The 72,089-nt window shown below is 39.5% G+C and overlaps 1 long non-coding RNA gene across 1 annotated transcript; it reads left to right on the top strand.

Annotated features, from left to right (window-relative positions):
* The first annotated feature begins 48,943 nt into the window (after positions 1 to 48,943).
* LOC139041715 (uncharacterized) lies at positions 48,944 to 60,487 on the top strand. Its single transcript, XR_011497447.1, has 3 exons — positions 48,944 to 49,050; positions 52,970 to 53,785; positions 59,522 to 60,487. It is a non-coding gene; the product is annotated as an uncharacterized lncRNA (long non-coding RNA).
* The last annotated feature ends 11,602 nt before the right edge of the window (positions 60,488 to 72,089 follow it).

Here is a 72,089-nt window from a genome sequence, read left to right as displayed (position 1 = left end):
TCAATGGACTAGACTAGAGAGTGTGCCAATAGACCAACACAAATATGGCCAAGTGATTTTTGACCAAGGTGCAAAGCCAATGCAATTGAGAAAGAAGAGTCTTTTCATCAAATCGTGTTGGAACAATGGGACATCTATATACAAAAAAGTAAGCCACAGCCTAACACAAAATTCAATTATACTTTATACAAAATATAACCCAAATGGATCATAGATCCATTAGACCATGAATCTAAATGTAAAATATAAAACTATAAAACATAACAAAAAATCTTCATGACCTGGAGTTAAGAAAAGAGTTCAGAGATATGACACCAAAGCACAGTCCCTAAAATTAAAAGTTGATAGATCAGACTTCACCAAAATTAAAACTTTTGCTCTTTGAAAGACACAGTTAGGAGACTGAAAAGACAAGGCACAGATTGGGAAAAAATATTTGCAAATTACTTATCCAAAAAGAACTTTTAACAAAAATATATGAAGAACTCTCAAAACTCAATACTAAGAAAACAGCCCAACTTAAAAATGGGCAAAAGACTTGAACAGACACTTCAGCAAAGAGGAGATATGGATGACAAATAAGCCCAAGAAAAGATGTTTAACATCTTTAGCCATTAGAGAAATGCAAATTAAAATTATGATGAGATACCTCTGGACACCTATTAGAATGGCCAAAATTAAAAATGCTGAGAACACCGAGTGCTGGCAAGGATGTTGAACCACTGGAGCTCTCTTACATTACTAACGGAAATGCAAAATGACACGGCCCCTCTGGAAAACAGTTTCCCAGTGTTTGACTTTATAGCTAAACATTCACTTACCTTACAACCTTGCCGTCCCACACTTCGGTATTTACCCGAGAGGAATTAAAACTTAAGTTCATACAAAAACCTGTACACAAATGTTTATAGCAGCTCTATTCATAATCGCCAGCAATTGGAAACAACCCAAAAGTCCTTCAACAGCTGAATGAATAAACAAGCAAACTATTGATTCACACAACAACATAGATTAATTTCAAAGGCATTAAGCTGAGTAAAAGAAGCCAGCCTCAGAGAAGCCAGCCTCAGAAGGTTATAGATTCTGATCCCATTTATCTGACATTCTCAGAAAGACTCCATTTATAGTGATGGAGAACAAATCAGTGTTCGCCAGGGGCTAGTAGCTGGGGCGGCATTTGCAAGAGGATTTTTTGGAGTGATGAAAACATTCTGTGTCCTGACTGTGGTTGTGCTTACATGAATTACACATGTTAAGATTCATAGAACTGTACTTCAAAAGTAAAGTTCACTACACGTTACATTTCAAAAACAAAATAACGTTAACTCAACTAATCCAGGCCACAGAAAAATAGAAAGAGCTCTTCCAATTCATTTTATGAATCCTGTATAACTTCTACTTCAATATCTAGTAAAGATAGCACAAAAAAAGAAAACTGTTCGAATACAAATACACAATTTCCAAAGAAAATATTATCAAAGAGAATCCAGGTTTGTAGCAAATGAATAAGCCACTATGTCCAAGAAGGGTTTAAGAATATAAGGGCAGAGCATATCAGTTAATATCTATCAACAGAATGAATTGCACTGAGTGCTAAAGGAGGAAAAGCAAATGGTCATATCAAGGATGCTGAAAACAGATTTTATAAAATTCAGATGCTACTCTTATTAAAAATTTCAAGTCACCATTTAAAAGTAACAAAGACTACTATCAAAAGCCAACAAAAAATGTTGTCATAGATGATACAAATAATACAGACGCATGCACACACATCATAGGTGATATATACATACACGCACATGCACACACAAACACACATATATACATTCATACATATATAAACACATAATTTAAAGACATTTTTGGAATTGGATAAAACAATCTTAAAATTTCCATGGAAGAAATAAATCCCAGAGCATACTCAAGTTTTGAAAATAGAAACATGGCAAGGGGGGGGCCAGCCTAGTGGTGCAGCAGTTAAGTTCTCACATTCTGCTTCAGTGGCTCAGGTTCACCAATTTGGATCTCGGGTACAGACCAATGCACCACTTGACAAGCCATGCTGTGGCAGGCGTTCCACATATAAAACAGAGGAAGATGGGCATGGATGTTAGCTCAGGGCCAATCTTCCTCAGCAAAAAAAAAAAAAAAAAAAAAAAAATTGGCAAGGGGCGACGTACCTACCTGCTATAAGATGATTCTATTAAGCTAACTATGATTCAGTTGATGTGGTGTTGGCCTGGGAATAGACAAAAGATCATTGGTACAGAACAGAGAATCCAAAATCGATACCAATATATTTGAAAATTTAATGGGACAAATATACTACTTTAATTCAATGACAAAGGAGATTGCTTTTTAAATATCAGTTTTATTAAAACTTATGAGCAAAAAAACAATTACAATTCTACAAGAAAATATAGCTGTATACAAACTACATAATCTAGATAGAGGAAAGCCTTTTAAACAAGATTGGACATTAAGAAACTATAAAAACAAAGAAACTTATTTGGCTCCATTTTTTTAAAATGTGTAGGAAAAGAGAGCAAGACATCTATTAAATAAACAATCCGTGTGAAAAAAACTCATGCAATGGATGAAACAGAGTGTTTACATCTATAATATACTTGTTGTCTTCCAAATGTACAGTATGGAAAAACAACCCAATAGAATTATGGGCAAGATAGGAATCACAGGCAATTCAGAGAAAAGCAAAACCAAGATATATATCAAAATAGACTAGCAGTCTGGAAAATTCAAATTAAAATAACGAGGAGATTTTAGACAGGCAAAAATGAAAAAGTCTTATAATGCATATTGCTGCCAGGGATGTGGGGGGGGGGGGCAGTACTTTCCCACGTGGCTAGTGAGAATATGAATGAAATATTAAAGTCTTTGGGGAAAACAACCTGGCAACATTTATATTTAAGTTAAGAATCCTCACGTATTTCAAGCCAAGTCACTCCTAGGGATCCATCTTCTGTAAATGTAAGTCCCATTAACCACAGGAAGTATGAGGAAATAGGTGCACGAATGCTTGCTGCAACCCCGTACTATCAAGAAACAAGTAAACGCCCAGCCACAGGGGAATGACTGGATAGTTTTGGTACATCCGTACCACAAAACTATTATATCGTCATTAAAAAGAAATGCCTGGCGACTTATAAAGCAAAATTGCAGAAAGGCGTGTATAATACAATCCTTTTAAAAGAAATAGAAATATTGACCAAGAACTATGTACGTGTTCTGTTTATATATGGTTATGTGAGCATATGTCTGAATACGTGTGTATCGTGTATTTCTCTATAATCATATAAGCACAGAGTGATACACAGGAGGACACAACCAAGGTTGTAGGCTTGGGCTTGTGGGGCATGCATGGAGTGAAATGAGGAAAGTCAGGGTAGGGGGAGAGCAGAGGGAGAGGGAAGCCAAGTCAAAAAAAGAAAAGAAATGACTACAAAGAAAGAACTCCAGTACGTATGACAATGTCACATTTATGCATTTCTGTAAAATATTATATGTATATGAGCAGTAATAAAAATTCAATTAAAGCAAAAGAAGCGAACAAGAAGAACCAGATGCATTTGACACAGGAGACAATCACATTATCAAAGAGGGATATTTCAAAAGTTTTACCCCAAGTTTGCTGCTTAAAACTTGGATCCTATCTGCCCAAATACATGTACAAACAGATTCCCATGCAATTCTTTTTTACCCCGTAATGTCCCCCGACCACACAGCACAATGAGTTCTGTAGAACCTGTTCAACAGGAAATTAGAGGGAAAACCACTCACACTGTATTCAGAGTGAGTGCTGCCTCCTGGAGTTGTGTGATATAGTTGTCCTGGCCGGGACTTTTCCTAGTTCCAACCTATTGAAAGCAGTTCCTGTGACCAGAAGCAGAGATTCGCACACAGATGATGGTGGAGAGGGCTGAGGAGTGAGAGGTTAGAATCGGGACAGAGGTCCAGGCGGCAGAGTGAGAGGAGATGGAGTAGGTGGAGGGGAGAGAGAAGGCTAGACAAGCATGACAAGTTTTGGAAATCAAGAACTATCTCTATATAGCACCTGATGAGAACATGAAATTTAAATATCATCATGTAGCAACAGTCCAGACCTAAGCCTTCCCTCGACTTTTAGTTCTCACGTTCAAAATCCTAATCTTGAATCAGACGGGTAAATAACAGGGATGTGAGAACACGCAAAAATTTTTTTAAAAGCTGGATATCGATTTCTGGTCCCTATTGTGACCTGGGTTAAAGTTTTAATAGTCATCTTTTGAAGTCACTTTTATATTTTAGTAACTTATTAGGTGCTTTAGGCTTCCAATCAGGTCCAACTATTTTCCTCTTGCAAATGGAACCATAGCTATAATTATAGCTTACCACAAGCCACCCAATTATCCAGGGCTTATTCAATTGTGTTGTAAAAAGCAGGAGGCAATGTCTGTGGTCTGATATCTACCCTCATCCACAAAGCCTAAAAGCCTCCAAACACAGTTGGACGTGAGGACTGCACCAGAACTTTTTTTTAAACACATTCCTTCTTTCACCTTCCATCTCTCCCCTCTCTTCCTTCTCTGTCTAACATGAACTCTTTCACATGGACACAGTGTCATACAATAAAACCCTGACTTAAGGGGCTTTCAAGAGCATTCATGCTCGACATAGTTTCCACAGTGAATCCCCTCCCGGAATTTAATTGCTAAGCTTGATCTAAGCCCACAGCTGACACACATAACAAGCCTAGACTCTCATCAGTGCAGAACATCCTGTGGCCTAAGCAGGCGATCATGTCACCTTCAGTGAAACTGAGACCATCGGGCAGAGCTCCTCTCGTATCAAGGGGTTTAGAGGTAGGCTCATGATTCTACGTTGACAGCAAGACTTGCACACGGGCCAAGAGTCTGACCTAAAAGAAGGAGAACTCAAGTATGAGCCAAGGGTTATTTACAGCCTTCTAGCACTCTTAAGGCAGCCTGGCAAGGACTGCTTGCGGAGTAATAGACATTTTCACTTGTTTCTGATACTGTCCAACCAGCAGATAAGTCACATAACTACAGCCAAGATTACCTGCTCATATTTCCCCCTTGACACAAGTTAATCAGGACAGTGACAGCGGAAGGGGCCAAGAGAGGGAACAACTCAAATATCCAGTTCCCAGAGGGAACGTGGTACGGGGCATAATGAGCAAGCGGACAGAGTTGGTGGTTGAGTCAGCCCCTCCTGAGTCGGCAGAGAAAACAAGTGGTTTGTAGTTACAACTTCCTTTTTTTAAGCTGGTTTGGATTGTCTGGTTCAACAGTTAAGAAGGAGAATTTGGCTAACTTCCATTCGAAAAGAAACTCAATCAGCACAACCAATTGATTTGGCTGTCAAAATGGAAATGTCTTGGCTGGTATATTGGTGGAAAGTTTATTGTTGTGGATTCAGAGGAAGCAGAAAAGAACAAAACTCACAAACGTTAGCCTGGTACACACTGTCAGAGATCATCAGCTTCAATTCCTCTAAGAAACTTCCTCCACCCAAGTCCTATCTCTTCCTTGCTAACCAACTCTACTTCTTTAAAAAACTATTTATTTTGGAAATTGTCATTTCTCTGACCTAAGCTATTATTTAGACTTAAATTTTGAAAGGTAGTTCCAGCAATTAGCCCCCACCAAGAAAACAATTAAAAATAAAAAATGCCCTGATCCCCGGAGAAGCATAAGTTATACATTTCAAGCAACTGTAATACTCTCTTATTTGGGAAATTATCAAGTGTTGCTTCATAAATGTCTTTAGGAACCACAAGGGTTTTTCAGTTGGTCAGGACATTTTCCTATTTAAACATTGATTTAGAAACCTTGCCAAGTAAACCAGGAAATCAAGAGAGCAAAATTATGTAGCACATAAAGCAAGCAGCTGCATTTCTCCAACCCTAGTAATTTAACCAGTCATTTCTTTAAACAAAAATGAAGAGGGGGGAAAAGAGAAGTAAATCTGGCAGCACTAATCTCATTTCATTACACTGGCAAACCAAAATATCAGTCATCAAACATACTTGATGGAAAACATTTGTCCATTGTGTTGGTGTTCTTAAAAAGTGAAACCTACAATATAGTATAGGAATTTAATATCAAATTACATTTGAAGGGCCATTTCAGTAATTAAGTGAGAAAATGATTTCTAGCAGATGCCTTTCAGCTTAAAACCATGCCCCAGGCAAAATTCCCCAGCACTGAGAAAGCTGAAGAATGCCCAAAGATTCAGAAACCTCACATGGAGACACACACAAAGGTCAGGACAGAGGCTGCTCCTTGAACAATGAGATACAATATGTAAGACACAGACATACAGTATACAAGACACAGATAAAGCAAGCAGGTTAAGCCTTCATCTAACTTAGCATAAATAAGAGAATTGAGGGAGAAAGAGAGAGAGAGAGAGATCCTTGCCTAAAGATTTACTGCATGACTTTCGAGCTGCTATGGGCTAGGTACTGGCCCCATGTTTAAGATTTCAAATTACAGATGAAATCATTTATAGATGAACTCTTTTGTGGATATTTACTTAGCCTCCTGTTTAAGCCCAAGTGGGAACCAGCTAAAAGCTCTCCGGGGCAGAGAGTGTGCTTAGAACATTCACATTTCTCTCCAATCCATATTATCCCTTCATCCAAATTTTTGCAAATGACAGAAATGTACACAAATAACAGTCAAGCAAGTTTGGTTCTTTAATAAGCTTTTGAATGTCAGTGAACAGGAGCAAGAAGAATTTCTGAGATTACTGCTGTGTAAGTAGCTACCTATTCCATCCACAGTCTGGCCAAGCTACACAGGGAGGATATTCAATCTTGAAGAGGAAGCAGAAGATATGTATAATACTGATGGTCCTATAATTTAACTTACATCATCTTTAAAAATGTTACAAAGAGTAGAATTTTCTGGATTCTTTGTTTATCTCTTTTGGTTTCCAGGACATGCTATGATTGCTAACTTTCATTTTATGGACTTTTAAAGAAAGGCAAAAAGACCACCATTTCACATATACTGAATGATCCTTATATTAGTTTTTTAGAGCTGCCACAACAAAATACAACAGGTTGGGGGACAACAGAAGTTTGTTGAAGCCTCCTCACAGCTCTGAAGGCTAAAATCCCACAATCAAGATGTCAACAGGATTAGCTTCTTCTGAGGGCCTCTTCTAACCATCTTCTTCTACTGTCTTCATCTGATCTTCCCTCTGTGTTTGTCTGTGTCCTAATCTTCTCTTCCTGTAAAGACACCAGTCCTATTGCATTAGGGCCTACCCATATGACCTCATTAATTACCTCTTTAATGGTACTGGGGGTTAGGACTCCAACACATTGATTTAGGGGGATACAGTTTATCTCATAACTATCCTCTTATTGAAAACAACTGAAAAAATACAGGAGGAAATTTTTTAATCTATTAATGATCTAGAAGGAAAGAAATACTCACAGTCAAAAATTAAGTGAAGAAGAATCCAGAGATACAAGCCCATCACTGAGGCTGGCTTCTTCCCCGAGCACATTTACTTCATACAGGTGATTTTGACCCTTGGTTCTCAAGGCCTTTGGGTCAGTGAAAATAGAAAACATATCCAAGGGTGGTTTGATGGGAGATGTTAACTTCCTACCACTTCTAAAACTGAAACCACAAAAAGAAACCTGAAATCACTTCCCAAGGGACGGTAAGAAAAACGCCCGTACCAACCAGGATGGAGTAAAAACCTCCCTTAAGAGTTTGTTATCATAAATGAGTCCAATATTTTTAAATACATAAAAAGGACATTAAAATGTGAGTATGAAACTGCTTTAAATTACCAAAATTAAAAGAAACAAAACGAATTTCTCAAAATAAAAAAATTTAATAATTGATATTTTCTTAAAAAGGGATAAATTTAACAGAAGATCAGATCAAATGAAAGAGAGAATTGTAAAACTGGAAAATATTTCTCAAAAAATTGTCCAAAATGCAACACAGAAACAAAGAAATAGAAAATATGTAAAACATTTAAGAAATAGAGAATAAAGTCATAATTTATAACTTGTGTCTAATTGGCATTAGGCATTTGTAGATGGAGAGGGAAGTAAAAGCAGGGCTGAGGGAATAGTTGAATGCTGAGACTATTCCAGAACTGGCTAAAAAAATAAATATACAGATTTTAAAAGTCCAATAAAACCCAACCAAGGTAAACAAAAGTAAATCCACACCAAAATCCATCATAGCGAATGTGCAGAATGCTACCATCAGCAAAAGTAAAAAAAAAAAAAAAAAAAAAAATTGAGTTGACAGGAATAAGAAAAATTTTCCTCAGAAGAGTGACAATTTGACTGAGAGCTCACTTTTCAACAGCAACACTGATGCCAGGAGATAAATGGAAAATATCTTCAAAGTATTGAGAAAAATAATTGTCACCTAGAATTTTACAGCACCAGGAATAGAAATTGTGGCTTAATTCAACACAACACGGGAAACATTATCTGGCCTGGACATGGGCAGAATTGAGAGATTGAATGTCTTATGTTGAAATAAAGACTTTTTCAGACAAATAAAAACAGAGAGCTTTCCAAAGACAGATGCTCTTTAAAAGAAATTCTGAAAGATACTCTCCAGATGAAAGGAAAGATATTACAGATTGAGAGTCTGAGGTGAAAGAAAGAAGAGCATAGAAGGAGTCAAACACATGGATAAATTCCAATCAGTGCTGACTGTTTAGCACAATAATAATAGTAATGTGTTGTGAGTTAAAAAGTAAAAATGTTCTTTTTTTCCCCTTTCATGGACATGCTCACTCCCCATACTTTGTCCCTGCAGATGGATAACACCATAGGAGTGATGGACAAAAAAATGAGAATAAACTTGGGTCCCTATTTAGTGACTGTATGGAGCCAGTTTGTCAACTGACCCACTTACCACAGGCCTAGTATGTGAAAGAGAAGTTGACTTCCAACATCTTCAAATCACTGTATTTTTTTTAATTAGACTGTATTCAATCTAAATTTAATGTTTATGTCCTAAGTATTTAATTTTGATTAAATTAATCAAATGAAGGGTTACCCACTTCTGACTTATATAATACAATTTTAAGCAGTTCCTACTTTATTGATGTATTTATTTGTGGTAAGAACACTTAACATGAGATCTACCTACTTTAAGTGCACAATACAGTATTGTTAACTATAGACACAATTCTGTGAAGCAGACCTCTAGAACTTATTCATATTGCATAACTGAAACTTTATACCCACTGAATAGCAACTCTCCATTTCCCCTTCCCCCAGCCCCTTGTAACCAGTATTCTACTTTCTGTTTTGATGAATTTGACTACCTTAAGTATATCGTATAAGTAGAATCATGCAATATTTGTCCTTAAGTGACTGACATTTCACTTATCATAATGCCCTCCAGGTGCATCCATGTTGTCGCATATGGCAGGATTTCCTTCTTCTTTAAGGCTGAATAATATTCCATTGTGTGTATATAGCACTATATAATACAGTTGTAAAATATTTTAAAGAATGCCAGAAAATGTATGTACTGCATAGCATAAACTCAAAATACTTTAAAAATGTCAGGACTACGAAGAGAAATAAACAAATATTCTACCATGATGGGAGATTGTCACACAATTCTCTCAAGCGTGCATAATTAAAAAAAAGGATTCAGACAATTTTACCAACAATTAACAAGCTTGAACTAATGGGCATATTTCAACATTAGTGCCAAAAATGGTGAAATACACATACTAGTCAACCATATGTGGAATATTTATGAAAAATGAATACATACAGGAACCATAGAGCAGTGCTGATAAACTTCAAAGGATTGTTATTTTTACAGATTACATTTTATGCATACAGTTCAATTCCATTAGAAGTGATAACAAAAATATGATTAGAAAACCTCCATATATTTGGAAATTAAGAAATATACTTCTAAGCTACAGATGGTATGGCAAAGACTGATTAGACACTCACCACCATATCTTTTCTAGGTGGAGCTATGTACCTAGCCCTTACCAATAGATTGTGAATGAAAGCAATACGACATTTCCAGACCAAACCAGTTAAGACCCATTGGCCTTCTCCACACACTCACTTTTCCCCTTTCTCCAGTGACTTTGGAGACAATGTGTTAAATACAGTAGGGGTACTAGATGGAAGAAATCCAGATTCTTGAGTCACCTCTTGCAGGGTAGCTACCTTAGAGAGTCACCCAACTGGGAATATCTGCATTGGAGCCTTAAAGAGGGAAAAAAATAAACACATTGTTTTATGGTACTGAGGTTTCAGAGCTGTTTGTTATAGCAGCTAGTACAACTTAGCCTGTTATCCTGGCTATCCCAACACTGTTGAGTCAGATTTCATAAGATTGTAATTGGAGACTCTAGCATGACTTCTCCTTCTTCTCTTTGGGTATACAGGCAAAATTCCCTCAAAAGTTAGCAAATTTTAATTAAGATGAATTCACCATATCACATAGGGGTTAAGAAGCTTAGTCTTTAGAGTCGTACAGACATGAATTAATCCTGCCTCCACCATTTGTTGCAATGTGGCCTCAGGTCAGTCATCTGTCTTCTCTCTCTGAACTCTAGTTTCCTCTTCTTTAGAACAACTATAGTCCTTTCAGTTTTAAATAACTGTTGCAGGATTAAGTTAAATAAGAGAAAAATGGGTAGAATTTTTAGCATTATGCCTGTTTCATAGTGGATGTTAGCATTACTATAAAAACTGCTTTATTCAAAAGCAATATAGCTCAGTAAAAACCGATCATAGGATCTTTCCTTGACTGTTCTGCTCTCAGCCTTCCCCAGTCCCTGGCCACAACTTTTTCTCTCCTACCTCCAACCCTATATGTGATTACACTGGGCCTAAGAGAAACAAAAAGTACATGTATAGAGAGAGGATGCAAAGTCATGTTAACAGCCAAACACCAGCATGAAATCCCATGACCTGCAGCAGCTGGTTCCACAGCCCCAGGAATACAGCTCCAGCCCAGTGAATACAACCATATCCAGTTGTGGCTCCTGCTCTTTGATTGATGTGAGAGTTTCCTTTATCCTTCTGAATCAGCTCCTATTTCAACTGGGCAAATTTAGGTAGCAAATTTCTGTTCCTTGTAACCAAGGAGTCTGGACTGGCACAACTTATTCACATAACTTGGGCCACTATTTTCTTTCACCCTCTAAAGTAGCAGATACTTCATCTGCATAACACCAAAACAGACAGGCAAAAAGGCTACACCCAGTCAAGCGTGTTTGAGGAACACATTTGATTTTATTTCACTGAATCATCACCATTGCTGTTTTGAAGACAAAGTCTGTATTCCCATGTGTGAAGATGGGCTCATTCCACCACTCATTTCTCTCAGGGATTTACCGGTTCCTTTGGAATCATATGCATATAAATCAAAGAGTAGCCTCTTGGCAGCAACATTTATTCCATGTTCCAAAATAATCCAAGTGTCTTCATAGGTCAAAACTCCAGAGACATCCCTTTAAATAAAAATTAGAAACTATACCATTAGGCTAAATACAAATAATGCTTACTGAGGCAGAGAACTCTAAGAAAGTAAGAGAAGAATTTAAAATAAAATCTCCAAATAAACTGAAAAATAATTTTTCTGGCTCCAGCCTTACTCAGCCATTTGCTAATGTTTTCATGAAAGCAAATATATTTAAAACTCCCCCCAAGACTTCTTATAAAATCAGAAGCCAGGCCCAAAAGCATCCGTTGAATTAATGTCGGTCTAAGGGACCAAGAATTGTGTGGCTTCTACTGACATATGAGGCTTTTATCTACTTAAGATATTCATGCTGGGAGCATGCAAACCTATATCTTGCATTCTAATGTCTCTTGCTTAAGGCAATTTGGAGTTGTTGCATTTAATCACCTCTGATGTAATACTTTGATACACTGATTAATAAATCCTGGGGGAGAAAGTTCCTTAAGAAAGTCAGTTTGATTGTCAAAGATATTGGGGGAATGTCTCCTCAGCACTGCCATCTATGCTTAAGGAGGAAGGCATTGAGATAGCTCAGAAATAGTGCTCTAATCACGGTGGGTCTATGAGGGAACAGACATCACTGCCAGGATTCTACAGTTTGCTCAAGAGGGTGGAGCAGATATCAACCGTTGGGTGGGACCTCCACACCCCTCAATAAGATCCAACTGAAAAATAAAAAGCACCCAACATATTGAGACCAACATGTTGAGGCTACTGGACATGAAGGAAAAAGGGGAAGGAAAGAAGAAAATACATTATCCCAGACTTCTCTTTCAGTCCCCATGTCCAGTCAATACCCAAGTTCTGTAGACTGTCCCTCTAAAATATGTCTCAGGTGTGTTCCCTCCTCTCATTTCCACTATCTGTGCCTTCATTCAAGCCACCCTCATTCCTCTACCACAGCCTGTTAACTAGTCCCTTTCCCAAGTATCGGCTCCCTCCAAAACTTCTGTGATCTTTCTGTTACACAAATATGATCATATAACATCCTCCTTAAAGTCTCTAAAGGTCAGAAAGCAGGACAAAAAGAAAAAAGGACTGATGTTTCAACTAAAAAACAAAGAGCAAGATAGCAGATGTAAAGCCAACCATTTGACTAACTACCTAAATGTAAATGGACCAAATACTCCAATTAAAAGACAGTGATTGTTCAACTAGATTTTTAAAAATAAACCTAACTTTATTCTGCTTACTTTATAAAAAAGGACGAAGATAGGTAAAAGTAAAAGGAAAGAAAAAGATATACCATGTAAACACTACAATAAGAAAGCTGGTATGGTTATATTAGACATAGGAATTACTATTAGACAAAGTAGACTTTAAGGTAAGAAGTATTCCCAGAAGTGAAAAAAATAATAATGATAAAAGAGTTAATTCAACATTCAAATATAGAAATACTAAACATGTGCACCTAATAACATAATTTCAAAATATATGAAGCAAATACTAACAGAATAAAGAAAAGAAATAAGAGGAAATTTCAAAGTCAACAATTACAACTGGAAATTTAAAAATATTTCTTTTTCCCCACAGGTCTATTTATCCAAAAAACAATGAAACAGAAACGTGGTGGAGGAGGAGTGTAAATCTTCGTGCTTTTCTAATCTTACTCTTAGCTAGGAAAAGAGAGAGATTCTCAGATAGGCACACGAGCAATTCTTTAGAAAGCAAGTAGGGGAGATCCACAAAGAAACTCCAAGGCAGAAGTGGTTTGTGAAACTGCTCTCTCTGGGGGAGGGGTGATTTATTGGGGGATTTGTAGCCCCTCAATTTACTCCAAAGTGTAAAGCAAGATGCAGGAGCTAAGCCACTGGCCTTTACCCAGAGATAGCACCAGCTCAGATTCAAATGGATTTACCATTTTAGCAAATGCCCTCATTTTTAAACATTTTCAGATGTGAACTTAATACCAGGTTGAATCACATGTAATTGCTGTTTCTGTGGGTCAAAATGGTTGAATATCAGCAATTTCATACAGTCAACCAGATATATTCATAAGTGTGTATGCTTTAAGTTACAAAAATAAATTGCCCCTTTCGAGGTTTCAAGCATCAGAATATGGTTAAATAATGTTTCCACAGCTCTTTTCAGGAGTACAAAGCATTATGAGTAGAAGGGGATCTCTAGTGAATAGAAATTTCCCTCTAATCCCTTCTCTCACCCTAGCTAGCTAGCTAGCTAGTTAGATGATAGACAGACAGATGGATGATAGGTGATAGACATAAAATCATAAAAGTCATGGTATATACTGCTGTTATATTATAAACATTAATTTTACAAGTGACATTCAACGGAGCACTCAATAAATGTCCATCCCATTAAATGTTCATCCCCAGAAAATACATTGTCTCAAATGGGTCAATAGTCATTTCAGGTCAGCTGAGACTAGGTAAATTAAATCAGACTGAACTGTGTTTCTGTCATTCTTCTTGGCCCTTAACAAACTCTTCATGACTACTCCAGGATCTGTTCTCTACCTGTGCTATATTTTATTTTCCCCCTTCTCTCAATCCTCCTCCTCTGCTTCAATAATATAGCAATTATAGGATTTATAATCTCACACTGGTGTCCAATCTCAGCCTTCAGCATCTTGATTGAACCATTAGCCTCCAATTAATTGATCCACTTCAGCTGCAGCATCCCTTTCACAAGCGTTTCTATCCTTTTCAGTTGGCTTAGAGGCAGGCCTTAAACCGGAAAGGCTCCATCAATCAACGAAATGGAAATTCGTTATTATTATTTATCTCATCATTCTTTTTCTCCTTCAAAATGCCAAGGAGAAAATAAATCAGGGTGGCTGAAACATGATTAAACTTTTTTTTATCTAGAGAATATGTTAATTATGCTTAAAACACTTTATTAAAACATTGAACCTTATATTTAAAAGGTTTTTAAGATATGTTAAAGGTCAAAATATTATTACAAGATTATGCTTATAACAGCTAATAATAGAAAAATGGTGTATGAGAAGATATTCTGGAAATTGTTGACAAATTGGCAATACAAGTACATCTACACCTCATTGTCTTGCCAAAGTTCTCACACTTGCTTCTAGGGTCAAATTTTAACTCCTAAGGCAGACTAGCTAAGCCATAAAACTCCAATAATAATTCATCCATTATGATAACTAGGATCGATTTGAGGGCTAAAGGTGAGTCACATAGGAAATACAGATTTGCTGATGAGATTTTAAAGAGATTCACTAATAAAAAGAAGAAAGTCGCTAAAGCATCTACATTTACCAGAGACTCCCAAACTGTTACAATACAGCCATGGAACTATCTAGTTTTACAAGAATAGTTTCTTCTACAAGCATAGAAAGAATTTTTTTCCTTTGACAAATTCATTCAAGCTGAGAAACAGTTTGAATTAAAAGAGAATATATTCCTCCTCCAGATCATGAATAAATATGAAAAGAAAAGTGAGGAACAAATTGTACATGTAAAATTTCTTATCGACTTGGTTAAAAGGTTTATACATTTTTTAATTTACATTAGCATTTTAACTAGCATAATCAAATACTAAAAAAATACACGTTCTTGTTTTAAAATAATTTTATTTTGTTATTAAAGACATTTTAAATCATTATTCTTTTACTTTCATTTCTTCTCATGAAGAATTAACTTACAGGAATTGGTGTCCTACCATAAACATTCAGAAACACACAAAATATTCAAAACAACTGTTTTCAGCCATTAACAACAGACAGCGCAGGAAATTGATTTCTCCGTGAAGGGAAGCAAATAAGCTCCATGATTGCCCCTGGCTTACTGCCTGGAGGCATTCTCCAGGCTGCAGTGCTGGGATGGAGAACTCAGAGCCCAGCAGGTCTTCCTGAGTTAAGGAAACAGAGACCATAGTCGAGACGTTAAAGCAGCTAGAATTTGCAGGACAGAGTACTGGAGTGGAATAAAGTACACAGAGAAAGAGCTCTGGAGACCAGAAGGAAGCTCCCGTCTAGTCTTTGCCTGAGTACTGATCCATGTGTGTGTTAAATAAAACTTCATGAGGCTTCAGGGAGAACCACTGGAAATTAGTAGGCCAAACAACACTCAGAACTAAAATAAGGCAGAGAATAGTTGGCATCTCACCAGCCAGAAGGGAGAAACTTCATAATATGTGGGGCCTAAGGTAGAGTCCTTGAAAGGGTCTTAGCTTGCTAGAGGGGCTAAATTGTCTCTCAAATAAAGGCTACTCTGGAACTGTCATTATGAAGCTTAAAAGTAAGCCTCAAAAGGATGGAGCTGATCCCATGTTATATGCCAGAACAAAGTCCAACACTCTTTAAAGAACCCAACAAAATCAAGCACTCGACAAGGTAGAAGTCACAATGCTGAGAATCCAATGAAAAGTTCCTAGGCTTACCAAAAAGCAGGAAAATGCAACCTTTATTCAAGAGAAAACTGAATCAATAGAAATAGACCCAGAAATGATAGAGATGATGGAGTTAGAAAAGTCTTTAAAACTGATTTTTTAAATCTTATAAATAAGCCCAAGAATGTCAAGATATGAAAAAAGCAATGCCTGAAATATTAGTTATTTAAAGTCTTGATTGTTGTGATTCCAGTGCATTCTACTAAAAATGTCCATGATAGCCTTGCAAATTAGATATCATTATTCAATTCATTCATATTCTCCTATAAAAACAACTCTTTGGTTCCCCATTACCTTCAAAAGAAAACCCAAATTACATGGCATTGTTTCCCAAAGAATGCTCTAGACCAGGAATCAGCAAATCTTTTCTGTAAAGGACCAGAGATAGTAAATACTTTTGGCTTTGCAAGCCACGTGGTAACTGTTTCAACTACTCAACTCTGTTCTTGTAGAGTGAAAGTAACCATAAACAACACGTACACAGATGGGCACAGCCAGATTTGGCCATGTGGCCATCGTTTGCTGGCCCATGCTCTAGAGCTGTCCATTCCAAAAAAAACTGGCCACACGTGGCTGTTTCAATTGAAACTCAAATTTCTTAAAACTGAAATTGAATTAAGTAAAATTAAAACTCCAGTTCCTCAAGTGAACATGTGGTGAACATGGACCACACAGATAGAGAACATTTCCTTCAACCCAGAGAATTCTATTGGACAGTGCTGCTCTAAAGATTATGTACATAAGAATTGCTTGGCATGCTTTGTAAATGCTGATTTCTTCACCTATCTAGACATGTTGAACTAGATTCTCTCTCTGAAAGTGAAATCCAGATTTCCGCAGTGTGCATTGTATGTATACTAAATATAGAGAACCGCTGAGTTAAAGAATGAGGTCCTTAACCTAGTCTCATTATAGGTTTAAAATTTAATTCTAACTACTTTATCCCTTTTGATTATTCCTCTTGTATTCATGCCTACTCTTCTTACCCAATCTGCTGTGTCACACATTACAATTGAACTATATGATTTAGCACATCTGACTACAGTAATAAGACAAACAGAAGAAAGATTTATTACCCTGAAGAAACCTGATCAGTGACCTCTTTTACAAGATACATGTAAAATTTCTCATTTTCTAAGTTAAATTTCTTAATAGAACAAAAACTTCTCTCATGTTGAGCAAATATAATAGACACCACTCTTTCTCCAATTGAGCTCTCCCCTCACTTGGGTGTGTGCCTTTTAGTAAATGAAAAAATATCCCTGCCTAATACAAATTTGAAAGGCAGTGTGGGATCTGCAGCCAGACCACTTGGATTTGAATCCCAGCTCCACCAATTACTATCTTGTGCAAACTTAAGCACGTCACTCAACCCCTCAGTGCCTCAGTTTCCTCTTCTATCAATGGTGAAAATCATTGTAGCTACTACATCTGAAGAAAATGATATGAGTTAATATATGTAAAAAACTTAGAACAATACCTGGCATATAATAAATGCTCTATTTGCTAGATATTATTATTTTCATTGTAACAGTATTAAGGTAAAATTTTATAACATCAATGACATCAATTACCAAATGATCTTATTACAAATTGGACACATTGGACTCATTATAAACTAGACTCCTTTAGCATACATGTATATCATGTATTGTAGGAATAACACTACTGTGAGAGTTCCCCATACAGGAAGTGCATATCAACACAAAGGTAAGTAAACACTGAAGCCTCACGTATTATTGAAAATAAGCATCTTTTTCTATGCATGCATTGAAGCCACTTTCCTACATTTATCATCTCTCTATTATTCTTTGTTTTTCACACAATTGAAAATACTCTAATGGAATTTTGCTCAGCCTGAATCCGTGTGCTTGCATTTATGTGTATACATCATTTATGAAAAGAAACTAAAGCAAAAGGAAAAGTGTCATATCTTGCAAATGAACTGTAGGATGCTTACCTTTCTTTGTGTGTCAGTTCTCTCTTGCCACAATAATACTGCATAACAAACAACCACAAAACCTCAGAAGCATACAAAAATAAGTATTTATTTTTACCCATGACACGTTTAAGTGGCTGAGTATTCTGTTTATCTGAGTTGTGCTTGGCAGAGCTCACCTATGGTCAGTGGTCAGCTTTGGGTTAACTAGGCAGCTTTGTTGAATTTGGCTAGGCTCTCTCACATGTCTGGGACCTCAGCTGGGACAGCCAGGCTGACTCAACTCTATTCTGTGTCACATGATACATCAGGCTATCCCAGGCACTTTCCCATGGTGAAGGCAGAAGAGCAAGAGAGAGCAAGCTCAATCAGGCAAACCTGTATTCCGTGTGTATAGCATTTTAGCGAAGCCTAGATTCAGAGTAGGAGGAACTACAAAGATATGGGACAAGCAGCATGATATAGGAAAGTCATTAATTGGGGCCATTGAGGCAACCAATCTATCACATTCTATTTCATAAATTTTAGCACTTCCTTTTCTTGGACTAAACTCCCTTTTATTGTCTCATAATCACTAGGGTTTTTAACTTGACAGATGTTTCTTGAAATGCAGTAAACCTGTGTCATTGAGTCACATGTACCTATTTTTAAATAATTTAAATTCTAGTGTCTCCTAGTAACTGAGAGATTTCCATTTTTCTACATTCTCACTCAATCCTACATAAAATGGGTTAGCCTCTGATTAAATGTGACATTTTCCAAGTCTTAAATTGTCTTGCCCCTAGAAAACCTGAAAGTATCATTGATAATCCAAAATAATCAAAGATTATGAGATTTTCAGTAATTGTTCAAGTAATTGAAAGTCAGTTTGGTATTATTCTAAGGTCTAAAAGCTTTTTCTAATATAGTAGTGGGCTTGTCTGCCGTCTCCTTCTTAAAAACCTCACTAGAATATCTCACTAGTTTACACCTCCTTGCAAATGAAACCAGAATTATTTCACTTTTATCAGCTATGTTATCAGATTATATATAAAGCTTTTGAGGTATGCTTTTGGCATAGACAGAAAAATCTTTCTAAGATTTCTTTCTTTCTTTTCTTGTAAGCAAATATCCATCAAGTATCCATAATAAGCAAATACTATGTTAGAATCCCTAAAAACAAATATTAATGTAAGGCAAAACCCTATTCCATTTTCTGCACTGAGAGAGGCTCTTTCTAACATGAGTCTAAATGATAAGTTAAGTAGAGAAGAGAGACAATATTAGACACGATATTTATTATAGTATTTCAAGCCTTTAATTATTGTAACAGCTGCATATGGGCAATTTTCTCATCTTGGAAATTTCTGCTAACGCCCCACACATTCACTCACTCAAACCACAAAGTGAGCGATGCTGTTGTGCCTGGGGAGAAGACGTCCATGAAATGCAATTTCCCGTGAATCAGAAGTTTCATTGGAGTGGCAACCTATGTTCAGTTCAATTCACTGCATGATGCTTCCGTTACACCTTTGTTTTGTGCCCAGCACATATCGACATCATGTTCACAAAGATCTACTGACAAGTTTATTAAAACTGGACATGTATCCTCATATTCTCCCTAAAATTTCAACCTCTATATTCCTCATTCTTACTAGGTTATTATTCTTAATTGAAAGGCCCCAATAGTCCTCTAAAGCAGTTTCTCTCTAACTTTAATATGCATAGCCATCACTTGAGATTACATTTTACAAATGCAGCTCTGATTCAGTCAGTCTGGGATGAGTCAGGAAATTCTGCTTTTCTGATAATCTCCCAAGTAATGTTGACTCTGCAGTTCCACGAACCCCACTTTGAACAGAAAGCACTGGTCATAAGGGCTTTTATCCCCATATGTAGGCATGCACCCCCCCCCAACATGATCTAATCACCCTTCTCTCCCTCTCAAACCCTTTCACTGAGCCATACGGGATCTACAAATTCCCTCCATTCTAAACCCTCACTGAGCATGCCTGTAATTTTCTTAAGAACATTTAGAACAAAGCTTGACACATCTTAATTACTCAATAAATGTTAGTTTTTGTTTTGTTGACTGAAATCTGACCATTCCCTAAAAACACTGCTCTTAAGTAGAAACACTTTACTTTCATAACCCATACACCATGGCCACAAGAAATTTAGTAGTTGCTCCTTTTACTCCAAATTGCCACTTCAAAACTCTCTCTCTTTTTTTTCCTTCAAAAACAAAAAACCCAGTTCTTTGAAGCCTGTACCATCTGGCTCTACCACCCACTACCTGACCTTGACATTTCCATCAACCAGTATCTCATCATTTCCCTAGCTCTCAACCAGTACACCTGCTATCACTCTCAGTTGCTTCAACAACCATGTGGATGAGCCAGGTGATACCCTGACCTCAGTTTCTTGAATTTCTCCCCTAAAATAATACTATCCTCTGCTATTCTTCAGCCACCTATTCCATGAACAAACCCTAGACCTTTCTATCACCACTTTCAAAGCACCCGTGTCAAACACCCGCACTATGTCCACCATGATCCATACTTTCACCTCACCTGCTCAAGGACTGTCCAACTACAATTCTTCAACCTCATTGAATCCTCCAGTGCATTGATATTATATTTATATAAGATTTTGTATATATAGTGAAATTTTATACATAATGAAATTATATACAGATACAATGAAATTAAAGTTTTTTATGCTTTTGCTTCAAATAATTCCATTTAGATCCATTTGTGCCTTCTAAGTAACACAAATAATGATAGAGCATCCATCACAATCCAAGAACAAATGTGACCTACCTGAGGTTGAGACTTGAGATCCATAGCTATGAACCCCAATACTGTTTATAGACAATTGTATCTTTAGTTATGTAGACTTTTTTTAAGGGAAATTGACCACAGATTTTAGCAGATTCTCAAAATGGTCAGGAATATTAAATAGATTAAGAATTGATGACCCACTTTCCTTTTTCTAGCATTAAGGAGGAGTAAGTGTGTCCCGAGGGGAAATACTGGGTGAACATGCCAGCCAGAAAAAGCTATCTGTTCAGGACAGTGAAGGAATGAGATTCTCTTGAAAATAGATGTCTTCCTAAATTCCTGTCCAATCCTAAATTTCACAGTACTCAGACCCTTTGAATTCAATTCTTGCCGCTACGAAAATCTCTCACCTGGGTAAATACGTGGGGCCTGAAAGATATAAGGAAACTGTAACTTTCTTTATCTGTTCATTTTCGTTTGTCTTCACCTCATTACTGCAGATGTAAATGAAACTTTCTATGAAGATAGGGTATGTATGGCTTCTTTTTGAAACTCAGTTTTCTTTTAAAAATAAAATGTAAGTTAGGGACACTGAGAACACATTAGAAATTACATAGAGAGGGCAACGAAATTTGATAACAATGCAGACACATGTATAATTTATGAATCACCAGTTTTGTGTCATGGTTCAAAATTCTAATCATCTTATAAGTCTATGTCTTGGAAAAGATTTCTAATGACACAAACTAGAGGAATTACAGCCCTATTTTCGGTTGGTCTTGACATAATAATGCTTCTGCTATGAAAATGTAAGTTCTATGTCTACCGTCCATAAAATATTTGACAGTCACTGACAGGCATCTCTTGAAATCACTTCCAAACGAATACACTTTTCTGTAACAGATAAAAAATGTCCAACATTTGCTTGTCTTCAGTGGACATTTTTTCTTTCTTTCCCCTTGTTAAGAGTGTGTGCTATTGATTAAAAAGCAAATAATTATTTAAATAATCATAGCCAAACCATGCAGAGCTGCATTTCATATCTAAGAGGAGTTCTCAACCTTAAATATTAAGAAGAAATTGTTTCTTTAAATAGAGATTACCTAAAAAAAAAAAAATGTGGTTATAGAATCTGATAGAGGAGGTTCCTCCTTTATAAGCGATTGGCCAATAATTTACATTTAATGCCTCAGAAATTACTTTTTGCCTTCAGGAGAAATAGCACAAACATGCTTTGCTCAATTCCCAATGTTCAGATTAAAAAATAAAATCTGCAGGCTGTCGCATGTGAGGCATCACTGCCAAACCAACACATCACCAAACAGAGCTTATCGTTGGTTAGCTGATGCTGCGATATTATCATTTTAGGTGAAGTAAGTGTGCATTCAGGCTAGTTACCACTACGTCACCAGGCCAGCGCCCAGCAAATTTTTTAACACTACCTCAAGTCTTCCAACTCCTTGTAACAGAATTGATACCTTAGAAATCTATTCCATCTCTTATTGTTCATACTCCTGGGAAGACTGCTATCTCTTCAGATTCTTTGTAAGGAGACACCACCCACTAAGGATACTGGATTGTCACAGCAGTGGAACATTCTAACTAACAGTTCCATGTACAATAAGCCATGACCTCGAGTAGGCATCGAGAAGCCTGATTTCACATAAAAATAAGAATCCAGGAACTTCTCGGGATATGTGATTAACTTTAGTGGAGCCGGGTATAGGTATATGGCTGATGAGTGTGGTCAGAACAGTTTTTGCTACACGCCACACCGCATGCCCCCTGTCAGAGGAAAATAGGTAGATAGATAGATAGACAGATAGATAGATAGACAGACAGATAGACAGACGATAGATAGATAGATATAGAAAGATAGAGATAAGTAGAGATATATCAACATATAGAGATATATACAGAGAGAGCAATCCCTCTTCCCCTCTTTGCACACAAGAAATTTTCTTTATGCTTTTTCTATAATGAATATCTTTATTGGTGAGGTTAGCATAATATGACTACGTATCATCTTCCATTATTTCTATTCCTGAACATTTTGGGTGTTGAATCATTTTATAAAAATAATATGGTTTTAAATATTTGAGTCTTTTTTGAGATTTGATCTGGAGTATTACTGCAAAGGAAACAACGTAGGAATTGTTTCAGCAAATTTTTCCTGTATGTTGTCCAAAAGATATAAGTCTAACAGCTCTTAAGACTATTTGTTGACTAGAATAATCTAAGCAAAGATTGACTTTAATAGTGTAATTACAAATGCGGCTATTTCTTTCTTTTCCAGGAGTTGTCATGGAGTTATACTTCCAACAGTCTTTCAAATTGGCAGCAACTAGAAAAAGCTTTAGAGGGCTGATGATAGAGACAATGATGACCATCGCTAGTAAAGCCTAGACTTAGGCAAGTCATAATTATTAGTAGGAAGATCATGATAGGGAAGTCAGAAGTGTATAACCTTCATACCTATAAGCCTATAAGCCAGCAAAAAGGAAAACTAAAACCGAAAGGATAATAAACAGGAGTATGTAAAGGAGTGTGACATGTAGGAGAATCTTTTTCTGATGGTCTTAGAAGTTGTTTCACATTATCATTGGCTTATTCAGATGATCTTGGATTAACAGCCAGTTTCTGAGACTGTCTGCTTCCGAAAGTTCTCTGCAGAATGTCAGTTTAAGTCTTTAATGGGTTTAACTTTGCAATTATTGCTGGACGGGTGATAGTGGTTTAGTTGGGACCATACATCCGAGGGTTATTTCCTCTTCATTTAATTGCTGTGCTCGCGGTTGACAGCGCCTGGTCAGGAGCCTTCCCTGCGATTCCAGGGCAGCAGTTCTCCTAGGTCTTTTCTAATACTTCAGATCGTCCAATTGAAAATCGAGGAGGGGCTGATAAGTTGGTTAGTGAGGAAAGGCAGCATACACCTGTTAATAACAGGACTGAGGATGATGGGTTAGTCTTTGTAAAATAGGTCAACTCATATAGTATTTTTATCAAAAATGGATGGATGGGGGAAAATACGTATGTATGATAATGTAGCATGGTTCAGCCACTGTGGAAAACTGTTTGGCAGTTCCTTACAAAGTTAAACAGAATTACCATATGACCCAGCAATTCTATTCCCAGGTAAATGCTTGAAAGATTTGAAAACAGAAGTCCCAACAAATACTTGTATGCCAAAGTTGACAGCATTATTCACAATAGCCAAAAGGTGGAAACAACTCAATTGTCCATCAACAGACGAATGGATAAATGAAATGTAGCATATAAGTAAAATGGACTATTATTCAATTGCAAAAATGAATAAAGTTGTGATACTTGGTACAACATGGATGAATCCTGAAAATTTTACGCTAAGTGAAAGAAGCCAGACACAAAAGGACAAATATTTTATGATTCCACTTATATGAGTTATCTACAGTGGGCAAATTCACAGAGACAAAAAGTAAAATAGCGGTTACCAGGAGCTGGGAGAACAGCGGAAAGGGGGCTTACTCCTCAATGGTTATAGAGTTTCTGTTTCATGAGATGAAAAAGTTTTGGAAATAGCAATGATGGACACTCAATATTATGAACATACTTAATGTCACTGAATTGTACACTTAAAAATGGCTATGTGTAAAGGTCATGTCAATCAAATTTTACCACAATAAAAAAAAAATGTGGATGGAGATACTCATGGTCACATGAGCTTGCCAGTGACTAGTTCATAGGAAGACCATCTATCAGTTCCTGAGGGAGAAGAGCACAGGGCTAAGAGCCAAGGATATTACTTCAAGCCACAGGAGTTCAAGGGCATCTGATAGTTTGGATAATTGCAGTTTTAATAGTCATTTGTCCGTTCCACCTTTCCACAGTTTTGAGAATGATGCAAGTAATAATTAGTCCTTTCTCTACTAAGCTGCTCACAATGGCCTAAATCCTTTCTTGGCTTCAGTTTTAAGGGGATATTGAAGAATTTTAGGTAAGGGTTAGAAGAATCAATTTGAACTCATATGAGTTGTGCTCCAATTTTTTCGCCTATGTCCATAGAGTCTTCTTGACATAGAGATTCTAGAACCACAGCTAGTCTCCAGCTATGTCTTGAATCATACATAACATATGTACTAACGGTAAATCCAGATTAGCTATAATTTGCTTGTGTGAGGAGGAATTTTCTGGGACTTTCACAAAAATCCTTCTGCAGTACGTTGTATCTGGCGGTAGATCTTTATTACATGTACACAGGGTGAGTCACAGAGAAGAAAGGAGTATCCTTCTGATCATGGTCCCAAAGCAATATTTAAAAACTCAGACATGAGAAAGGCTTAGGGTTGTTATAAATTCCCACTAGTTGAGTGGTTTCAATACTCTGAGGGGACTAAGAATCTATGGTGGTGGAGTTAATGATAATTAGAGTGGTACCAAATCAACAAGAAACTGTAGTGTTGATCATTTCTATTTCTAGATCATGCTTCTTGTGAGTTCAGAAGAAGGACAGGGAACTCTTGGGCACTAACGTGTTCCTCAAAGTAGCATTATTGGACATATTTTGGACAGTTGACCTTTTGCTTCTTAAACAATATGGGACGTTGGCTCTTCCAGTGACCCTTCTCCTTGCAATATCTTATAGATATCCTTGTTTATGAGCTCCTGATTCTTACATAATAGAAGACTTTTTTTCTCATGTTTATTTCAGGAATTAGTGGTTTTAGCTAGAGTCCAAAGTTTATTTTCATTTCTAGCTTGTTTACTTTATTTCTATTCTTTGAAAATGTTTACCACATGTTAGAGATCTTCTAAATTGGCAATTTCCAATTCCAATTTATTTTTTCTGACTACTTCGGTCTGAGCCCATTTATAAAAAGAGAGGACAAGGCTCTTTTCACTTCAGCAGTACAACCTACTCCAGAATCTCATTTGAAAATTTTCTGAAGTCTATTTTAAACTCACCTATTGATTTGTCTTTATTTTATTTATAATTTTACATTTTGGCCAATCATCTCAACGAAAAAGGCTTCTAAAATGACCTCATGTAATGCATCTTCTGTTTCTCTTATTCTCTCAATGTAACTTTCTTAATTATGCACAGTTTGGTTACTTAAATCCTCTCCTGGCCTTTCCCTTCTTGCTTCTTTTAACCATTTCCCCCTCAATTGAAAGGTTAATAATGAGTTAACTAGTTGTTACAAACATGTTATTCCAAATCTGATATTTAAAATTATCTTAAAGAAATCTTGAATTCCACAATAAATACTTATCCGTATTTCTGATGTTTTGAAAAATCTTTCATTATAGCTATTAACACAGCTCTATAAATCAGTATTCAAGTTCAACTTCTATACGTCTGCCTCTTTGCTCGGCAATGCAAGTATTCCCTTCCGGAAAACAAGATAGTTATACTGGCCAGGCCCAATCTCCCCCAGCAAATCACACTACTGATTTTAGACGGGATTTTTGAGCAGTGTGGAGCTCAGACTGGCAGATTCTCAGATGTTCAAGGGAGTTGATATCATCTCTAAAAGCATGGGTGCTCAGGTGAGACTATGTTCAGTTGGCTTTCAGAGTGTGTTTTACGGAGTGAGTCTGCTTAAAACTGGCTGATTTTCGGAAGTGAGAAGCTGTATCAGGCTGGCTTACAAAAGTATGCTTACTGATGCAAGTTATTGTTAATCAATTGAACTGGTTTAAAACTGGTCTGATGCTATGAACAATCAGTCTTTCGCAAGTGCTGTGAAATTCTTTTTTATCTCACTTACTAGGATATAAGCCCAGTGAGAGCTTATGTTTTGCTCACTGTTAAATCCCAAAGGAAGAACAGCGCCTGTCGCATGTTGCTCAAGCAGTATTTGTTGAACGAATGAGTCAAACCTAAGTTTAGTCATTTACCTGTTCTATGAGCTTCAGCCAATTGCTTAATCTCTTACACCTTCAGTTTCCTTTGAAAAGAAGTTAATTGTATTTAATTTACAGGGTTGTGAGGATAAAGTTAAGTTGTGCATGCCATACATTTGGTAAGATGCCTGACAGAGAGAAAGATTTCAATAAGCAGTGGTGGTAATGTGGAGGTTTCTATTTTTCTCTTTGTTAGATGGCAGGGTGAAATATATGAAATAATTTACTTCTCTCATCATGGTCCCCAGTATCCTTATTTCATATTGACATCCTGCTACCGGAAACATATTCCAGTCATCCAATACTCCTTTATCCTTAATTATTCAAAATGTATTTTTTTCTGTATCCCATTCTCTCAGGGCCATACCTTAGCTCTTTTAAAAGCCAATAATAGTTGACAATGCCATAAATTGATTTCCTTCAGAGGGCGTATTTCCATGCCAGAACCCAAACTAATGACTAATGATGGGAACTAAAGGCCCTGAGGCATCTAGAGAAGATTTTCTGCAGGAAGGGAGCGTGCTGTCTACCATCCCTGAATTCACCTTAAGTAAGATGGGGAAGCCCAAATTCCGCGCCAGTCCATCCATTCCATTTCTCTGCAGTGCCTCTCTCATGATGATGGATGTGTGAAGCCTCAGATGTACAATCTGGGGTTGAGGGGACAGGCTTGTCTGTTCAGGGACACTCACTTGGAAATCAAGTAGAACAAGTTCTAAAAATTGTCCCTTGATCACTAGGCCAAGGTATCATTCACTGCCGAGAGCAGCTTAAATGATGCAGAGGTGTCTGCAGAAACTAAACTAAGATGCTTAAGGAACCACTGAGAATTGAGAAGAGAAAGTAAAGGTAAATTATTCTTTCAAGAGGTCTTTTTATGATACGGCATGAAACCTTGAAAGATGGTAAAAGCAATGGTGGTGGTGGTGGTTGCTTTTGTTTTAAAAGAGGGGTGGTTTAAAGTAAATTATTATAGACTAAGAGAAAAACCAAAATCATCTGAGTCTCAAAAAAGTGATAGAGCAATTAATTGGTTAAGCAAGGTCTCAAAGGGGTAAGCATATTCTATATTGATGATGGAAAAAGATGATAATCATAATTAGGAGTCAATAAAGTTAATAACAAGGTTTGTTGAGCAGCTTCCACAATGAATAATTCCTTGATTAAATGTAATCTCAAAATTTTCATCTCAAGGTATGCACAATCTCTCAAAACCATTACAGATTTGAGAGCACCCCCTAATTTTTTCTCTTGTGCTTCTAATAGCAATAATAGAACTGTAATTCTGTACACTGGGCTAAGTGCTTTGCACGCATTGACTCATTTATTCACCACAATAATATTGTATGAGAGATCATTCACAGAAGAAACTTAACAAGGTTCACATGGGTAAGGAGCTTGCTCAAGAGACACAAGTGGAAAGTGAAGTAATTGGGAATCCATTGCTTGTGAACAATCCAAAAACCCATGCTCTTAAGTGTTTTTCTATATAGCATCAGAAACAAGTGGGAGTGAACATCTGCCATTTATTCATTTACCTCACAGTCTCTCCTTTTGGAAGCCCTCTCCTAGGGTATCTGATCATGGTGGGATTGGCTATATGAGCCTTATTTCCTCTGCCAAGGCATCAAGCACATGACCTAAGCTGACCCATCAGGCACCCCTTTCCTCTAGGCAGGGCGAGATACTACTCAACCTGAGCCAGTCAGGCAACTCTCAAGGACCATCAGCCTGAGTATCAAGGAGAACTGTTTTCTCTCCCTTGAGCTACTAAGATAGCAGTATTGGGATCTTAAACTGCCAGTTGTATGGAGAAAGTCTATCTGAGATCAACAGACATAATTTAGAACTCCTGGGTCCAGCCATGCCTGAGACTATCATCCTCAAGACTTAAAGAGCCAATTAATTCCCTATTGTGTTTTAAGCCCATTTAACTGAGGTTCCTGTCACTTACAACTGAAATATCCCAAATAAAATAAGGTAGTAGAAAAAACAGAATTTGGAGTCAGAGAAATTAAAATTCATATCCCATCTCCCTGAACTACTGACTGTATCTCCTTGAGTAGACATATTTCTGAACTTCTTTGAATCTCAAAATCTAAAAACATAGGGATGATAATACTGTATAAGAGAAGAGGCTAAAGATGGGCTGTCTGTGTCCAAATCCTGGCTCAACACTTACTTGCTGTGTGACTTTGGACAGTTTATTGCCCCCTTTCTCACTTTGTTCCTTCCTTCCAACTGTCCTTCTTACAAGCTGTGTTCCCAAAAGAACCTGAGGAGACGTACAACAATAATTCATTCAACCAATGTTTACTGAGAATTTATGTGCCAGGAAATCAAAGTGAGCAAAATAGACACAAACTCAGCCCTCACGGAAAGAAGACAGATATTAAATAATAATCACAGGAATAGATGTAACCCACGTGGCAGCTGGAGCTTTCCATCCCTTTGAGAACCTGATGAATTGTCTTGAATTGCCCTCCTGACCCCCATGCCATGATCATAACTGACTGAATTCTCCCCTAAGATTTCGACCAGTTCTGTGTGGGGAAGGGAGGGCCTTACACTCTCCCGGCTCCTTGGGCGCTGGCTTCCTTATATGTGCCTTGGCTAGGCACCACTTTAATCCCTACATGAAACTGGGTCCACCTGATTCAGTTTTCCCAACAACAAAATCACCTAACTTGAGCATTTTGGGATCACTGGTCATTACTGAAAGTTTCAGATGGATCCCAAGAAGCAGGTCCCTTTGCATGATACACAACCTTCCTCCAATCTCACCTCACCAGCTCCTCCAATGTCCCTTATTTATTTCCTAAGTTCCATTATGGAATAGAATTTATAGATTACAGAATTGAAAAATATGATAATTCAGCAAGGGTTCCAAATTCTTCTCCCTCTGTCTCATGGAGCAGATCTTCCCTTCTGCTGAGTATATAGCACAGACCAAGTGCAGTGCCTCAAGCGGCTGGCTTCAACTCCAAATGCATACTCAGGTCTTTTCCCAACAAGTACATTCTCTTTCTAAAGAGAAGGCTGCTGTTACCTGGCAAAGTAACAATAGTTTTTTCCACCTCATGACATGGCTATACCCTTTCAATGGTAAGAAGAGATAAGAAACAAAAAGAGAACACTATGGGAGTGTACAAGAAGGGATGCGACGCAGTCCAATGGGCAAGAAAAAGGATCCCTGGACCATCTGAGGAATGAATAGACGTTAACCAACAACAGGAGAGGAGAGCATTCCAGAGAAAGGAAACAATATATTTAGATTTTCTTTCAATACAGAATAAAGAAAAACAGGATGAAAGGTTAATAAAGATAAGAAAATAAAGATGAAGCCAGCTTTGTAGTACAAAAAACACATGCAACAAAGTCCTATGTAATTGGCAGACATGAGCTACAAATTCTAAACAGAGGTTTCTACCAACCAATACAGGGAGGAAATATTGCCAATGGTATAAGTGATTTTGCATAAAATAGAAGCACAACAAGAGATATTTCTCCTAGCACATGACTGATGACTGATTAATAATGATAATGTGAACATACTTTGAGTGCTTAGTTGTCTGATCACATTCAATCATTACAACATGTCTAGATAGTAGGTAGTATTGTCATCCCCGTTTTAGAGGTGAGGTCTGGGGAGGCTACGTGAGCCGTGCATGGCTGCTAAACGATTAAGTGGTAGAGCCAAGATTCCAATCCAGGCCAGCCTTTTGGCTCAAGAGGCTTTTCTCTTAACCACCATGGTACACTGACCTCAGGTCCTCTGTTCTCTGCTCTCCTAGGACAGTGCTAATGGCAGGACTTCAGTGTTTGCAGCCCATGGGGAGCTACCCTTCCATGACATCATCTAGTCATTATCTGGTACGAACGAGACACTTGAAAAATGCCCTGAATTCATGAAGATCGTTCTCCCTTTGGTCAAACCAGGCTCTTTTCATTGTAGATGCGTAGAGAGACTTCTGTGAGGTGTTTCTCCTGTTGTTTTTCAGCTATTGACACCATAAGAATGAGAATTTTGATGCATTAAATTTTTGTGGTCTATGTGCGGGAATTTCTAGTTCAAAATAGAATGTCTTTCTACTAATTCTACTGACCATACCAAGTAGTATATTTTTAATCAGTCACAAATAAAAACGATTGAAACAGTCAATAGTCTAAGGACCTCAGAATACAATTATCATCAGCCATTTGAACATGGATTCACACACACAATCCTCTGACAAGGTCTGTATGATATAGTGGGTGCAAACCAGTCATTTCAGCCATTCGTACATCCAGTGTGGGCTTCGCAAGGTCAGTTCAGATATGGTCACCAAAAACTACGGAAACTCCAAAGCAAAGTACCACAAATTCCATCTCCAAAGGCCCTGCCCTGCCCTCAGGGGCTTCCCCTCAACACTTTCTTTTTCTTTGACTATGCAGTGCTTGTTCCTTCCATCAAATTATTCTTCCTTTCCTGCATGGAGTGCCCTGTAAAGAAAGCATCACAAGGCAGGATTGCCAACGCATTTGAATTTTTAAACCCTCTAAATAGGACATTAGTTCATAGCTTGAATGTTTTGAAATCTGATCAACATGCCGTTTCTCAATACATTAAGCAAAGCAAGCAAAATTAGTCTGCTTTATGTCAGGTGCTTAGCACAAATCCCTTAATAACGTGCTTGAGTGCAGAAACCATTAATAAATGCATAATTCCCTAAGACAGGCTTGATTAATTAAGTCATATGTGTATCCCTCTAATTAAAAAAAAGAACATTAGGCAGATGAGTGGAAATTCTGAGTACAAAATTCAAAGGCTTCCTGTGAATGCCTTTTGCCTTTCTCTTCGAGATGAAAGGAACGCTGCTGGTTATTGTAGCTGCCAACACACAGTTATAGCATGAGCACGAAGCACCAGAACTCTGTGTCTTATTAAAAACAATTCGGTATTCATCTGCCAATTTGTAACTCAGTTCTCAATCAGGAGCCTGTCTGATTAAGTCAGGCAATTCAAATTCGAAGGGGCAGCTGGTACTGCTACGCAAATAAACAGACGAGGAAGGAATGGGACCAATGAATCAACAAGCAGATGGTAAAAAGCCAAGCCTGCAAAGAGTCCTTGAATTTCTTTTCCTTGCTGCTTCCCATCAGCCCAGTCTCAGAGGATTTATATTCCAAGGGATTTTAAAGATTATCACTTAGCTTAACGGTCAGCCAAGAACAGTTTCTAACATTGATCCCTTTAGCATTAAGGACTGACAGAAAGAAAACGTTGGTCACAGGATGCTGTATTAAATGGTCATCTGCTTCAATAATTCTTCATTTTTTTAAATTAATCAATTACATAATAGAATTAAGACACTCATACGTGCTCATCTTTATTTCTGGCCAAGGGTTTCCACGCAAAGCTGCATGCTCGTCAAAGGGGCAGGAAAGTTTTCCTCTCAAGTTCTGTGGGTCTTAGGAAGCAAGGCCCAAGGAAAGGCGCCGGGTCCTGAATCTGTTCATTACCTCAATCCTACATTTCTTCCTGACTGGGTCAGTGTCACATAGTCATACTAATTCTTGATCTTTTTTCAACAACTGGTTCAGCCCTTACTCATTTGTCCTCGTCTGAACTGGATCTATTTGGAAAATGCTCACTGAGTCTATCTTTATTTCAGGGCATCTCAAATTTCAGATACAACTTTTGGCAGTCGCGTTGTCCGAGGTCTCAACATAAACACCTTCATTAATTATGGGCTTTCATCTGCCAAAATATTTTCTTTAGCTTGCTTTCTTTATCCTGCTGTCAAATAGATGGGGCCAAATCATGTAGATTGTGTAGGCAATAGGATGAGAATAGATGCAGTTGAAAGCTGTTAAAAGATTTGAAGCAGGCATGATACTATTTGTGATACGTTTTTAATATATAACATGCTAGTTCTTACAATGACTTGGAAATATAAGAGATGGCTTTTAGCTTTTTGTTTTTCTTTTTTGCTGAGGAAGATTCACCCTGAGCTAACATCTGTGCCAACCTTCCTCTATTTTGTATATGAGTTTCCACCACAGCATGGTCACCAACAAATGGTCTATGGCTGCACCTGGGAACCAAATCCAGGCTGCCAAAGCAGAGCATGCTAGACTAAACCAGCAGGCCACTGGGGCTGGCCCTTATAGCATTTTGGCAGCTGAGAAGACTTTCTTTAGAGTATGGTTACAAGTCATTGGTTTTATTAAGAGGGAGGGGAACATTTCCATTTTTTATTTTAAAGAGAGAATTTCCTTTTTTTTTTTTTTTGGTGTGGGAAGATTTGCCCTACACTAACATCTGTTGCCAATCTTCCTCCTTTTTTCTTCTTTTTCCTCCACAAAGCCTCAATACATAGTTGTGTATAGTTGTGAGTTCTTCTGGTTCTTCTATGTGAGCCCCTGCCACAGCATGGCTACTGACAGACAAGTGGTGTCATCCCACGCCCAGGAACTGAACCCAGGCTGCCGAAGCAAAGCGCACCAAACTTTAACCACTAGGCAACCAGGGTTGGCTCACCATTTCCATTTTTATAGGCAAATGTTAACCAGAACCAATTCTTGACTTCAAAGATTGCTGAAGTCAAGGATATTTCTCTTGGTGGTAACACACAAATCACAAGATTTTTAAAATATTTTTTCATGCTAAATATTTTTGACCTGGGTCTTTGGAATGAGTTTCCTTTCTGCTTTCTTAAATAGAATGTACTTTTTCATAGTCATATGTTACTATCTGGGAGTTCTGAATAGCATAATAGTGACTGTTTTGGACTAGGTTTATAAGAGGTGGTGACTAGCCAAGTTCTCTTGCATCAAGCAAGGCAAGGCCTCGGTTCATGCTACTTTCTCCATCATTAACTATTAAAAGACGTATGTAAGATAATATAACCTGTGAAAGGGTCAGGAACAATGCTATGTAACGTCTCTCTTTTCCTTGAATAACAAAGAGCATTGAAGACCAAGGATAAAAAGCCAACTTCCAGGAATCTGTGACCAACATATATGTGCTTAATCACTAAAGACGTTAGGAGGAGTCCACAAATGCAATCGGTTCTTCATGTACACAACTCCTCAATTTGTACCAAGTTATTTCACTTCAAGGTTTCTATCATCTTCCCACAACACTTCTTCTGTCCTTTTCTATTACTTTAGCTACTCCCATTGGTTCTAGCTTCCTGGACATTAAATCTAATCTTGTTTCCTGATTTGATTCCTATTTGTTTTCCAATTTCATATCTGATTTTGCTGAGCAGTCAGCTGTCCGTTTAGTTACGCTCCTTTAGCTCTACTCTCTTGTTCTCTGCCTGCTTATAATATTTTGCTTTTTGTACCTGAGAGATGGATTTATTATTATTCATCCTCCTAAAATAGCACTTCTTGAATACATGGCTTGGTGCCTTTAATAGGTTTGGAAATTTGTCAACCATTATCTCTTTAAATATTGCTCTTCCCAGCTTTGTATCTCCTTTCCTTCAAGACTCCAATTATGAATATATTAGATCTATCTTCTATGTTTTTTATCTGTTTTCTGTATTTTCCATTTTTTTTTCACTCAGTACTTCCTTCCAGATATCTTCTGCTGATCTACTTTCCAGTTTGTGAATTCTCTCTTTATCTGGGTCTAATATGCTCTGTACCCCATCCACTGAATCCATAAATTTGGCTTTACAATTTTAAGTTCTAGAATTTCCTTTTGGTTATTTTCCTATAGTTTCCTATTTTCTGCAGAAATTCTCAGTCTTATTTTTTATCTTCTTAAACATAACAAGAATAGTTATTTTAAAATCTCTATCTGGCAACACCAGTATCTGGAGCCTCAGTGGGTTTGTTTATATGGTCTGTTTTTCCTGCTGTTTTTGATAATATTTTCTTATATTTTTAGGTATCTGGTTACCTTTTATTGTTTGCCAAGTACTGTATTTGCAGAATTGTTTGTAGAAATCATTTTACGTATAGAATGATGATATCTTCCCCCAGAGAGGATTTAATCTCAATTTTGTCATGCAGCTAGGGGAGTTAGCAATATGAGTTCACTTCATTCTAATTTCAGAAATAGAAATAATTTACAGCTGAGCTGCAGTTCCAAAAAAGCATGACTTCTCCCAGTTTCCTTTAGTCTTATGATTCAGTTCTTCGGATTCCTAACCCAAAATGTTGAGAGATCACTAGTGCCCCACCTCACCCCTGATGACCCCGTACTCCAGTTCCCGCCCCCATCATTTGACACTGTCAAAACTCTCAGCCACACCCTCCAGAAGGAGCAATTCAGTTAAGCGACCAAAAACTCATCCCTGGGCCTCTGAACTCCCCTAGGTCCTAGCCCAGTATAGTCTTCACTCTTTTGTTTTTTCCTTTGCCTACAGCAGATGCTTTTTAACATTCAGTCCAATTTTTCCAGTTACCCTAATTGGAAGAATTGGTCCAGTAATTCAGCTTTGTCCTGACTCTTGAATTTGTGACTCCTCTTCCAAACCATTGTCTTTGTGTGACTGATCCTGCCACATGTCTGAGACACTACCTGACAGACTCAGTCAAAAACTGAAGACATTACAGGCTCCTTTTCCCACAAGCCCATAGAAAACACACACACACACACCCTGACAAGCCACATTCTAGCAACTTACCATCTAAAGACAGAGGTGGTACCAATAAAACTAGAAATTTCAAGTTTTGGATGAAATAAAGAGTGCTCAGCCTACACTAGTGACTCTAAATGACTCTAGCTCATTATGCAAATACACACTGGAACATATCAAAAGAAGCCAGAGGCGTTGGCCCGTATCTCCAAACTTCATCCACACAATCAATATTTACCCATTCCCACACTGTTCCTTCTTCTCAGGCTGTCTCTTCCCTCAACTTAACCCACTGATGTCTGTTTCTTGCCTCCAGTTTCTCAACCAAACCCCTTGATTCACAGCTCCCCTTGGACCCACTTTCACATCAGCACCTTTCTCAATATAAGACCTCTGGCATTTTCCCTCTGGTCCAATTCCATGATCTTGGATAAGAATAACCTCACAAGTAAAATTCTCCCTGGTTCCTTTGGATACACTTACCAAATCCATGACTCCCATACAATGCTGGCCAAAGGATAGGAGATCAATTTTATATACAATTTCCAAATTATCAACCACCACTTGACAACCCCTCTTGGTTGTTTCATAGGCATATCAAATTTGGCTAAAACCAAACTCTCAATTCTTTAATGTTCGAACAATTCACTGTTTAACTCAAAATAACTATTTGCTACAATTAATCTAAGATGTTTCAAAAAGGAACTTTTTTTATCCATATGATGTTAAAGAGTAACAAACGGATCTAAACATACAGATAACAAAGGGAATAGGGAAGGATTTAAGTCAAGAGAATTACAAGGACTTCAGATTTTGTGTGTATGTGTGCGCGACAGAGAAAGAGAAATTTGGTTGATTGCAAGGAGATGGCATCAGGAAACATTTCCATGTGAAGCACAGACTTGGTACATTTTCTCAGTAGTATATAATTTTGATCTTTCAGTTTTGTAATTAAAGCTCAAGCTACTGGTAAAAAACAGCTGCCCTAAACTTACTTCAGGCTTTTGTTTGCTTTCCCATAATTCAGTTTGGAAATAAAGCACTGAAAAAAAAAAAAAGAAGCAGGAGTAAGTAATAACAATGAATAACTGTCACTCTCTCTCACTAGCTTGAGTGCCAAGGTTCCTCCCTCAAGGAAATCCGAGTTAACAAATCTCTAAAAATAGGGGTTTCTAAAGGAAAGAGCGACAGGGCAAATGGCACCACTACAATTTGATAAGGACTTTCTTAGTCAAATGTATCATTTTAAATAAAGTAAAAAGTTTTAAACATATTTGTTTAGAAATGATTTATTTAGACTACCACTGACGCCAGGAAGATTGAAAATAGCATGGCTAGTTATTAGTTGGAGGTCTCTCGAAAAAGGAGGTGATAAATTTCTGATATATGTCTTACAATTGCTGCTGATGGAAGAATTAGATCCATATTATAATTCAACTGCTTTATCAGCCCACCAGTAACTTCCCAGTTGCCTGGAATGTCCTCATGGTGACTTCATACTTGCCAAAGATGCAACACTTCTGTAGCTAAATTCCAAGACCGCCCTATTGAGAATTTCTCCCCTGTCTGCTTTTTTGAAATTTCTGATGCTTGATAACTTCATGCTAATGTCCAGGGCTCTCTGAAGAGCAATGACATAAATATTTTTAATTGCACTGTCCTCTTAAGCACACAAACCACAACTTATCTTTAGTATGTCAAGGTCATGGTTACTTCTCCTCAAGTTTTAACATGATGTGGCAATCTTAAAGTTCTTCAGTTAAAACATTTCAGCAAGTTTAGCAGTTTCAAAAGGTCTCCTGCTGTTCCTGTGAACTATATAGCATGTACTAATCCTTCACGGGTATTGTACTTCTCCATGTTGCCTGAGTTGGCTAACTCCATGGAGAAAATGATATCAAAGGAATGAATTTAATTGCACAGAGGTAACTATAGCCTAAACGTTAACCTTCAGCTTTATATCTCCATTCTTCTCCATACAAGGAAACCTAGGGATGATAGTATAAATTAAGTGCCATCCTTTACTGTTGTCCAAATAAGTACCTTCTTCCTCCCTTTCCCAAAATAAATATCTGTATCAATGCATAGCCCATGTGAAAGAAGGCGTGAAATAGACAAAGGGCAAACTAAAAGATGCCACACCTGGGACAACATTATGGATAAGTATATAAGGAATGCACAGAAGAATATCGGGAGATGTATATAAGGAAGTAGAGAGTGAACTGCTTCAACAAAGCAGGGGAATTTAAGGTAGTACTTTCCTAAGAGAAATTTTTTAGACTTTCCCTTCCAAAAAAGCTGGGATGCATATATAATTTCTTCTATTACATGAATATGAAATCTCTTCTATTGCCACTGAGAATGGAGATCATAAGAGGGGATACCTTTAATTAATTGACTAAAAATTTCAAGGCTTATGTTGGAAAGTACATTTTGCTGAAGATTAGCATTGCACTCATCTGTACACATGAAAAACAAAGATAGCCAAGGCTATAGAAATACTTATGAAAACTCTGTATTTGATCTATGAACTTTGGACAACTGCAGAAACAGGGACAGTGAATTTTTGTTAATTAATACAAAAATTCTCATACAAAGTCATGGTCACTCCAACACAGGCTGCCATGGAAGATGTCCCACCACATCACATCAGACCAGCAGATGATAGAGAACTAGCCCAAGGAAACAAGAATCTGAATGTGATTATGACAGAGACATTCCCTTACCACTAACTGGCTAATAATTTTATAAATTCCCTGGGGAAACAGGAATGATGTTTTGTGATATATGCAAATACCATATATATGTACTTTTCCATGTTGCCTGGGTACTTCTCCCTGTTGCCTGTGAGAATGCTGTCAATTCATATAGCACATGCCATTATTTAAATTCTATCATTCTCATAAATGCTTTCATTGTCTACATAAAGCCTCATATCAAGAGAATTCTGCCAAATATTTTTAAATATGACTATATTGGATATTCTGACCCATTCTCCACCCATCCCCACCCTGCTTTGTGATCTGGGAGCCTGTCTTCCATGGATAGCAACAGATGGTTCTCTTGTCCCCTGGCTTCCAATTAGGTTCAGTGGATGGGAGATAACAGCATGGAGGGTAAGAGGAAAGAGTTTTGGGGGGTGTTTATTCCACCAGCTATGCCCCTGCCAGGCCTTGGGTTGGCAGGAGCTTGGGTCCACTGCTGACAGTGATAGTTCACATTAATTCCTGTTGGGCACTCCTCCTCTACAGCTGTAGGAGACTGTGACCCACCCTCCCCTCTCCCCTCCAGGTCCATATGTGGTAAGGGCTCTCCACTGTTGCTACCTTGGGGTGTGTCACCATTGCTTGCTGTGTCTCTTAACCCCGCCCATGTGTCTACAAATAGTCCCTTCGTTCATCTCTCTTCAGCTTACCCTTTGAGGATGAGGTACGCTGACTGATCTAGTACTTTAAGTGGATGGAGCCCAATTCAGAAAGCAGCACCTTCACTCAGTGGGAAGTCCTCTGACCCAGAAACACGGCATGTCGGCAGCATGTCCTGCCACAACCAAACCAGCTGTGTCATCTCTTCATAAACGATAGTTAGTGGTTTCCACATGGACCGCTTAGACACATGGTCTCGCACAGCATTTTTAACTTCTGATTTATGATTTTTGTTTATATGAAAGGTCTTACAGAGATGTAAAACATGAAATAATAGGTCTGCATTCAAAGGCTGGCCTTTTTTCCCATAGCTAAGTAACACACAAATGAGAAATGGAACATGTAAAGCAGGAAAAACTTGTTTTTCAAATATTTTAAGAACAGAGTAACGAGAGGTCCTTTCACAGAACTCTAGCCTCTGCCATGTATTGAGATCCTGGTTGATTCATGCCTGTTGGCACCCTAGGTATGAATTTCCTTTTCATGTGAAAAAGACAAGCCTTCTGTAAAAATATTTTGAATGTTTCTCATACAAAATCCAAAGAATACCTCCAGAGCAACTGAAACAATATACAAATGAAACGGGGGAAAAAATACAATAGTAAAGGCATAAAACTGCCTTCAACAAAGACAGACACTTCCCGAAAGGGAAAACAGGGCTGAAGCAGTTGAACTCCTTCTATCTACATCCTAACAAATAACACCTCCTGTGCCTTAAATATTTAATGTGAAATCTGTGGATTTATATAGCTTACAAAAGGCCAGGGGCTTATTATCTTTACAGTTTGCATGACAGGAATATTCATATCGCTCGATTCAGCAGCCTAAGACAACAGGAATTCCTCCAGGTGCTAATGGCAGATAACTTTCACGTGGCTTCAATAATCCACTAATTATGGAACCCCTCAGGTAGAGCAATGTCATTAATCTGATTAAATTATTTATATTGCTGGAAAGCTAAATCTTATTAGGTCCTCCGTATCTTATTTGGTTCTCCAGCATGGACATGCAAAAGGACAAAACCATCTTTTCTCCACTGCATTTTCCAGCTGAAAAAAAAGAAAAAGCAATTAAGAAGGAAAGAACCCCATATTTAGTGTTTTGATGCAAAATCACCAAGTAGGAGCAGGGTCTACCACTGTCCCAGGCACCCTGAAACCTGGAATTTTCCGGCTACATTTTGGAAGTCCGTTCTCGGGGTTGAGGGCTTCTTACCGTGCAGGGCTGTAAACCATGGTAAGATTAAAGCTCTATCAGGGGCCTTTATTGTTAGAGGTACTGTCTGAATTAAAGTGAAGGGCCTTCATTTCTCTGAACAGATCCCTGAGAAGATTGTGAAATCCCTAATGCTAAATGTGCAGCCCAATGACATTGAACAGACACCCCTTTTTGGGTTTTTGGCAACACACTGGCCCGTTTTCAAATCTGTGCTGGTCTATCAGACGTTTGGTTACAGGATTAAAAAGGTCTGGAGATTAGATTAAATCCTGCTGAATCTGACGGGCTACTCAAAGCATGTACCATTTATCCAAGCAGTCTGTGTGAGTACTAACTTGTAAAATGCTTTATAACCCATAATTTTAAAATGCCATAGCTGGTCCATCTATCATTTCCATTTTACAGAAAGAGGTACTAACTGAAGTCATATTTTTATCAGAAAAAATACAAGGCCTATAAGGAAAAATGCATGATTTTAAAAGTAGAAATAAAAATACAAAGTATTGCAAGTCTTGTGTTTGACCAAGTCAATTAGTTGACATTTGTAACTTTATTGAAGCTTTCCTGAGTCTAATTGTCCCGTGTCTACTCGAATTTCCATTAAAAGTTTCTCACCTCCCAAATATTCTTCCTTCTTTCAACATTTCCAAAACACTGGAAGAAGCTGTGATAGTCTTTCCCTTGTAGCTCAGGGCTTTCTTTTAATAGATATGTGGTCAGACACACAGCCAGTCCAGCTTCCAGCTAAATTTAAATCGTACAATACTAGGAATAGAATTCATAATCTTATGTTACAAAAACACCATCGTCTAATGGGACTCGCACGACTTCAAACAACTCTATTTTCTTCTTGGACCAGCAGCTAGAAGGCACCAGAGAAATAAGCCTGTACTCAAATCCAGCCCCAACCAAGCATGATAACTCAGATGCAGTAAGAATCAGCATGTATCCCCCTGCATGAGTTTTTCAATTACGTTCTTGGAGACAGGCTTTGGGGTCAAGCGTGCCCTGAGAGGCTTCAGGTCACATACAGTAAATGTTAGAGCAGTAGACTAGGCGTCTATCTGCCCCAGGATTCCCTAAGTGCAGAAGTGACTGTATGTGTACCTGCACCAAGAGATTCCTCTCGAGAAATAAGGGACCCAGTCTGCCACTACTGGGAGTGTGGCAAGCAAATATCCCTCAGCTGTCAGCCCCCTACAAGGATCGCCTCTGCTGAAGAGAACCTCCACACTCAAGATCACCCCCCTTTCCAGGGCAGCCTCATCCAGTGAACAACTGATATGGTGGTTATGAAGGTCCTGCTCCTTTGCCCAAGCCAGGACGATTCTGAAGGACCATCCCAGCTTCAGGGCTCCTCATGGGTTGGCTGAGACTTCCACTGAGAATGCATTCCTGTTCAACTTCTCCCTCTGCCCCCTCCTGCTTCCTCCTCTTCCCTTCCACAGCTGCTGACGCCCAAAGCACTCCATAAACCTCATGCGAGTTCATCCCCTCTGATTTTGCCTTCTGGGCAGCTCAACTTGTGATGATGGTTAATCGCTATACTTCCTAAGAATTCTCTGGGTCCAAGACCATACCTGCCTCTCCCAGTCCTTCTGGGTTATATCAGGATCTCTAGGACTAAATTTGCCCAGACTAGGATAACAAAAGAGAAGAAAAAAACAAAACATAACAAAAACAAAAGATAACAAAAGAGAAGAAACAAGTCTAGTCTCAGAAAACAATGGGAAAAGAAGAATTGAATATGTAGCATGCAAATGGACACTGAATATATTATTTTCTTACACGAAGGGCTTTTTTGGGGATAACAAAATAGAAATCTTGAGGGTGCTTAACCTGAGATTACCTGGTAGATAGGCACAGGTGGATGACTTGGTACTCAAAAGATCACTCTGCTTCCTAGAGATTGAGGTGTTGTCGGGTACATAGTACCAATCCTCCTAACAGCTGGGATGGGCCAGGCTGAAATTCAAAACAAGAGCTTTAAGGCACATTCCATTCCTACAGACTGTCAATGACACCCTGGCACACGGTGATGGGAATGTTTGTATTATGAGACACCAAGAGAATTCCTCAATCATATCATTAACAACTGCTCCCAAATACTAAGTGTCAGGTGCTCTAGAAGCAGAGCCTAAGACAGGGATTATTGTGCAAGTGAAATATGGAGGGCCTGCTCACAGGTAAAATCTGTAAGGGAGTGATGAAAGAATGGGACAGGAGAAGACTCCAAGTTGCAGGATCAGATGAACTCTGCCCTTTGTCTGCTCCCACAGGGAATTTTAGAGCATGCATATCACCAGAGAGTTGTCCCACCTTGAGCAAGGAGCCCAGGCTCTTTCGCCCCCATATCTGTCAGTCATTGGCTCTGGGCTGCCCTCAACCGGGTATTGGGGATGGCAGGAAGTGTAAGTCTACCTCCCAAGCATTCTAGATGAGGTAGCTTCCTAAGCCAACAACAGGTCCACCTCTGAGCTGTTAGCAACCCACCCTCACAGCAGCAGCGATAGACACTCTGGCCATGTAAAGGGGATCCGGGATGAGACCAACAGCATCTACTACATGGAGCAAATACCATGCGCAAGGTGCTGCGCAGATGAGAAACACAAATGTAAGACTGGATCACAAGCAGCATTGCCTCAACATTCTCCTATATGCCCACATCTATTCCAGGCTAGCCATAGTGGTTTGCTCCTGTCATGGGCTATCCCTTAAGAATAATCTCTGTTTCTGTGGGAAGGACCCCTGTGGGGATTTCTGCAGGCTCCAGAGGAGGAGGAACCAGATGGAAAAATGGAAAAGAAAAGACAGTGCTTGCTCAGTCATTTTTCAAGAATTGTTCTTTTCCAAATTGATCATATAGAATGATCCTTTAAAAAACTGTGACCTGGAGTAATAAAGTTCCTTCCTGATTCATGTTATTCTTATTAGTCAAGTCATCAGGAATCAAGCCATCTTGGCAAGTAAGCCAGAGTCCCAATATTTAGAAAGAAACTAAAAGATTTTGATTAAATTCAAACTGCAGAATTATAGTACTTTACTTACCTAAATCAAATGTTTAGTTAAAAATGGACCTAGTTTCACTCAATAGCTGAATGAAAACCCAGGAAATTATTTCCAATACCTTTACTTCATTGTCCGGCTGATCCCTACGCTGGGGGCAGGAAGGAATGGATCCAGTCCTGAGTCCTCGTGTTGCACTGGGCGAAACACATACCTTCCCCTCAAGGTACCGTGATTTTCCATTGTTAACATGGGGAATTTGAACTAAGTGGTTCGTTTATTGGAAAAATATCTACTGAGTACCTAGTATGTGCCAGACAGTGTGCTAAGAACCCGGGATAGACTGGCTCTGTCAGTTTACCATTGGAACCAGTTTACCAGCAGAGCTCATGATCCAGAAAGGAATATAAACAACACGAATAGGTTAAAAAATGTGAATGAAGGAAACAAAAAGTGAGTAAATATAAATTAACAGAGAGGAGCTATTTTAGATGGGATTTTTTAAGGAAGACCTCTAAAAAAGATAATATTGAAGCTGAAACCTAAAGATAGTAAGGAGCCAACCATGTAAAGAACATTCCAGACAGAAGGAATAGACTGTGCAAAGGTTCTGATGTGGGAGTGCACTTAGCATATTTAAGAGGCTAAAAGAAAGTAGAGTAGATAAAGTATAATGAGCAAGGTTTACAGAAGCACAAAATTAGGTTGGACAGAACCGGATCACGCAAATCAGGATACAGAGTACAGATGTTAGGGGGCCGGCCCCATGGCCGAGTGGTTAAGTTCGCACACTCCGCTTCGGCGGCCCAGGGTTCAGATCCTGGGCACGGACATGGCACCACTCATTAGGCCATGTTGAGGCAGTGTCCCACATGCCACAACTAGAAGGACCCACAACTAAAATATACAACTATGTACTGGGGGGATTTGGGGAGGAAAAAAAAAAAGCAGGAAAGAAAAAGAAGAAGATTGGCAACAGTTGTTAGCTCAGGCGCCAATCTTTAAAAAAAAAAAAAAAGAATGTAGGTGTTACACCCCAAGAACAATAGGAAGTCACCATAGGTTTTTAAATGGGAGAACTTTATACACCTTATATATTGGATCACACTAGTTGCTGCATGGGTGGAGCTAATGGAGTTAAGCGTAAAGTACAAGAAACCTAGAGGAGGCGATGTTATAGCCTACCAGGAGGTGGTGGTAGTCCAGTCAGGCTACCGGCAGTGGCAGTGAAAGAAGTGAAGAGAGGATGTATTTCAGAAGTGATGACATATATCTGATGTATTGATTATGGTTTGGATGTGGGGGATCGCTTAAAAAGAAAGAAAAATCAAGAATAATGCATGGGTTTCTAACATACACAACAGAATGACCATCATGCCGTTTCCTTTTGAAGACTGGTGATTAGGAAGGAAAAGCTTTGGGATAGAGTCAAGATTTCATTCTAGACAAATTAAGTTGCTTAAGGGGCATCCAAGAAGATACATCAAATAAGCAGTTAAATATACATCTAGAGGTCGGTGGAAGGATTTTGTCCATTTATCATCGTCATCATCATTATTATTGGGCAAGGCACTCCTGTTGGAGACTCAGTTTCTTCATAAATAAGATGGGGATAATAATATCTGCCTTCCTAATTCATCTAATTGTTGTAAGGATCAAAATGAAATAATATATACTTAATTACTTTGCAAACACACACACATTAAATGTATGGATATTATGTATGAATAACATTCAGTATTTCAATCGAAAACCAGTTCTTTAACTTGAGTCCCTGCCAGCAATACTCACACACGGCTCTCACGGACCGGGCTGATTATACCAGCCCCTAACAGTTATATCAGTGAGAATTCTTCCTTTGTGAGTCTATAATGTGACATTGGCTCTAGATTATGATTTCTGTGTCTGTTCCCACCAGATACATGGTGTTTCTGAGGAGATACAAGAGGTATACATAAGTAGTGCTGAGCATTGAGGAGAGAAGGGAACCCAAACAAAACTCACCATGCCTGTCAAATATCAGCAGGTATTAAGCATTTGAAGGATAGGAGTGCCCACGACAGATAATAAGAATCTGCAGACAAATGCTCTTCCTTACGCTACACTTCACTTTCCTTATCACACTAACCCAAAGAATAATTTTCTCCAAGCAGAAACATGAAGTATTTTCCTGTGAGAAGTTCCTGCAGATATAAAGAACACTCTTTGGCCTCTGAAGAACTCCCTTCCAGTAAGATGCAAAGTGAGTGCTGAAGTTCCAGTAACTTCTGAGGGGTTAACCCTATTTATACAGGGCTCTGTCTCTTTGAACAGACCTTCTGGAGTCAAAACCAGGCTAATTAATCCTCTCCATGGAATCGCTCGGGCAGACAGAGTCTGGTGCCAATGGTAAAAAAGATAAAGACATAGACAAGAAAGGTACTGTAGTTTTATCAGCACATAGCCTAAACTGACAACCAGAGAAAGCGATCAATGACAATGAAGCAAAACTTCTGGAAATTTGTCATGGCAGCAGGAAATGTTTATCTCGATGACCAATTTCTGCAATAGACTTGGTCAATTGGGCTCCTTTTTAAAACCAGCTAAAAGATAAAATGTATTGTTGCTTCTGGCTGTTGGTAGTAATAGTGACATTTTCAGAAACTTACTCATCTTCATCTTTGCCATAAGCTCTGAGAATGCTTTTCAGAAACATAAAAAATCAAAATATTATAAGCGAAATTTTTGTTTATTAAATTAAGCTTTTTAAATGTTTTTATTTTTATTTGTGTGTGTGTGTGTGTGTGAGGAAGATTGGCCCTGAGCTAACATCCATTGCCAATCTTCCTCTTCTTGCTTGAGGAAGAGTGGCCCTGAGCTAACATCTGTGCCAATCTTCCTCTATTTTGTATGTGGGACGCCGCCACAACATGGTTTGATGAGCTGTGCACAGGTCCACATCCAGGAGCCAAACCTGCGAACCCTGGGCTGTCAAAGCAGAATGCGCAAACTTAACCACTGTACCACCAGGCCAGCCCCAAGCTTTTTACATTTTTTGATGTTTACTTGATTTAATCGCTTACTTAAAGATACTCAAGACTAAGATGTTACCTAAATACCAATTGCCAGAATTTATTTTTGTGAAGAATTTCTAGAATGTCTTTGAAAATGTTAATCGTATGTGACTGGAATTTGAGATAGCCAAGTAGAAGGCTTTCTGAACTAAGGATGATGTGATGGAATAGGGAGTACGAGATGAATCTCTAGGGGGAGGGGGGTCTCCCTACAATTTCCTTTAGATGTATAAGCAGTATTAGGTAAGAAGGGGCCCACTTTGGGGCTGGCCCCCTGGCCAAGTGGTTAAGTTCATGTGCTCTGCTTCAGCAGCCCAGGGTTTCACCAGTTCAGATCCTGGGCACAGACCTAGCACCACTCATCAGGCCATGCTGAGGTGGGGTCCCATATGGCAGAACTAGAAGGACCTACAACTAGAATATACACAACTATGTACTGGGGGGCTTTGGGGAGAAGAAGAAAAAGAAAAGAAAAGAAAAAGATTGGCAACAATCTTTAAAAAAAAGATCATCTTCCTTACTTTAGTGATCTCCAGGGTGAGGTGCATTTATTTTTATTTCCTCCTTTTTATTATTATATATATTTAATGGTGACCATTGTACATTAGAACACCTAATTTAGATATAAAATATATTTTTATATATTGTAAATATATATATTTACGTACTTATAATTTTTTCCTGATAATGATGGACGATCTACATATTTGGAGACCCTTGCTCAGAGTCTCAGGGTATGACTAGTGATGTTTTAAATAAGCATATAAACTGACTTGTGCTTAAACACTTTTCATGAGTATCGTAACCATTGCAAAGGCTCTGATTCAGGACCAAGCTGTGCCTTTCTGTAAGTTTGAAAAAGCAGCCCTTCTTCCAGGTGGACCTACTCAGGGAGTATAGCTGTGAGAACTGAGCAGGGGCCAGATTGCAGTCCCCAGCACCCCTGAGCAGATTCTCTTGTGCAGTGAACAAACCACACAAATGTCCAAATGCGTGGGCCCCTCATGTTCTGCTTTCAGAGAATATGCTCAGAGCAATCTCACCCCCTGCCTCCATCTGGCTAAATTTCTGGGCAGTGGCCCCAACAGCCTCACAAGATGGCAGCTCCTTTGTGAATCTGCACAGTCCAGAGTCTGATTCTCAGTCTCGCAGCCTCACAGCTTCAGAAAGATTTTTGTCAGCACTGAGACAGATTCATTTATGTTACCCCAAGTCACAAAGTTATCAAATTTATTATTTTGACTCAAGGAAGTGTCACAGGAGCCAGAATTCTCTGTACAAGCACAATGAGCACATCTCCTCATTGAAAGCAAAATTATACACGAAGGCAAGTTACAACCAGAAAGAAGGCACACATCAAATGAATCTAAAGCAAATGGCATCAGATCAAGATGGCCAGCTGCCTGCGGCTGACAGCAGAAGTGGTTTTACCAAGACGACCCAGAGGCTCTAGCTACAACTATATGGACCCATCTCCAAACAATTGTAGCCAGAGCCCTTTGGGTCCTACTGTCATAAATAGACGTAATTTCAACACGAGCTTTGCCAAAGCGACCAGCATACTGAACCAAACAGCCACCGGCCGGGATGCTCTCTTCCCACACAATGCTTGGAAAAAGCACGGCCCATGTGTGTCTCCCTGATTCCCCTTGGTACATCCCTGGATGATGAAACATCCCTCTTCCTGACAGGCAGTGTTTTTTCTTTACCTATTTTGTGACACGAACTCACGCTTCAATCAGCCCTGGGGGGAAGACTGCCCCTCAGGATCCTGTCTATCACTGCTACTGGGCTGTGAGCTTAAAGTTTAACTTTCCAAGGAAAGTCTAATTTTTGCAACTTCTTCAGGGTACCACACTGTACACCCCCAAGAGCCAAAAACAATATGTTGCTCACATTGCCTCCAGAACAGCAATAATCTTTGAGTGACAATGATCAGATTCTCAGGAGTCGGGCAGCCATCTACACATCTAGAGATTCCCTGAGCGTCTAATGCTGGTCACGTGACCCTCCTCATTAGTAACACATTTCTGCAGTGCAGCCCTCCTCATAACTAAGAATATCTGCGTGGCAGACACCTCCTTTTGAGAAATTTACTCTTATAACTTTAGCCCCCAGTGGTGACGTAATAAGGAGAAAGCAATGTATTTAGACTCAACTGAAAATAAACTCCAGCAGGGGAAAAAGGTGCCCATTCATAAAGATGTTTATACTAATAGGGCCCAGCAGAAGAAAATTATTTATTTAAAATCCAAAACATTTCTCTGAATAAGTTTGACCTCAGTTTCATGTCAGAGTTTAGTGGAAGAATGTATTCCTATGTATCTTCATTTTCCCATTAACATGCTACACCGAGAGAAAATAAACAAGTAAAAACCAAGTCACTGAAGTCAATGAACTGATATGAATTAGTTATTCATGTTTTAAAGTTGGTAGCAAAAAATGATTGCCAGTAAGTACAGGGGCTCACAGATCCCCAAAGTCAGCTGTTCTCTGTAAACATAGTTTTTACGTGGTTAATAACACGTCTTGGGCCAGAGTCTTGGGCCATCGCTCTGTTTTCCCGTCAGATCCCCCGCATGTGCATAAACATCTCTTCTCATTCTAGTGAGTATGAATTGGCTGCTTCTTCTTTATAATGATCATGTTTTACCTTTGAACAAATTGTTAAATTTGTTATTGGTCATGCATGAAAATAACTCTCTGGCCTGAAACCTGGACAAACTTATCAGACTTTAGCAGTTGATGCTGTTTTTGAAGGTGAAATATCATCTATTACTTAGAGCTGTATTAAACTATTTATTCACACCTCTTCAAGAATTGTGATTTTAAGTTTCCTATTTATACGGAAAATAGCATTTAGTTTCTTTTATGCCAAAAGCACTGGGCTAGACAGTGGGGAAAATAGAAAAGTGAATTAGGCCTGGTTCCTGCCTCCAGGAATCTGGCAGTCTACAAGGAGCGATAGGTAAGGCACTCATATAAATGGCTATAGTGGGAGATGGCATGGAATTGGGGTCATGGAAAGAAGGACCAAGTCCCCTAGGAATTCAGAAGGTGCCTCACTTCCAGCAGGGATGACTGGGGAATGCTTCACCACGGAGGAGGAGGCATCTGAGTTGGGCATTAAGCCACGAGTCAGATTTCAGAAGGCACAGATTGGGGGATGAGACACTGCAAGCAGGCAGAATGGCATGAGCAAGGACAGAAGTAGAAAAGCACAGGGAACAAACAATGATCCAATTTGGCTAGACCGTGGTGTTCTGCAGGGGGTGGTGGTGCTTGGGAGGTAAAGGTAAGTTGAGGTTAAACTGTGAAGGGTTTGGACGCATGGTACAAGAGTATAAACCCTGGTGGGAAATTGAGGAAAAGTGAAAGTTTTTACCAGAATGCATTTTAGAGCAACTGATCAGGCAGTACAATGCGGAATGGAGGAGGAAGAGGAGGCTTGGGGAATGACTGTGGCGTATCCCATATATGAGATGCATGGTGGGCTTCCCAACAAATTGCAATGAGCAGAGGAGCCTGAGGGACAGTTGGGATTTTTCTGTGTGCCAATTATTACTCAACCGACTTTTCTCCCCTCTGGCTTCAGGAATCAGAAAAGCCAGACTCCATGGAGGGGTTCCAAATTGTGAGCTGTGAATTCTAGGGAAGTACAAAATCTGAAGGGGTCGGAGGTGGGTACTGAAGTCAAGTTGCAGAACTAAACTTCTAGAGCCAGATAATAAGGACAAGCACAAATTAAGTCAGTTCGGGGAAATTTGAGAGTGGGAAGAGAGTCCTGCCGAAGTGTCTATAGTGGAATTTTTTAATTTTGTGTTTTCTCTTTTTGGTGATAACCTAAAAAATTTTGTGAAAGCATACCTGGGGCCACATGGATAACCATATTATAAATGTGTGCTTCTGTGCTTGCATTTTTCTATTGCACTGACACCAAGTAGTACTATTTTAATTTGCATGGGCTAAGGTGCAGAAGGCAGAGGAGGAATTAATATAGAAATGACATATTTGTGCCAGTTGAAGGCCAAATGAAATCCTGGTGAACTAAATGAACAATGAATTCTCAATGGTTAGACTAAGGAAATGGGGAAATTGAGTCCATGATCCCAAAACTAGGCAGAACTAAAGATTCAGAGTCCATTGCAACCAGAAACTAAGTTTTCTTAAATCAGTGTAGAATTTGGATTTCATTGGTTTGGTAATTTTCTTGATATTTAATTTGTAAACACATTTTGATTTTATAATTGTTTACCATCTATAACCATAACGAACTTACACCTAGTTACACTTGCACAGATGTGAGTACCATTATCTTAAAATGTTATCAGTTAATTCAGTGGGAGGAGAATGAATGAAAATTTTTTCGTTAAACTGGGCCCATACATTACCGATATTTGGGAAACACGTTTTGGCTTGTGGCTTGCATTTCTGGTGGACATACGGTGACTATTTGCTTAAATTGTCAAGGTAAAGAGGGTACATATATTTATATTTTAAGAGTTAAGCCTACCCATTTCTCAAGCTGTAAACTTCCAAGTTCCTATACGCAATAAAAAAGTTTTATTCAGTACCTATTTGTTTGTGGCAGTGAACTAGATTATTTACTATGTGACTTAACCAGGGAGCCCCTCCTTTCCAGGGTATGAAATAAAGCAACTGAATCTAGATTTTGAGAATGTGTATTAGAGAAGAAATTCTCCAATATTTTTCAATTTCGTTTTTATTCCATCCTGATTTCAGTAACAGGCAGAGTCAAAGGATGTAGGATGATATCATATATTCTTATGGTAGCTAAGCAGGCAAATAAAATTGGCAGATCAGTCACCACCGGGATTACATTATTTTTAGCATGGCTCATGTGAAGTTAAGTTTAGTGGATTCTGTATTACATTAATCGGCTACCAGTTCTGCTAAGTGTAATTAGCACCACTATTCATATCCCAGCCCATGTGTGAATTTGGCAGCACTGTCAGCATAACACACCTGTTTTCCTAGCCCAGGATATCAACTGAGCAACAACTGACTGATAGCTTGAATTATATCAAATATATTTAGTAGTGTTTCTGACATGTGTTCAAAGGAGGCAGTACCGAGATTTGTTTTCTCATTGCTGATATCATATAAAGAAATAGTAATTTCCCATGAGCTTCACAAAACGTCCGCTAAGTCATCTTGAAAATACCTCGGTGAGACATCCAACCATGTTTCCAAGGTATAGATTTGGAAAGAAGGGTCAGGATGTCCTAACCTTTAATATTCTCCAGCTTATCACATTCTCAAAGTTTTCTCCCTCTGCATAAACTCTCACGGTAAATGCTTCCAGCAAGCGGTGGAGCGTGCGTGCCAGTTTAAGAACGACCAGGTTTAGGGTAAGAAAAATCAATGGAAAATATTAGATTAGTGTTTCTATGAAGACAAATGTTTAAAATAAAACAAGTTATTAAATGCACTTATCTGGCATAAATACAGAATTCAAGTAACGCCAAATAATCATAAATTTCCAAATTAAATAAATGTCAGTTTCGATCCCATCTTTTGACTGCTAACAGTGTGCTCTCCGTCTCTCAGCCAATTCCCATGCTGAGAGGCCATGTCAGCTGGTCTACAAGTAAAACGGCCAGGGCATTGTCAAGCCTTGATACCACATTTCTTGTTTCTCAAAGCAACTGGCTTCCAGTCAGCTCTGTTCTCTTCTGGAAGCACACTCAAGTAATCATTCGCTCCGGATCCCTAAATTGTTTTATACTAAACAAATCACAGCAGTTTCCAGTCAACTCACTCTTCGCTCTATACCAAGTCTGCAAGATTAGGGAATCCTCTTTTCTAATGGGGCATCTTATTTTCAACTACAGCCAAGAATATGCCTTTAGAATTATGACGACTGGCCCTATAATCTACCAGCTCCCTACTCAAGGTAATAAAGGCATCTCAAGCCCTCCTACTGCTCCAAAGTGCCAATATGTCTTTCCCAGCTACCTGCCTCTGTGCCAAAAACATTATCATTAGCCCTAACCATTGGGATGAGGCCTTACACCCCAAACACCCCTATTAAATTGTAAATTATGGAGGCAACACCTTAATCCATTGATTATGAAACAGAGAGGTGCAATAGAATCATCTGGTGGAGCTTTTCAAAATACACATACTGAACCTCACCGTCCAGAACGTTTGCTCAGTAGGCGAGGCTATGGGTAAAAGCATGTTGAGAAAGCATCACTCAGATGTTCATCCTAGACTCAGATCCACTGCAGTAATCCTATATTAAGCATCCTAATGCAATAGAATAGATTCGCCTTTTTTAAGTGTCGTGAAAGAATAAGACAAGGAATAGGGAGACTTGATGCTGAGGTTGCAGTTAGGAAAGAAAAATGTAGGCCAGAATGGTTAGCTTCAGAGAAAACAAATCTGGGAAGCAGGGGACAACACGAGGAAACTGGGCCCTGGAAACAGTGAGGGGGCCTGGGATAGGTAAACAGAAGAGAAGTTTTAAAACTGCTTCCTAATTTATCCAGAGACGGACTCCAGTATTGAAATTTCCAGCCTTAAGTTCTTTACAACTGTGATAAACAGTTGGTGGTTCCTCAAAAAGTTAAACAGAAAAGTACCAAATGGCACAGCAATTCTATTCCTAGGCGTATACCCAAAAGAATCAAGAACAGGTGTTCAGACAAGTGCTCGGACACGAACATTCGTAGCAGCACTATCCACAGTAGCCAAAGAGTGAAAACAACCCAAATACCCATCAACCCATGGGTGAATAAATAAATATGGTATATCCATACAATGGAATATTATTCAGCCATAAAAAGGCATTAAGAATGATACATGCTACAACATGGTTGAACCCTAAAAGCATTATGCTAACTGAAGAAGCCAGACACAAAAGGCCACTTATTGCATCATTCCATTATACAACACGCCCACTATAGCTAAATCCATAGAGACAAAAAGCAGGTTAGTAATTGCCAGGGGCCAGGGAAAGAGGCAGGGTACTCAGGAAGGGGAAGAGGTGCTAATGGGTACAAGGTTTCCTTCCGGGTTGATGAAAAAGTTCTGAAACGAGATAGTGGTGATGGTTGCACAACATTGTGAATGCACTTAATGCCACTGCACTGTACACTTTATAACAGTTAAAACGGTAAATTTTACCATAATTTTCTAAGTGCTTTCCAGCTATGCTGTTTTTCATTCAAACTCTACCCCTCCTGTAGGAACTCAGAAGAAATGCACCCACCAGCGAGCTTCAGAGGGGCCAGGAGGCGCTGCTGCAGCCCGCTGCTCCCCTCTCTGTTGAATTCAGAGAGGGCTGAGTGGGTGTAAACAGGAGAAACTGGTGAAGGGCAGCGTCTCAAGTTACCCTGTGCCTTCGACAAGGAAAGGAGCAGAGCAAAGTGCTAAGAACATCTGAACAGTGTGGGTCCCTAAATGTCACTGGGCTCTACGTGACTAAACCTCGCCCAGTCTCCAGAAACTTCGTGGATTGGCAGGCAATGACTGCAGCATGCTCCCGCAGGTTACCCAACCCAACACAAAGGAGGATGCCACAGCAGGCGAAATGCCAAAGATTTCCCTCTGAGCAGGCGCCGTCTACATCTTCCCGGGGCCCCAGTGAGGAAACATAAAGAGCCTGTTACTTCCTTATGCCACCCAGCTCAGCCTCATTCCACATCTACAATTCAGAAACGCGAAAAAAACGAAGCTATTTTCCAGGGAATTCAGAGAATTCCCTAACTTCCTAACTACTGGCCACCAAAGTATTCAGCTATGAGACTTGAACAATGGAGAAAAGTACTTCTCTCTAAGGGGAATTCACTTTCTGATTATAGATACAGCTTCTCATTTCATTTCTCTGTGGCTGCTCTCTCTGGATTTACGGCAGCCGGGCCTTGGATTCGTAGCTCATCACAGCTGATTATCTTTGTTCTCAGTTTGGATAACTTAGATAAACAGAATGCATCACCTGAGTACATATGCGAGTCGACTTAAGCAAAAGGAAACAGAAAAACCTGAGGCAGAATTCAAGTTTTGTAAGTATATTTTAAAAGAATGTTAAATGGAAGGTCATCTAACAGTGTGTTTACAAATATTGTCTTAGGGCGATAGGATTCTTGGTGATATGTGGCTACTTTTCTTCTCCCTTTTTTACGTATGCCTGTATTTCTGAATTTTCTGCAGTAAGTATGTACTTGTTATTTTCTTAATGTTACATAAGAAAAAGTACCATATTATTTTTGGCCTGATATTAAATAAAAGTACATTTATATGGAAGCTCAAACAAATTGCTATTTTTACTGGTCTGTTTTCTCGTATCTTTACCTGTCGCCAAATAGCTTACATCTTGCTGGCTATTGCTTTCTCAATGGTACGTTCTTAACTTTTGACATCTTTTACACCTTTGATAATTACCAGAGCTTCTCCTCGAAGATGTTGAAGTCAATAAAGGAGTACGTGGGTCTAAAAGATAATAATTTGAAAATGAAACAGAGTCCAAAGAGAAAAATCAACAAACTCTCTTCTAAAGAACTTTTTATTGCAGCATAATATACACAAAGAATTAGTAAATTAAAAGTGCACAGCTCTGTCACAAAATGAACATAACTATGTAACTGCCACCCAAGTAATGAAATAGACCATGACCAGCACCCAGAGGCCCCTCAAATCCCTCTTCCAATTCCCAACTCCACCCTCCTCTCCAAGGTTGACCACCAGCCTGCTCTCCAGCACCACAGACCAGCTTTGCCTTTTTTTCTTTCTTTTATTTTTTTGTGGTGAGGAAGATTGGCCCTGAGCTAACATCTGTTGCCCATCTTCCTCTTTTAGCTTGAGGAAGATTGGCCCTTAGCTAACATCTGTGACAATTTTCCTCTATTTTATATGTTGGATGCCTCCACAGCATGGCTTGATGAGTGGTGTGTAGGTCCGAGCCCAGGATCTGAACCCATGAAACCTGGGCTGCCAAAGCAGAGCGTGCAAACTTAACCACTACACCATGGGGCTGGCCCCCAGTTTTGCCTATTTTTAAACATCATATAAATCAATCATACAATATGTATTCCTGTGTGTTTGGCTTCTTCCATGTAGCATAATGTTTGTCAAGTCTGTCTGTGTTGTGTATAGCAGTAGTTCAAATTTGCTGTTTTATACTATCCCATTGTATAAATGCACCACAATTTAATTACCTATCCTACTGCTGGTGGATACCTGGGTTGTTTATAGTTTGGGAATATTACAAATAATGCCACTATGAACATTTTTGTTTATGTTTTTTAGAGGACCACATGTATGCACTTCTTTTGGGCATAAACCTGGGAGTGAATTATCTGGTCATAGGGTAATTGGATGTTCAGCCATAGGAGATATTGACAAACAGTGTTCCAAAGTGGTTGTACCAATTTGGATTCCCACCAGCTCTATAAGAAAGTTCCACTTGCTCCACATTCTTACCAACTCTTGGTATTTTCCAACTTTTTAATTTTAGCCATTCTATCAGGTATCAGTACTACATACTATCTCACTGTGATTTTAATTTGCATTTCTGTGATGAATTATAATGAGGTTATAGACCTTTCCTATGTGTCTTGGTTATTTGACCATCATCTTTTGTGGAATGCCTATTCAAGTGTTTTGCCCACTTTTCTATTGGGTTGTCTGTATTTTTCCTTATTGATTTGTAGATGTTTTCTACTTATTCCAGACAGAAGCCTTTTAACAGTGATATTTGTTACAAATATATTTTCTTTTGCAGGTGTGTGCTTCTGTCAGGGCAGAGAGCAGAGCATCTTTGTGGACAGAGGTGATAGGAGCTGGAATACATCCCTGTGGTAGACGATCTATTTTCAGATCATTTGTTTTTAAGATTTGGCCCTTCGGGATCCCAAATAAAAGCCTGAGTTGATTACTAAGACCCTTTCTCCATGGCAGGCCCTTAATTCCAATTATTTCACCCCAGCCTCATGAGAGTGCTGAGATCTCTACTCTGCTTTTCAGCCTTTCCGCTGCTACTTACAAACCAGCCAATGCTTCTAATGGAAAAAGTCATGTGGGACCAAATGTCATCTCTGCCTGTAAGCCAATTGAAGACAGGTAAAGATATGAGAAAATAGAACAGCGACAATAGCAATTTGTTTGAGCTTTCATATACATATACTTTTATTTAACATCAGGCCAAAAATAATGATACTTTTGTAACATTATGATTTTATAAATTATCATCCATTGAAAAGGCTTAGAAATAATCACCTTTCCAGTACCAGTGAGCACTCTAACACTCACGTTGTGGTTTCTAAATACCTTTCCCACCAAAAGGAACCAGCTCATTCTAGGCCTATGGCAAGAAATACGCCAGATAAACCTGGAACATTTTGTCAAAGTAGAAAGCAAGGAAACTATTAAAGACTATCACGATTGTCAGAAGGTCCAAGGAGCCAACTTGAAAAGGATTCCACAGCCAAAGATGGAACAATGTGAACACTGCAATATTAATATTAACTGCAATGGATTAAAATATATTGTATATGTTTAAATGCGTTAGATTGTTATGATGCTAAACTCATTACTCATTGGCTACCTTTGGAGAATGCTAGGGAATTAATTTAATATTCTGAAAACTGGTAAACAAAAAGAAGGAATCAAGCACTCTTATTGCCTTTCGTAAACTAACTGTACTTGAAGATAACCACACAGCTGATAAGGGAAAGCATTTCTTTATAGAAATATTCCAGCTTATAAATTAGGAAGGAATTATAAAGTTAAATTATCATCATTTTGCAAGCCCTGATAAACTAATGAAAGTAGGAAATTATCATTAATGCCTCTTACTATCACCAAAGGAGGAATAACCAGATATGTGCCTCCTACCAGAAGTAGATACCACCACCTATAAAGAGAAGTCTCCAGATCTAACTTGCAGTTTCTAATAGATATAGGGAAAGAGGACCCCATTAAATGATGGTTTGAGGATGCAATCTGCAGAATCAAGAATGTACAAAGCTATGCAGAACACACGCCCTAGCTTCCCCAATGAATTCTCCAATAAATTGCAAGGGAAAAAAATTAGGTGGGGTAGAGAGCCTAAAGATTACAAGAAAATTGAGACTATCAACCAACTGCCATGTACAAATCTTATTGGAATTCTGATTTGAACAACCGTTTAAAAAAAAGATTTTTTAGGCAGTCTGGGATATTTGATCGCTGACTACCTATTTGACGATATTAGGAAATTATTACTGATCTTTTAGGCATGATAATGGTTATGTGATTATGTCGTTTTAAAGGAGTTTTTATTGTTTAGAGATACATACTGAAATAGTATGAGTAGAATGATTCAGTGTCTTGGATTTGCTTCAATATGACCCATCTATGAGCGGTAGCAGGGAGTTAGATGAAACAGGATTTGCCATGAGTTGAAAACTGATCAAGACAGGTGATAGGAATATGGGTCTTCTTTGTATTATTTCTCCCTCCATTTGTGTAAAGATAATAAAAAGTTTAAAATTCCAGAACATCTACAAATATCTCCACACTATCCACCTAGGATTTAAAGTTATCTTCTTCTTTGGGTGATTATTAAGGCTTGGAGAAAAACACCTGACTGTTTTATTTTTGAATAGAAAGACATCACAGGACTGAGGGAGAAGCTGGCCAGGCTGAACTTGGCAATCCCGGGGAGGCCATCATAACTTACATTTCAGTCCCTGTCTTTAAAAGGCTAAATTTCCAGAGTGAGTCCCACATTAATTTTCTGACCAACCTGAGGACAGTGAGGTAAAGCTTTTGCCTGTTTCCTCTTTCTACTTCTTAACACAAATACCTCGGGGAACTCCACAACCAAGAGTGGAAAGGGGTGGAGGATGTTATTTTAAAGGATCTTGGTGGACATTCTCATAGTTACAAATTGTCTTTTGTTAAGCAAAACACCTTGATGAGCCATTTAGGTAAAACAATGGTGGTCCTCTAGAAGAAGAGAAAAGAAAAAAGAAATGACTTTCTCGTAGATATTTCTTTTAATGAGAAGAATTTGGATGGTGCACAGAGAGACTCTGAGAAGTAAGTGGCCTCACAAGAAAGGACGGGGGGAATGTATGGACAGTGAGGGAACCCAGCACCCTGGAGGGAAAGCCTTTTCAAAGAGAAAATATTTTCCATAAAGAAATTTTCAGTGCTGGCAATGGCTATGGGGCTGTTTAGAACAGAGATGGCTAAATTTCAATTTTGAAGTATCTGTTGTGCTATAAGGTAACATGACCCCCAACCCTTTGTTATTGCCAAACCAAACGAAAAAGCAACTGCCCACACAGCCATATGTGAGTGGTTCTTGGAGGAAAAACAAAGGCAAGGCAGCTGCTGTTCATGTTGAGTTGCTTGTGGGCAGAAGGAAGAGACAACCACAGGACAGGTGACGTGTTCAGTGGAATCAAAGCAGCATATGACTAGGGGATATGGACGCCCCTCCAGAATCCTCGGATATGAGGTGGGGGCAGAAACTAGGGGTAGAAGCTTCAGCCAGTTCATTTGACTATTAAAAGAAAATATAAATATATAATAAGAGACAATTCCACAAGGCTGGAAGATTTGGGAACATCCAAGAACCTAACACTGGGAGGACAGTTAGAAGGCAGTTTAGACCACCACGTTCTGTACCATGGTCTGTAATCCTGGGCTATTAATTCTGGGAAAGACCCCAGAGATCACCCAGAACAGCAGTTTTGGACTTGGTCCGCAACGTCCTTGGTTTCTCAAAGGTGGCCTGCGGGCTTCCAGAAGGGCTCAGATTTGGGCCTCTAATCCTTGTTTCATCCAGAAGACTTGAATCTATATTACATATTAGGATTCCATATCGGACCTTATTTTTCAAAAAAGATTTCTGCTGCTAAAAAGAAGAAAAAGTCATTGATATCATCTAAGCCCCTTATGTAACAGAAAGGCAAAGAGTCGAAAAATACTAAGGAACTTGCCCACGATCACAGAGCAGAGCGGATATTAGAACCTAGTTCCTCTGATTCCCAGTCCACGCTTTCCTCCTCTTGACTGAGAGGCTAACAAAGGTGCCAGTGGAAAACGGATGTACCCTCACAGCTAGACTGGTCTCTTCAGTGTCCAGGGCTCTCGGCATCACACGCAAGTCACTGTAGGCTGGATAGCAGGGCCTTCTCGGCAGTATAAACCAGGTGGCGGAGAAAGGCTTGCAGGCTAAAGGAGACTTTTGTCCTCTCTGTCTGCTGCAAATATCCATTCTAATTCAGTTTCCAGGCCCCGCAGAAAGCCTGAGGCTGAAGGAGAAGTCCCAACTTCATCTATCCACCTGTCTTGTTCCCACTCCACAAGACAGTCTGAGCTGCCTTCCCTTGCATTCCCCGATGTTCCTTTTTTTCTCCCAGTTTTCTTGAGATATAATTGACATACAACACTATAAATTTAAGGTCTACGGCATAACGCCTTGACCCTAATCTGTTTCTAACGAAGTCAACTACCATTTCTCAACCAAATTCTATCTTCAAAGCCAAAAATTAAATTTCAGGAAAGTCTCAGGCATAACGGAAAGAAGAGTGGGTTGAGAACGAATATTTCCTAGGTTGCCAAGACATTCTACCACTTAGCTGTGTGGCCAGAAGGAAGTTAATTAATTCTTCATCTGTAAAATAATACTTCCCTCATAGGGTTATTGCATAAGGAGCAAATGAAGTTAGCCACTTAAATCATCTACCCCAGGACATGTGAGTTATTCAGTAAATATTGATTGGATTTTTTTTCACATTTTAATTCAGCCTCACAAAGAAGCACTACAGTACTCGCTTGGTGTTCTGTTCCTGGTACTCAGCAAAAGCAAGGAGACCAGCAGCTGCCAGAAAGGCCGTGAAGATGTATTTCTTGTCTATGACTGAGTTCTGGATGTTTTTCCTGGGATGCCGATGTGTCCAGAGAAAAAGGCAAAGTTGTTTCCTTTCAGAATATATGATCTGAAAAAATGGCAGAGTTCTTCTGTGGTCACAATTGACTGCCTGCCCAGGCCGCTCTTCCTCTGGCTGTCTCCTGGGGTCCAGGAAAATGTTGACATCTCAGCAAATATCTCATTTTGTTGATTCAAGCTTGTAGAAGGAGTCAGCCACACAGAGCCTCCTCAAGCAGGTGAATCCAACCAACTCTAAAGGAAACTCAGCTCCCTTCCTTCACACAAGACATTTTAGAACAGCAGGCCTTCAGCTTCCCAAGGCAGCAGTGACTCCATCTTCCCATCCTTTCCTTTCACCAGGCACCATGACGGGGTTCTTCCTCAACTACGCATGCTCAGTTTGTTCATTTACTTAATCAAACAGCAGCTGTAAATCCCTAGCAGAGGAATTACTATCCTGTGTCCTTGTGATGCCTGCCCAGTTGTCTAGTCTGTAGCCATTCTGTGACCTTACACACAGTCCCCTATCCTGCCCTCAGATGACAGCCATCCTTTCCAATCACAAACTCACGGCTCTGAAGAAATGAAGGCCTAATCTTAATGGTTTTTCTGGAGTTTCACTAACTTGCAACCCTCAAAGCAGCCTGAATTTATACGCACAGCTCAGGGGAAAAAATTTGCACAAAAGTTGAGACACACTTATTGTAAAAATCAGCAATCATCATAATAATGCTATGTAACAAACCAACCTAGAACTCGGGGACTACACCTTAAGGTTCTGCTTCAAGCTGCAAGTCAGCTGGGACAATTCTATTCCACAAGTGCTCATCCTGGGTCCCTGGCTGAGGAGACAGGAGCCCTTACCATGGGAAGAGTCAGAGGCTCCCAGAGGCTCATGTGGACGCACACAAAGCATCTAAAGGCCTAGAAGCAGAACTCACACACTGTCATTTCCTACTATTTTCCATTAGCCAAAGTAAGTCACAATGCCAACTCCACATCAGCAGTGTCGGGAAGAATACTTCTCCTACACAGGGAGGGGAGAGAGAGTGAACACTGCTGAACAATGGTCTAACCCACAGCACCTACGGAAATGCCAGTTAGTCGTTCCCTGTATGCTCAACATTTCCCTACATCTCAATATCGATGTCTTCTTTGCCCAGAGGTAGAAGTTAGATAACACGATCCTTCTACAGATAGGGAGGTTGTCTATCACAACAAAAGCTGCATGAGGTCTGCCCACAACGGCTTACTGAGCCTTAGGTAAGAGATATGGACTCAGCCTTTCTGTTAGTCGTGTGTAGCAGTCACCAGAAATAGATTCATGTATAAACGATATGTAGTTAAAACACACACACACACTCAGAAACCACAGACATTTTTGCAATCTCACCAGTGCCATGGGGAACCTCCAGCTTGTGGTCTGGCCTTCTATGTGGAGTTTCACTTGAGTATTTACTTTGGAATTTGATAAACACAGCTAGTCACAGGGCTATCACCACATGGTACGTTTGCTGCCACAGAAACACAGAATGTCCTCTACGGAAACATCCTCTGTTCATCCTGTAAGCTGAATTCCTGCTAGTTCCTAAAGATCCACAAAACGGCTCTAGGGGGTCCTACTTCATGGTAATTTGGGATGGAGGGTAATGCATTAGCTTTGCACACGTCTTCTTTTGCCTCCTTCCTCTGGCAGAATTATCTTCATCTTGTTTTTAAAAAAAAAAAGTAGAGAAAATATGGTTTCACTTGAACAACTGAAAAGTGGGAGTGGGCACAGATGAAGGTCTGGCTAGGGTTGGTCTTCTGGAACTTCTTCTGCTTTGCATACCGAATTATACCCAGAGATCTAGGGGAAAAACATCTAGCAGCAGGCTGACCCGGAATTAACCTCAGAACGTGTTTGCCTATTATTTATCTTTTTATTGTAATGTGGAGGGAAGACAAACATTTCTTCCCCTTCCTATGTGCTCAGGATTTAAGCTAAGAGACATTTAGCAGGAAACCTGATGGCAAGTTTCCTGGAAGTCCCAGAAGAAGAGACCACACAAAGTAGCAGAAAGTGCCCCAGCTCTGTAACCAGACAGATGCGGGTTTCAATCCAGAGTCCACTCCATCCTCTGTCCTGCAGCAAAATTGCTTACTGAAATAGTTTAAGTTCCTTATTGCTACATAACAAACCACCTCAAAACTCAGCGGTTTAAAACTACAACCATCTTACCACAGCCACAATTTCGTGGGTCTGGAATCAGGGCAGTGCAGAGCAGGGACAGACTGTCTCTGCTCTGCAATGTCTGTGGCCTCAGATAGGGTAGCACAGGGGGCTGGGAATGGCTGGGATGTCCCCACTCAGAACATATGCTGGGGCCTGGATTCTGGCTGTTGGTTAGTCTTTTTGGTTCTTCTCCAAACAGTATCTCATGGGGCCGGAATGTCCAAGATAACTGCTGAGCTAAGATGGCTACAAGAGCTGGTGCCGGCCAGATAGGTTTCCCTCCTCCCCCACCCCTCCCCCCCTCCTCTCTTCTCCTCCTTCCTCTTCCCCTCCATCCTCCTCTTCTCTCTGTCTCCCTCTCCCTCCCTCTCTCCCAGTAGCATCTCCACATGGCCTGCTTGGGCTTACTCAAAGCATGACCATCGCAGCGTACTTGAACCTCTTATATGGCAGCTGGAAGAAAAGGAAAAGCTATCAAGTCTCCTCAAGATTAGAACAAGAGCACACAATGTCGCTTCTGCCTCATGCTATTGGTCAAGCCAGTCTCAAGGGCCAACTCAAAATCAAGGGAAGAGAGAAAAATACCCAACCTCTTGATGGGGTGGCAAAGAATTTGCAGGCTTTTTTTTTGGTGAGAAAGATTGTCCCTGAGCTAACATCTGTTGCCAACCTTCCTCTTTTTGCTTGAGGGAGACCGTCACTGAGCTAAAATCTGTGCCAGTCTTCCTCCATTTTGTACGTGGGATGCCACCACAGTGTGGCTTAATGAGCAGTGGTAGGTCCACTCCCAGGATCTGAACCTGTGAACCCCGGGCTGCCAAAGCAGAGCACACACACTTAACCACTAGGCCACTGGGCGGGCCCCTGCAGCCATTTTTAACCCGTCACAGACTCAGTTTTCAAATTTGTGAAATAAAGACCAAAAACTCTATTTCATATGACTGTTTTGAAGATTTGATAAAATGTTTTTAAAATATTTGACATCTAGGTGGCATTATTAAATGGTAGCCTTTATTACTGAGAGAGTTAGCTTGAACAAGACAACATCCAAAACTCCCAAGATCAGATCTTGGTCTTACTGATATGAAAAGAATGACAGAACAAAACTTTCTAGAGATGTCAACATATAACCAACATATAATATATAATAAATGTTCCTATTCTATTGTTTCTGTTGTTTCCTGTTGATTTGTTCTGTCATTATTAGCCTTACATTGTTTCCATTGCTCACATAATCTAATTTCCATTCCTTCTAGTGGAACAAGCCAGCATTATGGTGGAACCGTACTATGGTGGAATCTGTGGGGGATGAGGAATATCCTGGTGTTGGGAGCAGATGCTTAGAAAGAAGCCCTGTTGTTGGAAATGGCCCATGTATGCCAAGCCTTCTTCTCCAGACACACAAAGGGCGAAGAGAAGAACTGACCTCCTGCAGAAAGACATCCTCCCCTGGGGCGTGGACAGGCCCCGCGGACCAGAGAATGGAAGTCTTAAGAGGACGTGAGTTGAAATCCCAGCTCTGACACTTGCCACATGAGACAAGTTCCTTACTTCTCTGTACCTCCTTTTCTTTTACACAGAAGTGTATGGTAGGTGGTATGGTACATGGAGGATACTCACAGGCCCTGCTTTCAGGACCTAGCCATGTCAATGGACACAATAATTCAGTGTCCCAGCTTTGCACCCATTCTCTACTTTACACTTCCTGTCCCCATAAGTACATTCATATTGATAGCATATGTGGCTTGCACTTTGAGCTGGAGAATTAACTCACTTAGCTTGGAGGTGACTTGAGAAACCTGAGCCTCCAGAGAGGAAGGAGCATCCAGGGGCCAAGGACCCTGTGAGAGAATGGGGGGCTCTCCTGTTGCTGCAAAGAGCCTGTCCAGGGCTGCCTCTCCTGAACTGTACATTCAGTTTCCTGCATCTCACCAAGGTGACAAGATGATCTCTTGAGAAGTTGATGCCTATTACTCCCTCTTTATTTCCTCAAACTGCTTCCATCTGGCCTCTACCCACAACAATCCCTCAGAACAGCTCTCTCTAGGGCCACCAAGGACACACATCCGCAAAAACAACAGATGTTTTTGTCCTTATCCCACTTGACCCTGTGCAGTAGCATTTGGCACTGTTGACTTCTCCTTCCTTTTTAAAACACTCTTTCCTTGGCTCCAAGTGACACAAAACAGATCTGTTTTTCTTCACACCAACTTCTCCAACTCATTCTCTTCACAGGTTCATCTTCCTCTACCTGACAATTAAATGTTGAAGTTCCTCAAAACTTGGTGCTGGGTCCTCTCCTCTTATCACTCTATACTCCGTGTCTCTTGGATCTCTCATCCATGACTCTCCCTCGAAGGCTTGCTAATGGCACAAAAGTTTATGTCTTTAGTCAAGATCCCTCCTATGGACAACTCTCGTTAGGTATCTCAGAGGCGCTATAAATCCAAAATGTCCAGAGTTGAATCCATAATCATCTGCCACTATCACTTCTCCATTTATGAAACCATCATCTGTACAGTTTCTTAAGCCAGAAAACTAAGTCATCCTTGATTGACCTCATTTCCTCTTCCCTATCCTGTCAATTTTCTCTCTTATTTTTTGGATCTGTCACCTTCTCTCTATATCTACTAACTTCTTACAGAGCCTACTGTAATAGACTAGTAAGTTCAATCACTATTTTTAAAACTGCAAACCACTAGTAGACTGTGAAATAAATGCAGTGGATGGCAACCAAAACTTTTTTAATGAAATAAACTAGTCTAGATAAAAACAGAAAAGAAAATACGGGAGCGCATCACTCCGTAAAGAGAATAAATCTTCTCTTGACACTTTAACTTCTGGTGTGTGTGTTTGTGGTGTATACTGGGTCAAAATGTAAAATATATTAAGAAGTGTATTAAGAAATTAACAAGAGATCACCTGCAAAAAATGTTTGACAGCCACTGACACGATCCATTCTGCCCTTCCTGTAAAATAGCCTCTACAAGGCAACCAGAGTGATTCTTTCAAAACACCAGTCTGGGAGCCAGCCCGGTGGCATAGTGATTAATTTCACGTGCCCTCATTCCGTGGTCTGGGGTTCACAGGTTTGGATTTGGGGCATGAACGCACACACTGCTCATCAAGCCATGCTGAGATGGCTTCCCACATACAAAATAGAGGAAGATTGGCACAGATGTTAGCTCAGCAACAGTCTTCCTCAAGCCAAAAGAAGAAGATTGGCAACAGATGTTAGCTCAGGGCCAATTATCCTCACCTAAAAGACAAAAAAATCCAAAAGTCTAATGTCACTCCCCATGGCTTCTGGCACCAATAACAACCAAAGATGGTCATGTCTCCAGCCCCAACGCCATCTGGAATACATTTGCCCCCTTTTTTCTGTGCTCCAGCTTCACAGGCCACCTTTTAGCTCCTTCTGATGTCTGTGTTCCCTCCTACCATAGGAAAACTGTTCCCTTTGCGTGTCTCCTTCCCTTAACTGCCTAGTTAGGACCTAACACAGATCTTGCCTTGTGCACTGGAACACATTTACACTTTTACACATTTTTATGAAAGTTTGGCTAACGTCTGTCCTCCCCACTAAATTTGAAAGTCAATGAGGTCAAAGACTAGGCTTTTACTAATCATTACAGCCCCAGCACCTAGCTCACTCCTTGGCACATAGTAGGGGATTTGTTAATATTAGTTAGGTAAATTTGGATGTGAATCCCCGGTCTGACATTTATTAGTTATACGAGCTCAAGGTATTATCTTCACTGAGCTTCAGCTTCTTAATCTGTAAAACAGGGGCGATACCTCCCCGTTGGGTTACTGTGAGAATTAAATATGTCCAAAATGTCTGCGTGTAACAATGCTTAAATTATTGTTCGATAAGCAAATACATGACATAATTTCCCAAAGGATCCAGTTTTCTTGGCCCTAAGATAATCAGTCTTGGTGTTCTTCAGCTTCTACCTCTGATTTTAACCTACCTCTTCAACTTTTGCTGGTTAAGGTGAGGTTTTTCAGTGTTTCTTTTAAATAGGCCAGTCAAATCCAAGTAGAACCATGTGCTTGGCTAGCTCAATAGCTCCCAAACTTCTACTGAATTCATAACCAAAACCACACAACTTAACACTGATTTTGTCTTTACTTAGAACATTTTTCCTCCTCAGACCATACGTTCCTTGAGAGCAGGGTGCATAGGCTCCATTTTGTACATATTTTACAGTTTTCCCAGCAGGAAGATGAAAGGCAGCCTGGTATATTAGAAAAAGTACAAGGTTTGGACTCAAATGACCCCTTCATTTTACCATTTATAAGCAGGGTGACCCTCAGCTAATCTCTTAAATCTCTCTAAGCCAGTGGTTCCCAAACATGGCTGCATGCTGCAATCACCTGTTACTGCTGTTAGTATTTTTTAAAAATACTGATGGCCAGCTTCTACCCCGAGACGTTCTGAGGTACTAGGTATGGGTTGCTGCCTTGGCTTTGGGACTTTTGAAAGCCCCCCAGGAGATTCTACAGCTAAGTTTGGAAACCATTGCTCTAAACTACCAATTCCTTTGTCTATAAAACAGTGGTGAAGAGTCCCCATTAAAAAAGTTAATAAGATCCTTTAACAAGATCACGGACAGTAAAGGGTTTGGCACCCTATAAGCGGTTACCGCTGTTAGTGGGTGGTGGGAGAAGTTGTAATACATAGTCGTGAGGGATCAGACGATGAAGATGCACGACGACTCTCACCAGCCGAGCTGGCTATGCAACACATTTAGATCCCTTTAAATGTCAGCCCAATTTCTATTTCTATACATCTGGAACTTCTTCTGACTTGCAGAAAGCACCTCACTGCAGAGACATCTTTGATTTGAGTTTACTGCAAGTGACATGGACACCTGCCTTTTCACTTCACGCAGCCAAGGTACAACACATCTCTATGACGAGTCTCGTGATGAGCCAGGAAACCTTTTGTAAGGCCTTCCATTTTTACAGGGCTAACGCTAACACGTGAGGAGAAAATTTTGATATCAAGTTGCATCTGAGACTTTGAAACTATTTTGGGTCAGCTACACAGCAGAAGTTTGGGCCTGGCAGTGAGCCGGAAAATGGAGCCAAAAATAAACCAAAGACCATTATAAAAATGTTGTAAGTGCCAAATGCATGAGATGTGAAAATTGCAACATAATGGAGCAAAAATTTACAAAAGAGGCTCTCCAATGGTGGCACGAAGTATTCCAACCCAGAGGAAGAAAGTTCAGAGGGAGAGGTCTGGAGAGTGAACCCAGCCCCTGGAAATGAGCCCTCCAGACAGCGATGAATGCCCCATCCAAGGCTATTTACAATGTATTACCCACTGGGAGTCAAGAGCATTGATTTTTCCCCTATCGGAGCGCACAGGCTAGAGAGCCAGGGTACCGGGAGGTGTTTTCATAAAAGTTAATTGGGCCACTCTGCTTTCCACCGTCTTCAGCAAATGCTGCTGTCTGCCCTTCTTCCGGCCTGGACACGCTCCTCCTGCTCTTCTCTCAATATCCAGCCGCTCCACAATGCACTCGGGTGCATCTATTTGTTATTTATGGTCTTATTTTCCTGAGCTCCTGAAAAGGTGGTGATTTATTCGCAGTGAGTCTCGTAGTGCAGGCTCAGGAAGGGCGGCCGCGAGCACTGGGCTTCTCCCTCTGGCTCGGCCCGCCTGGCAGTCTCAGCCTGCTCTGTCCAGTCCATTCCCACCCTCCCTTTCCCCAATTAGGAACTGCTACCAATTGCACATGGACAGATTTATGCATGGCTAGGGACCAGCTAGTCTCCCACTGATTGTCTAAAAGAAGAGTATGTTCTGTGTCAAAAATCCTTTGCACGGAGTCCAACTGTTTTCTTGGAAATGGCTTCTTTGACCTGGGCCCATAATTATTTTAGGTTTGAATTTTATGGGCCTGATGCAAAGTCAACATTTTCTTTGTGAGACTTATTCAGGGTACAGCATATTTCTGAAGAGTGCAAAGGTTTGAGGATATTTCTATCATCCAGTGCCAAGAGAATGTGCCAGAAAAGAAGAGGCAGAGGAGCAGGCTTAATGACCACTTATGAAGGGATTTGGGGACACCAAGGTGGATATGATAGTCTATCAACATTTTTTTTAGTAGCTTGATGTTAACACAGGAGATGGAGCTATGCCCTCCTTGTCCAGGTGAACCCCCTCAGCAAGGCCACCAGGACTGCTAAGATCCAGAAAATGGCTTAACTGGCCCAGAGCCATGTCATCTCTTACCATCTGACCCCGACTGAGAAGACCAAGGTGGAGATAGGGTTGGCAACAAAGCTGTGCATCAATCACCCCTCACTTTTCCCTAAAGATTTGCCCATCTCCCATATCATGATGTACCTTGGGACGAGCTAATGAGAGGGCGGGCAGTGGGCCTCAATGGACGTCAGGTGGTCAAGCGCTATTTTAATCTATTCGCACAGATGGGGAATGCACGGTCTTGATGCTCATGTGATACCCCCTTACTGATGAGCATGGATAGGAAACAAAATATGAAAAACTTAAGGGATGCTCATATTTTTCTTCCTTAAAACCCTGCTGGTGTTTCATCAATCTCCATTATTTAAGAAAAGCCCAAATATGTCACCCAGGTCCGAAATTCCTTGAGGTTACCAGCAGAGATCCAGAGGTCTGTGAAATGAAACAATGAGGGAGAAGAGTTTTTTCTTCCACGTGTCATCCCCTTCCCACTTTCCTTTTTCCCATCATCACTACCTCCTGGGGTTATTGCAAGATTTAAAAGGAGATAAAGTGTAGGGAAATGATAACCTCCTCTGCAAATGTAAGAAATTGCTCGTTTTAGTATTACCGTTCATACCTCATTGGCATTCTTCTTTTCAGGTCACCTTCGCCACTCTCCCCTAATTGGGGTGTTAAGATTGCTGCCTGGCCCTCTGCGTCTTCCATGAGATGCCCCAGCTTTCCCCTCACCAGGCCTTTCCAGACCCCTTGCCACTCCATCAATGTGTACCAGCCTTGACCACTGGTTTTAGATTGTTACAATCAGAGTAACTTCATTAAGATCAGGGCATGTGTGTACACCTGTGCATATATGTGTGGGCTTATGTGTGCATGAGGATATAATATTCTGTCATTTAAATGTTCAATAATACTTCTGGTTTCTAGCTCTATATGTAAGGAGCTTGGAAGTCGCCACACCATCCTAAAATAAGTAAAAAGCTGAACAGAATGAAAATCAACAACTCCTCTTGGGTCCATAAGTGAAAACAGTGCCAGCCGTCCTCTATGTGCTGGCTATATGGGAGCTCTCCTAATCTCTCCGACCCGATGAAGTGTTATCACCCCCAAGCTAGAGATGGGGAAACTGAGACACAGAGGGATTCCAGGAAATTGCCTATAGTAATACAACTAGTTAAGTGGATGAGTCAGGCTTTCAACTCACACAGTCTGGCTCCAGAGCCTACATCTTCATTACTATACTTGACTACCTCTCTAGAGTCTACAACGATCTCCAAGTTGATGGAGGATGTATCTGTAGACACTTCCAACCACACCAGTGGGCAGATGCGCATTATTCCCCTATGTAATACTGACTATTCTGTGCCTCAGATTGGGTAAAAAGGTAGTTCTTTTTGGTCACCTTTTGTGCTTTTAACCACAGCACCCATTGTCGAGTAGAAGGTATTAACCTCTTAAATGGTATCTCAAACTGTGGTATTGCTTACATGATGGGGTAAGTCACGCGAACTCTGGCACTTTGAGAAATAGTAGTAGGAGTGGCGGCAGCCGCAACAGCAGCAGCAGTTGAAATACAAAACTGCTACTAATAACAATAACAATAGTAACAAGAGTCATAATAGCGCCATGTTCATTAATTATCATCTACCAAGCATCATGCTTAGTGTTTTCATATTCATTATATTCTTCAATCCTCGCCAAACACTCTAAAGTAGGTACTATTATCCTCATTTTATAGACGAAGAAACTAAGACTTATAGTGAGGTCACGTAAATTCTGTAAGGTCACAGACTAGTGTGAAAATGAGATTTGAACTCAGGTCTTAGTGCACGACCTACACAAGGACTGCATGACCCTCTATTGCCAATTCAACCTTCCGGTAAGTTTGCCTACCAGTAAAATGTAGGGCGTTGAATTCTAAGATGCTTCCTAGCTCCACAGTGGAAAGGATTGAATACCATTGAAGAGATATCAGATCAAATCTCAGTGGAAAAGTAAGTGCAGTCATGCATCACTTAACAATGAGGATACATTCTGAGAAATGCATCATTAGGTGATTTCATTGTTGTGTGAATGTCATAGAGTCCCGAAGGGGAACAAAATTTGCCACCTCAAAATGTATCTCTTTAACATGAGAATTATTTTAAGCTGATTAATTTGTTAAGAAACAAGACTCAGAAAGTTTTTTTTTGTTATCTTCGTGTTAACTGCCTAAAAGAATTCAGATGAGAAAACTTGTCTCAGGAAGAGAGCAATCACTCTAGCATGACATGAACTAGGTGGCAGACAGGGAGGAACCTAGAAAAGCCTATTTGTTGGGCTCCCTCTGTGTTCTTCTGTTTCTGTGGCCAAAAAACACTTGTTTCCCAAAAATTTGCTTGTTTCCACCTACTTGTGAATTGCCTTCCTTCCCTTTGAAGTCCCTGAATCTCCTCACTCCATCATCTTCTTTTGTCTTTAGCTGAGGATGGTAGTGAAGGTGAGAGCTTCAGCCATTTTGGTAAGTTACTCAGTTTTCCTGGATTTCTCCCATGAATATATGTTATTAAACTTTTGTTTTTCTCTTATTAATCTGTCTCATGTCAACTTAATTCTTAGATCAGTCAGAAGAACCTGGAAAGGTAGAAGAAAATTTCTTCCTCCCCTACAGTGCTTACACAAATCTAGAGGGCACAGCCCCACGACACACCCAGGCTATATGGTACTAATCTTATGCGACCACTACTGTATATGCAGTCCATCGTTGACCAAAACGATGTGTCATTATGTGGCACATGACCATAGAGATGGAATGATTTGATTAGACAAAGAAAAGACTAAAAACAATTTGGTTTCATCAAGAGGATATAAAGCATCTCTTCCCACAAAACTTTATCTCTGGACACATAGGAACCAAGAAGTCAAGGTGACCAAATGCTAGAACAGCCAGACTCTAAAACAGAGAAGAGATTCTCAGAGAGCTGGATATGGGGGAAACAGCATGTGTTAGAGTTAATATTTGCCAAATATTAGGGTCTGTGTCAATATTTACACAAAATTTCTTCTTTAAACAAAGTTATTTTAATAAAACAGATGAGTCAGATTAGAGAAAAATATTAGGTAAAAAATATTTAAAATAGTATGCAGATGTGGCAAAAATCATAAAGCTATTACATACAACTGAACTTAGGAACATTGCTAATGTAGAATTCACTCTGATACTCACTAGACGTGAAACAACTAAACTCTCCAAGCTTCAATTTCCTCATCTATAAAATATAAGAATTAAGCTAGATGTTCTTAAATATCTCCCACAATTCGAGTGAAGCTTCACTGTTAAAAACTGTTCATAAGTAAATTTTAAAATGTATCAGCATTATAACCAGTAGTCTTTTAGGTATCACAGCATGATACAGTTCTGAGAAATTAAAATCTTTTGAAAGTTTTATAAGTTTAACTTGTATATAAATGTAATTAAACTATTTGACTTCCCCAAATGAGATTATTCTGAGAGAAAAAATACCTAAGATTTCCTCATACTCTTCATTATTTTATGCGTGCTAGCCCATCCCAGAATTAGCCAACAGGTCATATTTAGGTTAGAAATTGTTTGACCTACTTTACTAAGTATCTCTAACCATGAATGGTTACCTCTCTGTCTGAAGTGGTTTAGGAGAATGATTCTGAGTTTCCCTCTCGATCTCATTTTAAACTCACATAACAAATTTCAAAAGTGAATGATGCAGAGACTTCCGGTTTTAAAATAACAAAATTAAAATGCGTCCACCCTCTATTCCTGTTTGAAGTTACCTAAAAACAACCAGATATTTGAGAGGAAGAAAGGCAAAACTCAACTTGGATGAAAGCTTTCTGCATCTGTAATTGAGAACCAAATTGTATGAGAAAGAGTTCCCAAATTTAGCAAATATCAGACTAGAGCACAGAGCAATGCTGAGGGGACAACTGCTCCTGGAGGTCACAGAGCCCAGAGCAGGTGGTGCCCTCAAAGGTATAAGCAACAGGATA

This window comes from Equus asinus, chromosome 23 (assembly GCF_041296235.1).
Source record: "Equus asinus isolate D_3611 breed Donkey chromosome 23, EquAss-T2T_v2, whole genome shotgun sequence".
Taxonomy (NCBI): domain Eukaryota; kingdom Metazoa; phylum Chordata; class Mammalia; order Perissodactyla; family Equidae; genus Equus; species Equus asinus.
The sequence above is the reverse complement of the archived record's forward strand: the minus strand, read 5'-3'. Positions and strand labels throughout refer to the sequence as shown.